Below are 72089 nucleotides of genomic sequence, written 5' to 3' on the forward strand. Positions count from 1 at the left end.
TTTACTTATAATCTTTTCTCTATTTGTATCATATGACCTCCTGCTATGCGCAAAAACGCGTCATATTTGAACCGGATGTCTTCTTTTCGTATATTGGTTTTGAATCGAAAGCTTTTCATCAGGAATAAAATCATTATCTTCATGCTTATCATCGCATAACGACTTGCTGAAATTAACATAATGTAAAATGAAAATTTTCGATTTAAATAAAACCTACCCAGGCAATTCCGAGGTCCCCCACTGAATCCCAAAAATGCAAAAGGGTGTCTTCCAGCTGACCTCTCCGGTGAAAACCGCTCAGGATTGAAGCAGTCCGCATCGGGTCCCCAAAGGTCTTTGCGTCGATGAATGTTGAAGATGTTGATTGCGAACATGCATCCCTTCGGCAGCTGCTGGTCACATAGAGTTGTTTTGGCCTTATTTTCACGCAACAAAATCGGCCCTGCCGGATACAGACGGAGGATCTCATTCAGCACCATTTCCGTGAGCTTAAGTTCACTCAGCCTCTCCATGGTGACGTTCGGTTCCTTTTCTGGAAAGACTTGCACGATTTCTTCGTACACCTTTTGCTGGTAGTGTGAGTCCCATGCCAATTGCAGCAAGGTGAATGCTATAACGTGGGCGGAAGTGTCCGTTCCAGCGCCTATCATAGTCTGAATATTGTCGATTATTTCATCTCGTTCGAATTTCCGAATGGTGCTGGTGAATAATTGGTTGACAAAAGTTTGTGGCTTTCGAAAGCACTGATTCTCATCAACATCGGCAATATTGTTCATTAAACCTTTCGAGTATCGATCGTGAGCATCTTCGTAGACCTGGAAAGGTATTATTCTGTTCACATATGTTTGACATCTTGTAAAAAAGGACAATACCTGCATCACGTAAGCTGTCAAGTATTCACGCAAAGTTTTGTCATCACGGCAGTCCTCATACCAACGATAAATAAAATCAAAATGATGATGAAACTTCATTATCCTTCTTGCTGCTATAGAAAATACTCTGAATAAAAAAAACTCATTACAAAATGACCATATTTTATCAAATGGCGAGTGATGGGTTACAGGTACCTAAAACCTCCTAAAACATTCTTCAAAACCATCTTCGACCTGAGGTCTTGTACACTGAACAATTATATAATCGGCATTAGACAATGACCGGACATTTACCAAACAATCTAGCGAATCAAACCTGTTAGTAATACATCTCTTACCCAGGCAGTGTACTAAGCCATTGAGCATGAGCATGAGCATGATTGACCGCCCGCGGTTTCTACTCCGTTATTGCCAGGTCAGCTGTAATTACACAGAGAACCAACAGATGAAGTTTGGGATTTACATCATCTTCAATGTGTAAGAACTGGTGACCCAAAAATAAGCAATACCAGCGCCGGCCGTGTCCGAATGCAGGTCAATTGAGGAATGGGTAGGAGAATGTTGACATGATTCTCGCTTTGATAGAAGCCGACGAGTCATCTGCACTGATCGTTCTGCTTCCTGAAGAAAACATGTCCGGACGGGATCTAAACTTTAACTTTCTAATTAATTTACTCACCCGCACTACGCACACACTAAAAAATCATGAAATATACATGTGACTGAATCATTCACGCATTTAACTTTTTGAAGACTTAATCTAATACGAGACTTAAATTTACGTTTCTCTTCATGCATCGTTCTTTTTTCTTAACTGAGCTAGAAGTAAACATCAAGCAGTCAGTAGTCTGATCGTTTGGTAGGTGCGCGGTTGCGAAAAACTTAATCAATGTCGACCTTTTTTTGTTGTTTCGTTAATGTTCCACGCGATTTTTAAATATTTGACTCGCAAACAATGTGATGCTGGGGATGTCTTTTGTAAGTGCTTGTGCGGCTGGTTTTTTCAAACTGATGTAAGCTACTGTTAAAAATATAAACATGTCGAACGAGGCCCAGCTTTATTTGGAGGTGATTTAGAACTGAGCCTAATAAGAAACAAGTGCAAAACGGAAAACAGCAGTACATGCATTGAATCAACCCTAATCTTCCAATTCCATTCGATTCTAGTGTCTTTCGAGTGTAGTGACAAGTGGTTTGAAAATGCGGAAAGACACATCGTTAAACGACGCAGATAGTCCATTTATGATTTGTGGCTGACACAATTTCATCGTTGGTAGGTATTGAAATATGAAAACAATTAATTATACGTTGCGATCCATAGAAAGCAACCTACGTGATGATAGAAACACAAAAACAAAATTACACGTCGTGAAGTAGAAGTGAGCATCACTCCAGTAGCTCACTTTTACGTCATGACGTGTATTTTTTTTGGCTTTTGGTCGCCATGTAATTTTAAAGGCTGACATAAATTTATGTTAAATCGGCCGCTCCTTTTATGTGCATGTTCAATGACATAATTTTACAAGGATATTTTTAAGTGTGCAGAGCAAAATTTCGGTGACCAGCCGATCTTTCTGCTTACCGCACAAAGCAGAACACAATTTTGATGACCGGCTGATCGTTCTGCTTAATGAAGAAAACAAGGACGCGATCTACGATCGGTCTACGTCCTACAGAACACGTACAAACCTGCACTGATTATTTCACATTCTTGTTAATGTATCCACTCGCACACAAGAACCGGAAATTTAGATAATCGCGTGATCCTTTTATGTCCAATACAAAGCACAAAAAACTGATTGTTTCATTTTCTTATAATTTTTCTCACCAGCACTGCAGAATCGGGCATTTCGCTAACCGCGCGGTTGTTCTGCGTCCAACACGAAAAAGCTTGCACTTGCACTTGTATAGAATTCTTCAAAAACTAATCCAAGATCCAAGAAAAATGCACAGCACTTAAAGGATATTTCAAGAGACTCTTACCTAGGCAGCGTATTAAGCCATTGAAAATAAAAAAAATCACAGAATAAAATTGACCGTTTGCATTCTATAGCAACTTGTATAATAATGATATAATAATGTATGACTCACCTATGAATTTTAGCACCAAATTCTTCGATTCCGTTAAAAGCGCTCGAATCGAAACCCAATGTCGTTTCACAAACCATTTCCAATGTGCAAGTGGTGGCATAATCTAAGATGTTGAACGTTTCACCAGTAACTGCCATCGGTTCCAGTCTCCTTATCATATTTTTGGATCGGTTGGTGAAAATTGACAAGTAACTGGCCAGAATTCTCGTATTAAATGCAGGCGAAAGCGCCTTTCTCTGGTCTCTCCAAATATGTGCTGTTTTAAAATAAACAGATTAGAATTTCAAACTTAGAACTTTTTTTTATTCACTTGTCATAATACGAGTCTGTACAATCTCATTGAATTCCACCACTTAAATTGTATCCTGACAGATACGTATTTCGACCTCAACAGTAAGGCCTTCTTCAGTGTCTCGTACTTGGAAAGTACTAAACTCGTCTTAGACGGTTGTATAAAATGCTGTTCAGACTATCGAAGATAGCCAAAAAACATGTTCCTTGTCCTTAGTATGAATATAGTAGTACATCGAATACATCACACGAAATATTTACTTATGGATGTGGCTTTCTCAGTCTGAGGATAATAAAAACGGCTAGATTTTGAAATTACCCGACGTTCCGGCCGAATGTATTTGTCCTTTTTCAAGGGAAGTTATTTGTCAACCGTTTTTCGTTCGCGAATTAATGCCTGTTGCATGTTTTGGGCTTCTTGTATGCTACAATTATACACATGAATTATGATGTATACGAAAAAACAATAAAACACTGTACGATACTAATCGTTTAGAAGCCCAAAACATGCAGCAGGCAATAATTCGAGAACGGAAAACGGTTGAAAAATAATTTGAAAAAGGCCAAATACATTCGGACAAAACGTCGAGTAATTTCAAAATCTAGCCGTTTTGATTATCCTCAGACTGAGAAAGCCACATCCATAAGCAACTTTAATTCCAGTCGACAATTATCACGAAATATTTACCATTCGCCGCAAACACCCCTTTTTTCACCTTAAGGAAATCGTACAGGTACGGTTTATCAGTAAAGTCGGTCAATATTTGTTGGGCCATGTTGGGATCTCCAGTGCAAAATACCGGAATGGGCCCCAAGTAGCACCGGAACAACTTAGCTTCACGATTGAATTCTCGTGAAATGATTTGAAATTTTTGCAGATCGTCCTTTCCTATGATCATGAGCAGATTACCAACTAAAGGATACCACGGTTGTACCACATCGATGTCCTTCGAGAATCTATTCTTCTGCCCTATTGACCAGATAATCGCGAGGCTCAAAATCGCACCGATGATAAAAATTGCGTACCACATTTTAATTGAACAACACTACTCTGATTCGCTGTTGCGCTTCTGATGGTCCGAGTATTTAAAGCTTTTTTAAATAGCTATGAGCACTTACGTCAAGGATAGAAAACTCAGGCACTCTTCTCGAGATTTAACTCCTCCCGTGTATACAGTAACCGGCATAATAGCGTATCCATTTACCGCTTTACATACACAATGGTCAAATTTTTAGATCTAGATCTAGATTGCTCGTGAAACTATTTTGCTGAAAATTTGACCAAAATTCAGATATTTTTTTATTCTATCAAACTTAGGTTATGCCCATATTGATTGAAGGGGTAAGAAAATATTGCAGTGAAACCGAAATGATTTTTTAGGCTAGATATTCTGTTTTAATTATTTCGATTTTTATGGGTTGTAGACCGAATACAAATTGGATAAAATAATGTAGTTTGATGCAACAAAAAAATTAGCTGTAGGTGCTTTTTCTCTGAAAGCTGTAAATTGAAATACTTGAAAATCATTTTTTGGCAGGTTCGTGTTTCGTTCTAGATGCACTAGAATCGTACCGGACGGATTTGTGTTACTTTGTCTGGTCGAAATGGAATTTCTTTCGCCAAAAATTTCATTTAGGATAAACCAATTTAAAAGCAACTGAGATCTAGATCACCAGAGTTGATCGTGTTGTATGCTAAATGGCAAGTGGGCACTTCATTATGCCCGCCACTGTATATTGCATTTGGTCAAGCTTCCGCTATTTCCTTATTACATAATGTTTTAAATGGATGTTCGCGTGGGTGCCCTCATTCAAATCGATTGTGTTTTATTATACAAATTTTCTCATGTTCAACAAACTGATTCCCATCTTGTGTGAACTAATCATGCATACATTTGATTGAAAACATAAACTTTATTGTACAACGTGGGACGCGTGTACAATAAGGTGGCTCAAAAAACAATTTTTAGATTTTGTCGATAGGCTGCCCTCTTATTCCGCTCCCTGATGCTCTGGACAAGATTACAGCTAAATCGGTCAACGTTCGGGCGTTGCTAAACTCGTTGGAAGTTTATGTGGAAAAATAATAGTTATCAAACGATTCTTTTTCAACCAAGTGTTTATTAATTGATAATTTGGGTATGTGATCGCTTAAAAGTGTTGTTCATCCTCGAATATTTGAAAATTTTATTTTATCTTCTTTTTCAAATGTTGGTCTAAAAATTATATATATCACCAGGGTTCATAATGCTCTCACTCAATCTCAGGAGCACAGGATTCATTCATTTATTTAGTTAACATCTAAACAGATAACACTGAATCAACAATTTGACGCCACAATACACGGTTCGAGGCTGCATCACTCCATCCTCGGATACGCCCCACGCTCGCCAAGTCGTTCTGCACCTGGTCTGCCCATCTCGCTCGCTGCGCTCCACGCCGTCTCGTACCTGCCGGATCGGAAGCGAACACCATCTTTGCAGGGTTGCTGTCCGGCATTCTTGCAACATGTCCTGCCCATCGTACCCTTCCGGCTTTAGCTACCTTCTGGATACTGGGTTCGCCGTAGAGTTGGGCGAGCTCATGATTCATTCTTCGCCGCCACACACCGTCTTCTTGCACACCGCCAAAGATGGTCCTAAGCACCCGTCTCTCGAATACTCCGAGTGCTTGCAAGTCCTCCTCGAGCATTGTCCATGTTTCATGTCCGTAGAGGACAACCGGTCTTATAAGCGTCTTGTACATGACACATTTGGTGCGGTGGCGAATCTTTTTCGACCGCAGTTTCTTCTGGAGCCCGTAGTAGGCCCGACTTCCACTAATGATGCGCCTTCGTATTTCACGGCTAACGTTGTTGTCAGCCGTTAGCAAGGATCCGAGGTAGACGAATTCCTCGACCACCTCGAAGGTATCCCCGTCTATCGTAACACTGCTTCCCAGGCGGGCCCTGTCGCGCTCGGTTCCGCCCACAAGCATGTACTATGTCTTTGACGCATTCACCACCAGTCCAACTTTTGTTGCTTCACGTTTCAGGCGGGTGTACAGTTCTGCCACCTTTGCAAATGTTCGGCCGACAATGTCCATGTCATCCGCGAAGCAAATAAATTGACTGGATCTATTGAAAATCGTACCCCGGCTGTTACACCCGGCTCTCCGCATGACACCTTCTAGCGCAATGTTGAACAACAGGCACGAAAGTCCATCACCTTGTCTTAGTCCCCGGCGCGATTCGAACGAACTGGAGTGTTCGCCCGAAATCTTCACACAGTTTTGCACACCATCCATCGTTGCTTTGATCAGTCTGGTAAGCTTCGCAGGGAAGCTGTTCTCGTCCATAATTTTCCATAGCTCTACGCGGTCTATACTGTCGTATGCCGCCTTGAAATCAACGAACAGATGGTGCGTTGGGACCTGGTATTCACGGCATTTTGAAGGATTTGCCGTACAGTAAAGATCTGGTCCGTTGTCGAGCGGCCGTCAACGAAGCCGGCTTGATAACTTCCCACGAACTCGTTCACTAATGGTGACAGACGACGGAAGATGATCTGGGATATCACTTTGTAGGCGGCATTAAGGATGGTGATCGCTCGAAAGTTCTCACACTCCAGTTTGTCGCCTTTCTTGTAGATGGGGCATATAACCCCTTCCTTCCACTCCTCCGGTAGCTGTTCGGTTTCCCAGATTCTGACTATCAGTTTGTGCAGGCAAGTGGCCAGCTTTTCCGGGCCCATCTTGATGAGCTCAGCTCCGATACCATCCTTACCAGCTGCTTTATTGGTCTTTAGCTGTTGAATGGCATCCTTAACTTCCCTCAAGGTGGGGGCTGGTTGGCTTCCATCGTCCGCTGAACTGACGTAGTCATCTCCTCCGCTGCCTTGACTTTCACTGCCTGTACTCTCAGCGCCATTCAGATGTTCCTCGTAGTGCTGCTTCCACCTTTCGATCACCACACGTTCGTCCGTCAATATGCTCCCATCCTTATCCCGGCACATTTCGGCTCGCGGCACGAAGCCTTTGCGGGATGCGTTGAGCTTCTGATAGAACTTGCGTGTATCTTGAGAACGGCACAGCTGTTCCATCTCCTCGCACTCCGCTTCTTCCAGGCGGCGTTTCTTCTCCTGAAAAATGCGGGTCTGCTGTCTCCGCTTCCGTCTATAACGTTCCACGTTCTGCCGGGTACCTTGCTGCAGCGCGACCGCCCGCGCTGCGTCCTTCTCCTCCAGAATCTGTCTGCACTCTTCGTCGAACCAATCGTTCCGTCGACTTCGACCCATATACCCGACGTTGTTCTCCGCTGCGTCGTTAATGGCTGCTTTGACTGTATTCCAGCAGTCCTCAAGAGGGGCCCCATCGAGCTCACCCTCTTCCGGCAACGCTGCCTTGAGATGCTGCGCGTATGCAGTGGCGACATCAGGTTGCTTCAGTCGCTCTAGGTCGTACCGCGGCGGTCGTCGGTACCGAACATTGTTGATGACGGATAGTTTTGGGCGCAGTTTAACCATTACCAGATAGTGGTCAGAGTCGATGTTAGCGCCACGATATGTCCTGACGTCGATAATGTCGGAGAAGTGCCGTCCATCAATCAGAACGTGGTCGATTTGTGATTCTGTCTGCAGTGGTGATCTCCAGGTGTACCGATACGGGAGGCTGTGTTGGAAGTAGGTGCTGCGAATGGCCATATTCTTGGAGGCGGCGAAATCAATTAGTCGTAGGCCGTTTTCGTTCGTCAGCCGGTGAGCGCTGAACTTTCCAATAGTCGGTCTAAACTCCTCCTCTTGGCCAACCTGAGCGTTCAAGTCTCCTATGATGATTTTGACGTCGTGGCTTGGGCAGCTGTCGTACTCACGTTCCAGCTGCGCGTAGAATGCGTCCTTATCATCATCAGTGCTTCCGGAGTGTGGGCTATGGACGTTGATTATGCTGAAGTTGAAGAACCGGCCTTTGATCCTCAACTTGCACATTCTTTCATTGATCGGCCACCACCCGATCACGCGCCTTTGCATATCGCCCATCACTATGAAAGCTGTTCCCAGCTCGTGTGTGTTGCCGCAGCTCTGGTAGATGGTATGATTACCTCTAAACGTTCGCACCATTGATCCCTTCCAACAAACCTCCTGCAGCGCTACGATGCCGAATCCACGGTCCTTGAGCACATCGGCGAGTATGCGTGTGCTCCCGATGAAATTGAGAGATTTGCAGTTCCACGAACCGAGTTTCCAATCGCTAGTCCCTTTTTGTCGCTGTGGTCTCCGCCGATGGTTCCGGTCCGTACTCTCTTGTTGATTGTTCGTTGCAGCACAGGAGCACAGGATAAACAACGAAAATAGATTCATCCTGGGCTTGAAAACGCTTGCTTTGGTCTCATCGAACGGAAAAGTTGAAAACCTGTACATTACATACAGCTGCGAAGTTCAACGTCACCTTTGCGTACAACCCGATTGGGCTGTACCTTTGAGTGTTTCCATATAAACATCCAACAAATTAAGCACCGCCCAAACGTTGACCGATTTAGCTGTAATCTTGTCCAGAGCATCAGGGAGCGGAATAAGAGGGCGGCCTATTAAAAAAATCTAAAAATTGTTTTGTGAGCCACCTTATTGTACACGCGTCCCAGAACAAAGCAAATTTCGAGAGGTACAATAACGTTTATGTTTCAATCAAATGTATGCATAATTAGTTCACACAAGATGGGAATCAGTTTGTTGAACATGAGAAAATTTGTATAATAAAACAAAATCGATTTGAATGAGGGCGCCCACGAGAACATCCATTTAAAACATTATGTAATAAGGAAATAACGGAAGCTTGACCAAATGCAATATACAGTGGCGGGCATAATGAAGTGCCCACTTGCCATTTAGCATACAAAACGATCAACTCTGGTGATCTAGATCTCAGTTGCTTTTAAATTGGTTTAGCTGAAATGAATTTTTTGACGAAGTAAATTCAATTTCGACCAGACAAAGTAAAACAAATCCGTCCGGTACGATTCTAGTGAACTAACTGCATCTAGAACGAAATACGAACCTGCCGAAAAATGATTTTCAAGTATTTCCAATTACAGCTTTTAGAGAAAAAGCACCTACAGCAAATTTGTTTGTTGCATCAAACTACATTATTTATCCAATTTGTATTCAGTCTACAACCCATAAAAATCTAAATAATTAAAACAGTCTTGCAAAAACAAATCATTTCGGTTTCACTGCAATATTTTCTTACCCCTTCAATCAATATGGGCATAACCTAAGTATGGTAGAATTAAAAAAGTATCTCAATTTTGGTCAAATTTTCAGCAAAATAGTTTCACGAGCAATCTACATCTAGATCTAAAAATTTGCATGTAAAGCGGCAAATGGACACGTTATTATGCCGGTTACTGTATACACGGGAGGAGTTAGATCTCGAGAAGAGTGCGTGAATTTTCTATTCTTGACGTAAGTGCTCATAGCTATTTAAAAAAGCTTTAAATACTCAGACCATCAGAAGCGCAACAGCGAATCAGAGTAGTGTTGTTCAATTAAAATGTGGTACGCAATTTTTATCATCGGTGCGATTTTAAGCCTCGCGATTATCTGGTCAATATTGCAGAAGAATAGATTCTCGAAGAACATCGATGTAATACGACCGTGGTATCCTTTAGTTGGTAATCTGCTCATGCTCATAGGAAAGGACGATATACAAAAATTTCAGATCATTTTACGAGAATTCAATCGTGAAGCTAAGCTGTTCCTGGGCTACTTGGGGCCCATTCCGATATTTTTCACTGGAGATCCCGACATGGCCCAACAAATATTGACCGACTTTATTGATAAACCGTACCTGTACGATTTCATTAAGGTGAAAAACGGAGTGTTCACTACGAAAGGTAAATATTTCGTGTGATGTATTCGATGTACTACTATATTCAAGGAACATGTTTTTTGACTAGTCTGAACAGCATTTTATTCAACCGTCTAAGACAAGTTTATTACTCTCCATTTAAGTCCTGAGACACTGAAGACGACCTCACAGTTGAGGTCGAAATACGTATCTGCAAAGATAACAAAACTTAGTGGACTTAAATGGAAAGTGCTAAACTCGTCTTAGATGGTTGAATACATTCCACTAAAAAGAGCTCATAATATTTTTTCTGAGCATTTTATAGTTTCAAGTCTAGCCAGCCTAGGGTTGCAAATCTCTATAATAAAGACATAAAAAATAGTTTTTTGTTTGTCATTATTCTTTATCTCTAACAATAAAAAAAGTTCTAAGTTTGAAATTCTGATCTGTTTATTTTAAAACAGCACATATTTGGAAAGACCAGAGAAAGGCGCTTTCGCCTGCATTTAATACGAGAATTCTGGCCAGTTACTTGTCAATTTTCACCAACCGATCCAAAAATATGATAAGGAGACTGGAACCGATGGCAGTTACTGGGGAAACGTTCAACATCTTAGATTATGCTACCACTTGCGCATTGGAAATGGTCTGTGAAACGACATTGGGTTTCGATTCGAGCGCTTTTAACAGAATCGAAGAATTTGGTGCTGGAATTCATAGGTGAGTCATACATTATTATATTATTATTATACAAGTTGCTATGGAATGCAAACGGTCAATTTTATTCTGTGATTTTTTCATCTTCAATGGCTTAATACACTGTCTAGGTAGGAGATGTATTACTTACAGGTTTGATTCGCTAGATTGTTTGGTAAATGTCCGGTCGTTGTCTAATGTCAATTCTATAATTGTTCAGTGTATAAGACCTCAGGTCGAAGATGTTTATGAAGAATGTTTTAGGTGGTTTTAGGTACCTGTAACCCAACACTGGCAATTTGATAAAATATGGTTATTGTGTAATGAAAATATTTTTTTTCTTATTCAGAGTATTCTCCATGGCAGCAAGAAGGCTATTGAAGGTTCATCATCATTTTGATTTTATTTATCGTTGGAATGAGGACTGCCGTGAAGAAAAAACTTTGCGTGAATATTTGACAGCCTACGTGATGCAGGTATTGCATTTTTTACAAGATGATTCCAGTCAAACATATGTGAACAGAATAATACCTTTCCAGGTCTACGAAGATGCTCACGATCGATACTCGAAAGGTTTAATGAACAATATTGCCGATGTTGATGAGAATCAGTGCTTTCGAAAGCCACAAACTTTTGTCAACCAATTATTCACCAGCACCATTCGGAAATTCGAACGAGATGAAATAATCGACAATATTCAGACTATGATAGGCGCTGGGACGGACACTTCGGCCATCGCAATAGCGTACACCTTGCTGCAATTGGCAATGGACTCACACTACCAGCAAAAGGTGTACGAAGAAATCATGCAAGTCTTTCCAGAAAAGGAACCGAACATCACCATGGAGGGGTTGAAACAACTTCAACTCACGGAAATGGTTCTGAATGAGACCCTTCGTCTGTATCCGGTAGCGCCGACAGTGATGCGTGAAAATAAGGCCAAAACGACTCTATGCGGCCAACAGTTACCGAAGGGATGCATGTTCGCAATTAATATCTTCACCATTCATCGACGCAAAGACCTTTGGGGACCCGATGCGGACTGTTTCAATCCTGAGCGGTTTTCACCGGAGAGGTCAGCTGGAAGACACCCTTTTGCATTTTTGGGATTCAGTGGGGGACCTCGGAATTGCCTGGGTAGGTTTTATTTAAATCGAAAATTTTCATTTTACATTATGTTAATTTCAGCAAGTCGTTATGCGATGATAAGCATAAAGATAGTGATTGTATTCCTGATGAAAAGCTTTCGATTCAAAACCAATATACGAAAAGAAGACATCCGGTTCAAATATGACGCGTTTTTGCGCATAGCAGGAGGTCATATGGTACAAATAGAGAAACGATTATAAGTGAATAAATTAATTTTTAGATGTATTTTCTCATTTCTTCATATTGAAAAGAAACGACTCTGGATCTGACATACAAACTTATTTCAAAACTCAGTGGATGCGTTCTGGGTAACTTTATTCGGCTCGTTTTTACTGATTCCTAGGTGTCTGCCGGGGTAAACCTTACTAATCCCAATTTAATGTCAACAATGAAGTTCAATCGGATGTTTAGGTGTTATGTAGGAAAATAAGTTCAAAAGTAGCAGTTACCAATGCTTCGAATCGAGATACAATTATCAAATGGAAAACAGATTCTCCCTGAGCTTGAAAAACGCTTGTTTTGGTCTCATCGAACAGAAAAATTGAAAATCTGTACATTACATAAAGCTACATAGCTCAACGTCACCTTTGCGTACAAGCAGATTGGGCTGCATCTTCGAGTTTTTTGTTTCTAGCCAATTTTATTTCATAATGGACTCCATGCATGTTTCCCAATATATTTTTCCAATAGAGGTGATAAGCTATAGAGGAGGATTGGCGCTGCGGTTCCCTTTGTTTTCGTTCCCAAACATGTTGGGTACACAACTGTCAAAACGTACTGATTTTTCCTGCGTGGACATTTAGCGCCGTATCCTCGCCAGCAAGATGTTTCGTCAGTGACAACAGCGACAATCTTCCTCTATAGTTTATTACCTCTACCTCGATTCGAAGCATTGGTAAATGCTACTTTTGAACTTATTTTCCTGCATAACACCAAAACACAATGCCAAACACCCGATTGAACTTCATTGTTGACTATAAAGTGGTATCAGTTAGGTTTACATTAAAATGATAATTTCGTGTATCGATTCCAAAATTTGAAAAGTTAACGCCGATGACAACTCGCTTACTTTTCACACCTGAGAAGTTATCAAATGATAATTCCAATAATTATAGTATGAGAATGATTCAGCACAACATTGCCTGATAGTGTACCGCTGCAAACATCACCGGCGCAAGAACAGAGACTAACCACCCACTAAGAAAGCCTAAACCTCCGGTGGCTCGTTACAGAAAAGCCCATCGTGAAAGCTGGTTGATAATCCTATGGAGCAAGTCAGAGTAGACGCGACAAAGAAGTTTTACAGTTTATTGATAATAATTACCCATTATTCCTTCACGTGAGTTGCGTCAGACTCTGGGTGCTGCGGATAGAGTCGCTTTTTTGTTTTCAAGCGAGTAAAGGGATATTTTGAAATCAATCCCATTACCAAAATAATTTTGCCGTTTCATAGCTGTCGAACATTTCCCGCTCTTCGAATTTCTCTTTTCATGCTTGACGAGGGAGCCGAAACGCACGAGACTCTACCCTGAAAACCTTCTTTCAATGGGTCTGGAAGCTCTATTTTCAAGAGGTTCGCAAGCTTTTTCTTCAAACTTTTTTTTCTCCTTCTTTTAAAAGCTTCTAAAGGGTCTTTTCAAGAGTTTCGGAAGGCTCCCATCAACAGGCTCAAAAGCCTCCTTTTAAAAGGCTCGGAAACCTACTTTCAGCAGGCTCGTAAGCCTCGTAAGCCTCTTTTCAAGAGGCTCGTAAGCTTTTTTTCAAGAGACTCGAAAGCCTCCTTTCAAGAGGCTCGGAAGCCTTCTTTTAAGAGGCTCGGAAGCCTTCTTTTAAGAGGCTCGGAAGCCTCCTTTCAAGAGGCTCGGAAGCCTTCTTTTAAGCTTTTTTCTTCAAACTTTCTTTTTTTAAGGATTTAAAAGGCTCGGAGGCCTCATTTCAAAAGGTTATTAAACCTCCTTTCAAGTGGTTCGGAAGCCTCCTTTCAAGAGGCTCAGGAGTCCTTTCTCAAAGAGGCTCGGAATTCTTTTTATAAGAGGTTTGGAAACATACTTTCAAGCAGTTAAGAGGAATCCTTTCAAGATGCCTAGAAGCCCTTTTCAAGTGGCTCGAAAACCGCCTTTCAAGAGGCTCGGAAACCTCTCTTCAAGAGGCTCGGAAGGTTGTTTTTCAAAAAGCTTTCAAGAGCCTGGAAGCCTTCAATAGTCAAAAGAGTTCTGTAGGAAGCTCGATGTATGAACTTAATTTGAATTGGGAAGTTTCATGGAAAACTAAAATATCAGGAAAATTTTTGAGATATATTCCGTTAGTTTCCAGGTCCATTTTCCATATATCTTATGAGTTAAGCTTATTTTTATTAACAGCAAAAAAACAAAGGGGGTACCTCAATGATTGGAAAAGTTCGAAGCGGTACCTCTCAAGGAAAAGGTTGAGAGCCGCTGTCCTAGCCGGTTGTTTCTTGGAAACATCGGCTTTGGCAATGGCGGGAATGTCTTGCTGCAAGATGGATCCAAAGGAGCAGTGAAGACAGGTTGCTTCGGGATTTTAAATAATCCCCCATTGCCTTCAGATTTTGGCAAGCTTTTATGGATGACTTTTGTTCTCTTACGGCGCGATCCCGGGGAAGACGGTTGCTTCCTCTTTTCGGGCACGTGTACCTCCGCAGAATCATCCATATCGGCTGCGTCAGAGTTCAATTCATCAATGGAGATGGAATCATAATAATCACTTATACGAACGGTGGCTGAAATACCAGTCGATGAAGTGGCTGTGGCGGATGTATCTTGCGACTTAACCATTTCCACATACAACTGCTAGGAGTGCTGTACCAACGAGCGCTTCACTTTTTGGGTGCGCTTTTTGTACACCGGGCATTTTTGCAAACGATGGGGAGGATTCAAACCGTGAATAAGCACGTTTTGTTGCTTGTTGTTGGCAGGACTCCTCTCGATGCCTTTCTGAACATTTGCCACAACGTGGTTTGTTGTAACAAAACTCGGCAGTGTGACCAAGTTGTTTGCAGTTGGTACAGTTAAATACCCTTGGCACAAAAAGACGCACCGGAAACAATATATTTTTTATATCGACATATTTTGGAAGCATCGAACCGGCGAACGTCACCCGAAGCGAGCCTGATTTGGAATAAACCTTTTTACCATCTACCGTGGCTGCTGAATGCAATTCCTTGCAGTCCAGAATATCCATGGTAGATCGCAGGGCATTCTTTAGGCGACCTTTCCCTGCAAGCACATCCTTGCAAGTCAAGCTCGCTGCGTTGATTACGCCTTCTATCTCGACCTCCCGCGAGGGCACATAAACTAAATATTCAACATTGTACGCCCTGTCTTTCGAAATTTCATGCGCCACCTGGTATGTAGGTACGGTGATGCGTAGTTTGTTTCTGTTGATTTGGTTGAATTCAAGCTTCGTAAAACGACGCGTCAAATCTCGTTTTATGCCCAGGAAATCTAGGCTCTTCACTTTCTGCCGAAAGTAAACAACCCAAGGCCCAGGCGAAGCCGCATGGTACAATCGTGTGCGCCCTGAATCTTTTGAAGGCACATTGCTTTCCATAGTATCTGCCTCCATTCTCACCCCGCAAGGTGGAAGAATGATTTTGCTTATGCTAACTTAATACTAATAGCTAATCAAAAAAAAAACTTTTAAAAAATCAATTTAATTTATTTTATCAGTCCCACTCCGAGCCAAGCAGATGAGAGAACAATAAAAACGTTTCTACTTATCTGCCCCTGCTGCTGTAGGTAGCAGCAGTAACAAAATTCTGGCGTCGCCAGAAGCAGCTACTTCACTCGCCGACAGCGATCGCCTTGGATCCGTAGGTAGGAGCGCATCACACAATAGCCTTTTCACTACCGAACACAATCCGCGATGAGACACAGCACACACGTCTGGCTCGTTCGAACTATCGGCACGGAATGATCAGAATGAGTTGTAATGCAACTTCTTGCGTTGATCGCGTCGGCATTGGCTAAATCGCCATTAGTATTTTATACATCGTCGAGTTCAACAGCGAAACTTAAATAATGACTTTTCCCGCCGATAGTTATTGGTCGTTTACAAATTTGGTAAGTTTACGACAAATACAGTGATCGTTCGCTAATTGGGGCACGACCTCACCCCAACTAGCGAATTCCTTTCGCTAATTGGGGCGTTTTGACAAGCGTCAATGTTGTTTACTTTTTGCATTGAACAAAGGAAAATTTTACGCGCCAGAAAATATCGATCCCGCCAAACACGGAAACAAAACGTCAACGCGTTTTTGACATCACATTCTGACGTTTAGCTGCTTTTTAATTGGGTTTCGCCCCAATTAGCGAGCCCCCAACTAAAAAGCGCCCCAACTAGAAAAACCCTAATTGGCGAACGTTCACTGTAGTTAATTTATAGATTGGATACGATTAACTTTTTCTTTCAGGTTAAAGACTTTTGTAATACCACCAACAGTTCCGGAGTTCAAATAATACGACGGTGGATCTGCTCCCCATCCCACCGACCGTTCTTCAATGGTGAGCGCAGCGGGGCGTTCTTAAAAAAAAATCATTGGTTAATTGTTATTACCAGAGTAGCACGCCCTTTATTCGTTTTTTTCGAGTGCCGCATTGAGTGTTCGATGTGATGAGCGATCAAATGCTTATCATCCAGAAAGCGTATGATGTTCGTTAAATGGCTGAGGCCAATCAACTGTCAGACATTATGAGGCTGATGTTTTGGTTCAGTGTACACGGAAGAAAAAAAGTACCCAGCGTTGAGTTTTTTTTAAACATTGTCATTGTGGCATTGAAGGCAACGAACAAGCTGATATTCTGGCAAGACTCGGATCATCTCGAGAATTCATAGGTCCGGAACCATTTTGTGATGTACCTGCGTGTGCTCTTGGAACGGAACTCAAATCCTGGGAACATTAAAAAATAGAGGACATTTGGAAAAACACATTAATTGCGAGACAGTCAAGACGTTTTATTAAACCGAACGTATTTAGTACTCGCAAAATTGTAGATCTTCCAAAAACGTACTTACTTACGTATTTACGCATGTCTCATAACAGGCCATTGTCCGAATCCATATGGCAGGACGGCCTTGAAACATCTTGTCTCTTAGATGTAAGACCACCAGAGAATTTAGAGACTCCCCTGACCTCTTGTTTTTCCTTTCGAGTATACTAAGTATACGTAAAGGCTTTAGGATCACTCCAAAACCGAACTTTTGAAAGAAGGCTCGGAGACCCATAGTGTTATATACCAAGTTCAATTTTGACCTCTCTTATGTGTTTTCTTGTTTTAGAATACACGAGAAAGGCACCATCATTATTTTGGGATGGGTTATTTTGGGTTTTTATTTATGCTCATAGCTGAGCGTGAAGACGTGACCTTCTAAGAAGTTTTTTTTTTCAGAACGGTGTCCTTGCAAAATTACCACCGCTTGTCGGAATTGTGGAAATTTAAATAGCTTTGGGTAGTATTGAAAACTGGCCTTCAACATAGGGTTCAGATCCGGCGAACTCGCTGGCCGCTCTATGCTCGAAATGAATCCTGAAAATCCCTTAGTTGGGTTTTCTTCACTTTTTGAGCCAACGTCTAATCATGTCGTAAGATCCAATCCCTGGTAGTATTAAAATAACGACGTGACCACGGTTTGACGACGTTTTGTAGACCTAGTTCTCAATATGTATTTTGGGATATATTATTTTTACTCAATGTAGCAGTTCAATTGCCGAGCCCTGTTGATTACAAAGTCGCGGAACTAGATAAAATAATACTTAACTCGTCTTATGACAAGATAAAAGTTTTGCTATAACTGAGTTTCGAAATAATTTTGTATGTCAGATCCAGAGTCATTTTTTGTCAATATGAAGAAATGAGAAAATACATCTAAAAATTAATTTATTTACTTATAATCTTTTCTCTATTTGTATCATATGACCTCCTGCTATACGCAAAAGCGCGTCATATGTGAACCGGATGTCTTCTTTTAGTATATTGGTTTTGAATCGAAAGCTTTTCATCAGGAATACAATCACTATCTTTATGCTTATCATCGCATAACGACTTGCTGAAATTAACATAATGTAAAATAAAAATTTTCGATTTAAATAAAACCTACCCAGGCAATTCCGAGGTCCCCCACTGAATCCCAAAAATGCAAAAGGGTGTCTTCCAGCTGACCTCTCCGGTGAAAACCGCTCAGGATTGAAACAGTCCGCATCGGGTCCCCAAAGGTCTTTGCGTCGATGAATGTTGTAGATACTGATTGCGAACATGCATCCCTTCGGCAGCTGCTGGTCACATAGAGTTGTTTTGGCCTTATTTTCACGCAACAAAATCGGCCCTGCCGGATACAGACGGAGGATCTCATTCAGAACCATTTCCGTGAGCTTAAGTTCACTCAGCCCCTCCATGGTGACGTTCGGTTCCTTTTCTGGAAAGACTTGCACGATTTCTTCGTACACCTTTTGCTGGTAGTGTGAGTCCATTGCCAATTGCAGCAAGGTGAATGATATAACGTGGGCGGAAGTGTCCGTTCCAGCGCCTATCATAGTCTGAATATTGTCGATTATTTCATCTCGTTCGAATTTCCGAGTGCTGGTGAATAATTGGTTGACAAAAGTTTGTGGCTTTCGAAAGCACTGATTCTCATCAACATCGGCAATATTGTTCATTAAACCTTTCGAGTATCGATCGTGAGCATCTTCGTAGACCTGGAAAGGTATTATTCTGTTTACATATGTTTGACTTGATTCATCTTGTAAAAAATGCAATACCTGCATCACGTAAGCTGTCAAATATTTACGCAAAGTTTTGTCATCACGGCAGTCCTCATACCAACGATAAATAAAATCAAAATGATGATCAAACTTTATTATCCTTCTTGCTGCTATAGAGAATAGTCTGAATAAGAAAAAAATTATAATTACATTTCATTACAAAATAACCATATTTTATCAAATGGCGAGTGATGGGTTACAGGTACCTAAAACCTCCTAAAACATTCTTCAAAAACATCTTCGACCTGAGGTCTTGTACACTGAACAATTATAGAATCGGCATTAGACAATGACCGGACATTTACCAAACAATCTAGCGAATCAAACCTGTTAGTAATACATCTCTTACCTAGGCAGTTTATTAATCCATTGAAGATGAAAAAATCACAGAATAAAATTGACCGTTTGCATTCCAAAGCAACTTGTATAATAATAATATAATAATGTATGACTCACTTATGAATTTTAGCACCAAATTCTTCGATTCCGTTAAAAGCGCTCGAATCAAAACCCAATGTCGTTTCACAAACCATTTCCAATGTGCAAGTGGTAGCATAATCTAAGATGTTGAACGTTTCACCAGTAACTGCCATCGATTCCAGTCTCCTTATCATATTTTTGGATCGGTTGGTGAAAATTGACAAGTAACTGGACAGAATTCTCGTATTAAATGCAGGCGAAAGCGCCTTTCTCTGGTCTCTCCAAATATGTGCTGTTTTAAAATAAACAGATTAGAATTTCATACTTGGAATTTTTTTTATTGTTAGAGATAAAGAATAATGACAAACAAAAAACTATTTTTTATGTCTTTATTATAGAGATTTGCAACCCTAGGCTGGCTTATCTCATATAGACTTGAAACTATAAAATATTTACAATGTTATGAAAACTCATATGTGAATATTAGGGTGGCTCAAAAAACACTTTTTCAAATTTTTTGATGGGCCGCCCTTTTATTCGGTTCTATTTGATGCCCTGATGCTCTGGACAAAATTTCAGCCAAATCGGTCAACGTTTGGGCGGTGCTAAACTCGTTGGATGTTTATATGGAAAAATGTATGCAGAAACATCCAAAAACAGTGATTTGCAGTTGGACGGCACAATTTGGGATCAAGAATCATGATACTCATTCAGTTCTTGTAGAATTAAATACAGAATATTATGCTGAAAACCGCGAGAAGATTGGAGTTTATTAGGCAAATATATTAGCTTTTTACTGGAGTGTTGTAGGGGTGAATTTTTTTCTTTTCAAAGGTAAAAGAAACGAAATTTGCTCAAACCCCACTTCAGAGAAATGCTAATAACTTAGCCGGGCAAACTCTAATCTTCTCGCGGTTTTCAGCATAACATTCTGTATTAAATTCTTCAATATCTGAATGAGTATCATAGTTCTTCATCGTAAGTTGTGCCGTCCAACTTTTTGGATGTTTCTGCATACATTTTTGCATATAAATTTCCAACGAGTTTAGCACCGCCCAAACGTTGACCGATTTGGCTGAAATTTTGTCCAGAGCATCAGGGCATCAAATAGAACCGAATAAAAGGGCGGCCCATCAAAAAATTGAAAAAAAGTTTTTCCCATACTAATTTGAGCCACCCTAGTGAATATGTACGTTATGTGGAAGATATTGATTTGGAAAATGTATTGGAGGTAACCACTTTCCCTTCGATGGGACTCGAACCCATGACCCTACAGTACGCTAGACTGGTGCTTCAACCAACTAAGCTACGAAGGACCTCCGTCGGCCTTCGCAACATAGCGGCTACTGAACGAGCTCGAGATTCCCAAATTGGACGCATAGTCAAATCACTCGCAATCCATTTCTCAAGCCAATACTTCCACATGTGTATAGTACACGTCCACTTCTTCTTGTATGCTACAATTATAAACATTTAAAAACATTAATTATGATGATATACGAAGAAACATTACAACACTGTACGATACTAATCGTTTAGAAGCCCAAAACATGCAACAGGCAATAATTCGAGAACGAAAAACGGTTGAAAAATAATTTCCCTTGAAAAAGGCCAAATACATTCGGACGAAACGTCGGGTAATTTCAAAATCTAGCCGTTTTGATTATCCTCAGACTGAGAAAGCCACATCCATAAGCAACTTTAATTCCAGTCGACAATTAACACGAAATATTTACCATTCGCCGCAAACACTCCTTTTTTCACCTTAAGGAAATCGTACAGGTATGGTTTATCAGTAAAGTCGATCAAAATTCGTTGGGCCATGTCGGGATCTCCAGTGCAAAATATCGGAATGAGCCCTATGTAGCCCAGGAACAGCTTAGCTTCACGATTGAATTCTCGATAAATGATCTCAAATTTTTGCAGATCGTTCTTTCCTATGACCATGAGCAGGTTACCAACTAAAGGATACCACGGTCGTATTACATCGATGTTCTTCGAGAATCTATTCTTCTGCAATATTGACCAGGTAATCGCGAGGCTTAAAATCGCACCGATGATAAAAATTGCGTACCACATTTTAATTGAACAACACTACTCTGATTCGCTGTTGCGCTTCTGATGGTCCGAGTATTTAAGGCTTTTTTAAATAGCTATGAGCACTTACGTCAAGAATAGAAAACTCACGCACTCTTCTCGAGATTTAACTCCTCCCGTGTATACAGTAACCGGCATAATAACGTGTCAATTTGCCGCTTTACATGCAAAATGGTCAAATTTTTAGATCTAGATCTAGATTGCTCGTGAAACTATTTTGCTTTTTTAATTCTACCATACTTAGGTTATGCCCATATTGATTAAAGGGGTAAGAAAATATTGCAGTGTTACCGAAACGATTTGTTTTTGCAAGACTGTTTCAATTATTTCGATTTTTATGGGTTGTAGACTGAATTCGAATTGGATAAATAATGTAGTTTGATGCAACAAACAAATTTGCTGTAGGTGCTTTTTCTCTGAAAGCTGTAATTTGAAATACTTGAAAATTATATTTTGGTAATTTCGTGTTTCGTTCTAAATGCAGTTAGTTCACTAGAATCGTCCCGAACGGATTTGTTTTGCTTTGTCTGGTCGAAATATTTTTTTTGCTAAAAATTTCATTTCAGCTAAATCAATTTACACTGACCATTTTGTTTGCTAAATGGCAAGTGGACACTTCATTATGCCGGCCACTGTATGTTCCTTGCTGGTCAAGCTTCCACGAATTCCGCTATTCCCTTATTATATAATGTTTTAAATGGCGCGTGAGCGCCCTCATTCAAATCGATTGTGTTTTATAAAACAAATTTTCTCATGTTCAACACAATGATTCCCATCTTTCGTGAACTAATTATGCATACATTTGATTGAAAACATAAACGTTATTGTACCTTTCGAAAATTGCTTCGTTCTGCGACGCGTGTACAAAGATATGGTTTAAAAAAAATCAAGTTTGTTGATGGGCCGCCCTCTTATTCCGTTCCCTGATGCTCTGGACAAGGTTACAGCTAAATCGGTGAACGTTTTGGACGGTGCTAAGCTCGCTGGAAGTTTATATGGAAAAATAATAGAGTAATAAACTGTAGAGGAAGATTGTCGCTGTCGTCACTGGCGAGGATACGGCGCTAAATGTCAACGCAGGAAAAATCAGTACGTTTCGACAGTTTGGGAACGAGAACAAAGGGAATCGCAGCGACAATCCTCCTCCATAGCTTATTACCTCTATTGTAAAAATATATTGGGAAACATGCATTAAGGCCATTATGAAATAAAATTAGCTAAAAACAAAAAAACTCAAAGATGCAGCCCAATCTAGTTGTACGCAAAGGTAACGTTGAACTACGTAGCTTTATGTAATGTACAGGTGTTCAATTTGTCTGTTTGATGAGACCAAAGCAAGCGTTTTTCAAGCCCAGCGAGATTCTGTTTTCTATTTGATAATTGTATCTCTATTTAAGCATTGGTAAATGCTACTTTTGAACTTATTTTCCTACTTTACATCAAAAGTCCAAAACACAATGCTAAACATCCGATTGAACTTCATTGTTGACATTAAATTGGTATAAGTTAGGTTTCAAAAAAATTATAATTTTGTGTTGTGTGTTGGGCTGTCAACGGTGTTTGGTGATTGTGGTATTCTAGAATAACAGTGTACAATTAGAAGTGAGTAGTTTGAGGCGGGTGTGCATGGAGTGTCATTGTGAAGTGGAAATAAAGAATAATGTTTTCGGAAGTGAAAGCTTTTTAATAACAATATATTATATGGCAGAACATCACATTGGCGATCCTAGCCATGAAAAAGTGCGCTGGAAGATGGGTAATATGGATATAAGTAGTTAATCGAAATGTTTTATTTTGGCAAACGGTGAGTTTTTTTTTTATCGCGATGATTGTGAGATTGTGACAGGAGAATTGAGGCATAGTGAATTCGTCTATATGCCCTGTTAGTTCTTTGAAAATACACGGTAAAGTAAATCGGCTCAAAAATTAATTTAAATGAAAGCTGGATTAAGTTCAAAGTAAATATAATTAATTATTCTATCTTTTGTCGTTACTCAATCGTTGATTCTGTATTTAAATGTATGTGAGTTTGCATTACAATACTAAGAAAAAAAGTTATATAGAAAGAACATTTCTCCGCAACATGTTGCAAGATTAGCTTCGATTTGGATGAGTAATTCAGTATTTGTATTTGTAGGAAGATCTTTTGAATTCGAGAGTAACTTTTAAAAAGGGTGCATGTGTTTGTGTTTTATCGGAAACCGTTGTATTAGACAAAAGTGCCTAAAAAGCAATGGTGAAGAATCAATCTATTGTACATACATATTGCAAGCACTTTAGTTTGGCTACATCACCACTCAAATAAAATCGATGTGAATCCACACTTAAATTGTTGACACACATAAATTTAATTTGATTATGGGTTGGATAGTGATTGTGTGTGCTATTATAGAGATTGTAGATATCATTAGCTGAACCAATAAATTTTAGCCAGTAAAAATGTGTGAATTTATTACAGTCAAATGATTCAAATCGGAAGATATCTTTCCTCAAGAACTGATAGATAGCAAAAGCTGAAGACGATGTATAATTGAAGTTTAATCAGCCATTACATTTGAATGTTTTTTTTTAAATGATTTAATAGAAGCGCCGAGTGTTCTGATGCGAGTAATTGGAACAGATGAGTCGGGCTAAGCCCAAGGCCATCTTATGATCGTTACATAGTTGGAAGTGATGAGTCGGGTCAAGCCCAAGGCCATCTGGTGTTCGTTAATTAGCTGGAAGCGATGAGTCGGGTTAAGCCCAAGGCCATCTGGAGATTGTTTTCATTGCGAAGATAGATGAGTCGGGTCAAGCCCAAGATAATCTGATGTTCGTTACATAGTACAAAAAGATGAATCGAGTTAACCCCAAGGCCATCCAGTGATAGTTTCTTATTGGAGTTAGATGAGTCGAATTAAGCCTAAGGCCATCTGGTGTTTATAACATAGTTGGAAGAGTTGAGCCGAGAAAAGCCCAAGATTTGGCATTTATTACATCGTTGTGAGAAATTAAACTCAAGCCATCCGAAGTTTGGTTCATCGATAATGAGTCCAAGGCCACCTGATGTCCATTTTAATTTCGTGTTCTGAAATGGTAGCAGGGGCATTCATCTTGCCCAATAATGTTTTTTTTTTGACATGACAGAATAGACGGAATTTTCAGTATGCGTTCAAATTTCGTTTACATCTGTGCACTGCGGATAGAGTCAACTGCAAGCTGTCAAAAAGTATTTATTCCATCGAGAAAGGTTGTAAGCCGAAAGACTAAACTGACTCTTACTAATTATAGTTTATTCAAAACAAAATTCAAGTTCTTGATTCATTCCAAATCTATTGAGAATTTAAATATGAATGAACGGTACTAAATATTTGTAATCATTAAAATTAAGTTTTATAAGACATTAACAATGCCGTTCCCCTCGTTTTTTTCGCGCTTACTCTGAGTAGCCGTAAAAGTAATCGGGAAAATCTTGATAGCGAGTAAATCCACAATATGCGTATGAAGTAAAAAATTGCTAAAGGCTTTGTAATTTGAATCATAACAAAAGTAACATACCTCAAACAATAAATATTTAAAACAAACGAATCTGGTTGAACCCACCATTATCTTAAAATTTCAACACCACTCGGACTACTGTGTTTCATATTTTAGAAATAAAAGTAAGTTGTAATTAAAGTCTATCACATAAGCTTCTGACAGGTATTTGTATAAATCGACGAGAATGAATCAAATTTAAGGCCGCTGGATATGGCCATATGCATTGCGATCAATCATTCCCCACGTTGCTGATAGCTGATATGCTGATATGAATGAATTAAGGAGGAATCAGATGATTTTCCAGCTCTCCGTTCAGTATTGCGCTACGAGATGTTACCTATTAATTAGAGTTTAAGGTAGATTCAATCAAATCGTTAAATAATATTGAAAAAAAGCATTGGAGAAATGGCTTTGAAATACACCAGGCCGTAAACCAAAATAAATGTATAATTATGTTGCAGTGTATTTGCTAGGTTATTATGCGAGAGCTTTCACAGATTTATGATAATCGAGAGAGTTAAATTCAAAAAGTTGGCTTGTTAGTATCTCAGTAGACAAAATTGCAGTGAACAATGCTTAAGGAGGCATGATTAAAAACAAAAACGCTTCGAGCTGAATATACTAGAAGATGTGAGATATGATCGAAGAAATGTAGAACACAATTTACTAAGCTTCGAACCCAATTTGTTGATATGTTGCTGCAATGTATATTAGTTCAAAGAAATATCAAAGCATCAAATAACATGTTGGTGGCCTGCTTGTGTATTAAAATAAAAGAAAAGCATGTATTAAAATAGTTATTTCCAAGAAGATAGATACTATTTCGTATGTGAATGATTACTATAATATTTTTATTTATATTACGTATTTCACCATAAGTAAAAAAAAAAACATTTGTTGTATATTCTAATCGTTACTGTGTGAAACAAGTTTTTTTTTAATCAAAGCTCCGGAACGTAATGATTAATCAGTTCGTTATTAGGTTACTCGTTATTAGCATCATAGTTTAAATGCTACGTAAGTGTGAATTTCATACTTCTGTAACTTCATGGCGACAAACAAACATCATCACCCTAGTATACACACTACATATTTATGCTTATAAAATTGTATTCCATCCATATACTTTGCTCAGTATATCCGAAGTAAGAGAAAGAAATCAAGAAGCATGCCCTAACCCTTGCTTTTGTTTTGTTAATGTTGTTTTACGACTGAGTTCTATATCCCTCTGCGAATCTTTTCTTGCTTAACAGCAATCAGTAAACATTTTTGTTGATATTCCCTTAGATCGTTATGAATTCCGGACCTACGAACTCATCATATGTTTGTGGACTTTAAGGCAGCCTGCGAGTCAGTGAAATGGAACGAACTGTGGCAGATAATTCGAAAACATGACTTTCGATCATAGCTGATTAAATTGATTCAGTCAAAATCGAGTTTCAGAACAATCAGTGAGATATCTGATTTTACCTAATCTGCTATTACTAGTTTACACTGCTAATACCAAGTGTTATAATTAGAAAAGCCGGCTTGTTACTATTGACAGTATGCAGCATACGAACACGGACAAATCTCTTTACACATCTTTGATTCGTCTAGACGCCCTATATGGTCCAGAAGCATGAAAGAAGAAGACAGATTATTAAATATCACGGATTGTCTTAGCGAAAAAAAAAAGCTGCGATCAATACTTGGTGGCGTGGTGCAAAACGGACAGTGGACGTACTAAGTGGACAAAAATATAGACGTCGACAGGCTTATAAAATATGGCAGATTACAGTGGCTTGGACATGTCATGGGCGTAGCCAAGATTTCGAGAAGGGGGGGGGGGCAACTTTTTAGTCTTCCAAATTGTAGTTTTATAGTAGTTTTATAAAAACACATGAATATTAACACATGAAACCAATTCCAAACCAAATCGAAACAATAATGATTAAAACAATAATGGATTTAAAAATGCGTGATTCATTGCTCATCAGATATTTTTAAATAAAGTGAGAAAAATATTAACGAACTTAGTATTCAGAAAGAATATAAAATCGGATAGAAACAATTATTATAAAAATCCTGCATTCTTCCATAGGTCTTGTCTTATGCATTCTTCCATAAGTTTAAGAAAACTAGAACCATACATCTGAATTTCTAAACAAATCCTCTCTGAAATAATATTTATTTTAAAATAGGCAGAAAAATCAATATGCAAGCTTTCTCCAGGAATTCCTTCGACAATTGCTCCTGGCATTCTATCCGAAATTCTATCAGGGATTCTTTAGGAATGCCTCCAGCATCTTATTCGGCAGTGTCTTCAGAAATTCCACCATAAATTTTGCCGGGAATTGATCCGAAAATTCCACCATTATTTACTGCAAGAAAATTATCACGAACTTCTTTATAAGTTTTGCAGAATTCTCTGCAATAATTCAAATAATTTCTTGCTGTTTCCCATAATTTTTAAGAATAAGAATATTCCGTGGAAATTCCGCAAAATTGCCAGTAAACATTCCTGAGAATTTAACGAAAAATCTTCAAATTTCTTGTGTGAATTCCATAAAATTTTCCGTGAATTGTTTCGAATAATTTCTTGTGAAAATTTCAAAGAATTTCTCCAGGAATTCCACCGGAAATTTATACAGAAATTATATCGAAAATGAAATCAACAATGGAATTTTCGGAGGAATTCCTAGATTAATTCGCAATTAAATCCTGAAAGAATTCCGGTGGAAACTTCAAGATTTCCACTGGGAGATCCTCCAGGAGTTTCTCCGAAAATTCCTCCTGGAATTCTTCCAGGAGTTCCACCGGCATTTCCAATTTCTCTAGGATTTCCTTCGAGAAATAATTCCGGTAGTTCTATCGGCAGTTCCTCTGAAAATTCTTCCGGGAATTTCGGCAGAATTGGAATTTATTTAGGCTTCTTCAGGAATTTATATAGATTTTCCACCAGAAGCTCCTCCGAGAATTTCTCTGCGAGCTCCTCAGGGAATTCTCCGGGAGGTCCTCTGATGATGATGATGGTCCAGCTACAAACCCCAACAAAGATTTCAGCTAGACGAGATTTGTCTATAAGATGAATTCTGTTGTTTCCGAGAATGCTTCTGGTAGTTTTCCCGAGGTTCCTTTGAAAATTCTCCCGGGAGTTTCTTCAGAAATTCTTCCAGAAAATTCCTTCGAGAGTTCATCCGGGAATTCCACCAGCAATTCATCTGGGAGTTTCTCCGGAAATTCTTCCGGGAGTTCCACCAGAAACTATTCCAGGAAATTATTCAGGCTTTTTTCAGGAAATCATTTAGGCATTCTTCAGAAATAGCCAGAGCAGAATTTCCCAGAGCTGGAAATTCCTCCAAAAGTTCTTCCGATAGTTTCTCTGGGAGCTCATCCGGGAGGTCCTCTAGGAATTCTTCTAGGAGTTCCTCCTGAAATTCCTCCGGGAGTTCTTACGGGAGCTCCTCCGGCAGTTCCTTCGAAAATTCCTCCGGGAGATCCACCAGCAGTTTCTACGAGTTTCCCTCCGGGAGTTTCACCGGCAGTTTCTCCGGGTGTTTCTCTGAAAAGGAACTCCCGGAGGAACTCCCAGAGTAATTTCCGGAGGAACTCCCGGGGGATTTTCTATAGGAATTTCCGGAGAAATTATCAGAGGAATTCTCGGAGGAACTGCCGGTGGAACTTCTGGAGGAATTTATTGAAGAACTACAGGAAGAATTTCCGGAGGAAATCCTGGAGGAACTCTCGTAAGAATTCTAGGATGAACTCCCAAAGGAACTTCCGTAAGAATTCCAGGAGAAACTCCTGGAAGAATTCTTAAAAGAACCTCCCGGAGGAATTCCCAGAGAAATTCTCCGAGGAACTTCTGGAGGAATTTGTAGATAAATGCCTAAAGAAATGCTAAATGAATTCCTGGAAGAAAGCCTGATAAAATTCCCGAAGGAACTACTGGTGGAACTTCAGAGGAATATCCGGTGGAATACCCTAGAGGAAGAGAAAAAATATTTCTGAAGGAACTTCCGAGATCCCATTTCCCGTGAAATTCCTGCCAAATATCGTCCAGGAATTCCCTGTAAAGTTCTTGGAGGTATTACCGGAGAATTTCTTGGAAAAACTCCTGGAAGAACTCCCGGAGGAACTCCCACAAGCACTTCCGGAGGAATTCTCACATGGAAGTCCTGAAATAATTCTTATAGAAGTTCCTAAAGGAATTTCCGAAAAAATATCTGAAGGAATTCCCAGAAAAATACCAGGAGGAATTAATGCAGAAATTCCCAGATGAAATCCTGAAAGTATTCCCAGATGAATTGCTGAAGAAAATCCCTGTGGATTGTTCCGAAGAAATTTCTGGAAGAACTCTTGGCAGATATCCGAGTAAATTCCGAGTGAAGTCCGGAAGGAATTCTAGTACACTTCCGCGGAAAATCTCCCGGGAAAATTCCTGGAGAAGTACCTGAAGAAACTCCCGAAAAAATACCTGTAAGAATTTCTGGGGAAATACTTGGACGAATTCCAGGAGAAATTCATGAAGATATTTCTAGAGGATTTCTTGAAGGATATTCTGAAGTAATTGCGAAAAGAATTCCAGATTGGAATGCTAGATGATTTCGCTATTGAAAATTGGTATTCCCGGAAAATTTCCTGGAAGTAATCCCGGAGGAATTAAAGGAAGAGTTCCGAGAGGAATGCCCGGAGAAGTTCCTAGAAGAATTTCCGAAGGAATTTCTTATAGATTTACAAGTGAAATTATGGAGCTAAATCGGAGGATTTCCGTCATAAATTTTTGAAGAAACTTCTGGTAGAATTTTGGGAAGAAATTCCGTATGTATTCTTGACGGAACTCTCGAATGCATGCCTGATGCCTGAAGGAAATGCCGAATTTTTCCTGAAGAGAGAATAACCGAAGAAATATCTAGAAGTAAATCTTGGAGAGAAGAAAAGAAATCTTCAAGGAATTTCCTCGTGAATTTCCTAAAAAAAATAGTGGGGGTTTCTAGATAAGGAGGAATTACAATTACATGAGAAGGATTTTCGAACGATTTTCAGAGGAATGTGGATAACCTTCCGGAGGAATTCAGAAGTTCCCAGGGGAGCTTCTAGAAGGATTTCAAGGAGATTTTTTGATCCCGAAATGTTTCGAGTTGTTTTGAACTTTCATATATTATGGATCCTGGATGGACTCCTGGATGGAGTTTTGGGAATCTTTTGAATTTCAACCACCTATTTCTGTATATGATTGGATCGTAAAGTGCACATGTTTAAGGGAATTCATTACAGTACCTGTGCAATCTTTCCACAATTTAGGGGGGTGACGGGCCCCCCCTGCTCCCCCTTGGCTACGCCCATGTGTAGTTTATTTGCCAGCAGAGAGAGCTGAGACGTTATGTTTTGCAGAGATCCTGCACTCGTTGGCAGTGTTATAAAATTGTATTCCATAAAAAGAATCAGGGAGACTGGCAGCCAAAGAACAAGCCAACTGAAATGAGTTGTTCGATCATCATGGATATAAGTAGGAAGCTGCTAAGAATGCTAATGAAAACCAAATGCTGAAGGGCGGAAACCAAGCAGTTTGAAAGATTGCGTTAATTTATTTCTGTAATTTCAACAAATATAACTTAATTATTTACTTTCTTTCCAGTTATTTTTTTCCAGTTTTTTCTTTTTCCAGTTTTTTTTTAGTTTCACCGGAGGAAGATGAGATTGAACAATCGAATGGATCGAACGGCCACAACACCTGCAATGCGTCCGTACCGTACGGACCTAAGAACGAATTAACGGTCTGACCACGTCTGACGATTACATTTTCCTATTACACTTATTATTTTGGACATTATAATTTCTGTCAGGGGAGGATGTGGTATTCTAGAATAACAGTGTACAATTAGAAGTGAGTAGTTTGAGGCGGGTGTGCATGGAGTGTCATTGTGAAGTGGAAATAAAGAATAATGTTTTCGGAAGTGAAAGCTTTTTAATAACAATATATTATATGGCAGAACATCACAGTGATCATCCTATGGAGGAAATCAGAGTAGACGCTGTCGTATACGCACTTGACTCAGCCGAAGTGTCATAAAAATTGCGGACACGAATCACAAAGTACGTCCGATCGATTAAAACATCGTCAATAGACTGACCCTCTCATGCGCATTTCTGCTTTCTCAAGCTTCCGTCTGTCCAGCTCAGATTGTCACATTTACATTCCATCTCTTTCATACCTTCATTCTATATCCCTTCATTCCTTCATTGATAAGTCGCACCCCTCACGATTGAATAACGTTTGTCGCAGAGTGTATGTAATTAAGAGTGGCGACACTGTCAGAATTGGAACAAAATTCATCTGTCATTCCCATACAAAATCGTGTTCCAAACGAGCAGGAGACCTGTCAAATGCGGCACATGTCGCCACTCTTAATTACATACACTCTGGTTTGTCGTATTCGTCAATCTGCGTATCTACGTGTGCGCTTTCTTTCTAAGCTTTTCAAATTGAAAGCTCTGAAACAGTGGACTTTCTAACACTCAGAGAAATTCACATACATGGTCTAAACATATTTTAAATAATAAATTGGTCACCCGTATTCACTACAGACGCGACAAAGAAGTTTGACAGTTTATTGATAATAGTTATTATTTCTTCACGACTTTGCGTTTACCCCGGCATACACCTACACGGAAGAAAAAAAGTACCCAAAATTGAGTATTTTTAAACTTACTTTTGAGTTATTTTTTCTCTTCTCTTTCATCCATTCTTTCTTTTGTTGTCAAAAACAAAAGAGTCAAACAATCCAACGACGCCAGTTCAACACGGGAAGCCAATTTTGAGTTCGGAGGTCGAGATTGAGTGAATTAAACTTACATTTGGGTAAATAAATTTTCCGTTGGGTACTTTTTTAACATGGGAGTAAACTTCGACCCAACTTACTCAATTTTGGCTTCCCGTACGGATGTTCGAGGTTGGGTAAATTAAACTCACTATTGGGTAGTTTATTTCTTCCGTGTAGGAATCAGTAAAAACGAGCCGAATAAAGTTACCCAGAACGCATCCACTGCACTGCCGTAATCTGAAAAAGTGACGTATGCGCCATTTTACAACAAACATGTTTTCCATTTTTCTGATATAATGAGTACGATGAATACTACTCGATAACACCATTTTCGGAAAATGGCGTATACGTCACTTTGCCAGATTACGGCAGTGCAGCAGCGAAGAAGATTTCGAGCCCCTCTACTGACATCAATAGACGTAAGCGAGAAGCTGCCGTCAAACGCCCCAAGCTTTCGAGAGAAAACGCGCGTGTAAGATAGTAGAAACATACCGTGGGGCAATCGAAATCCGTACACTTAAGCACCTTAGTATATGAAAAAATCATTAAAAAATAGGAATCGAATATAAATAAAACGTTTTTCATTGACATAGGAGCATAAAGGCTTCTACTTTTGAAGTGTTTCACATTTACTTATTAAAAACTACGAAAAACATAATAAAATAATGAATAAAATCAACTACTCCTGACTCGAAATCAGTCCACCGTGGACGGATTTCGAATCAAAGGATCAAAATCCGTACAGTTTTTTTTTTAAACTAAATATTTAAATTGAAACAGTCTGATTGACTAAACTACCACTGTAAATAGTTCGATACGCACCTTGAGAAGCGATCACTTCGATTTGTATTCCGCTTATCTTATGTAATGATTTGCAATTATCAAAGAAACACAGTTACTTTTGGTGCAATAATGCTCTACCCGAAAACAAAATGGCGGCAAAAACTCCGCGTTTAATGTTTTTGATTTTTGTTGTTTTAATTTCAAAACCTTCTTTCCATTTCTTTGCCCTGAAAGCTTACTGCCAAGTATCTGAACAGGACAAGATAAATTATTTCTACATTAATTACCTTTAACCTCTTTAATTTATTGATATATCATGAGGTGGATGGATTTCGGTGCTGTACGGATTTCGATCCCGCACGGTAGTTCACCGCCTAAAAGCCTGTAAGTTGCATTAATTTGACGTCTATGCTGACTTGAGGTCTCCAGTTAGCCTTGCGAACAAAGGCGCAGAATGGTGGGGTTTGACAGTGGGCCCTGTTAAGCTTCTATAAAAAGCTGCATGTATCCGCAAGTAGGCTCCGCCAATGCGACCGTGTGCCGCTCAAATAGCACAAGCCCAAGTCCTGGTGTTAGGTGGGACGCTAAACAGCCCTGACACGAAGCCGCTACCTTCTACCAAAGCTGTGGCACCACCATCTAGCTGGGAACCGACTTTATAGTGCTGGGAAAGATGCGCCAACGTGTGATTGGGTGGCAAGGATGTGCAAGTTGAGGATAAAAGGCTGATTCTTCAACTATAGCATCATCAACGTGCACAGCCCACACGAAGGGAGACCCGACGACGAGAAAGAAGCGTTCTATGCGCAGCTGGAGCAGACATACGATGGATGCCCACTGCGGGACGTCAAAATCGTCATCGGTGACATGAACGCTCAGGTAGGAAGGGAGGAAACGTATAGACCGGTCATCGGACCGGATAGTCTGCATACCGTATCGAACGACAATGACCAACGATGCATAAACTTTGCAGCCTCCCGCGGAATGGTAGTCCGGAACAATTTCTTCCCCCGCAAGAATATCCACAAGGCTACATGGAAATAACCTAATCAAGTAACGGAAAACCAAATCGACCACGTTCTAATCGACGGCAAATTCTTCTCCGACATCACGAACGTACGCACTTACCGCAGTGCGAATATTGAATCCGACCTGCAGTATGTCAGCGCTCAAAACTCTCGACGGTGTACAACACGCGTCGGAGTCGTCCGCCGCAGCTAAACATTGGGCGGCTACAAGACGGTAGACTAGCCCAAGACTACGCGCAGCAGCTGGAAGTGGCACTCCCAACGGAATAGCAGCTAGGCGCAGCGTCTCTTGAAGATGGCTGGAGAGATATTCGATCCGCCATTGGAAGTACCGCAACCCCTGCACTAGGCATGGTACCACCGGATGAGAGAAACGACTGGTATGACGACGAATGATGGCCATGCATCCCCTCGGCACGGGTCGCTTAACACCTTGGGATTAGGGGTTAGGGACGATGGTCCCTTTGGTCGCACCCATTCACTCTAGCTGATGTCAGAAGGACAACAGTGCCCAGGCTGCACTACCAGCTAAGTACAAAACCCTTAGCTGGCGGTCGATTGTCATCGGAAGACCCGTGGAAGCGTGAGTTTGGAACTTGTGAGGACCAGAGCTGTGTAGGTCGCTCCTTGCCAGATGTCAACTCACCATGTCGCAGCCCCTGTGTGTGTGTGTGTGTGTGTGTGTGTGTGTGTGTGTGTGTGTGTGTGTGTGTGTGTGTGTGTGTGTGTGTGTGTGTGTGTGTGTGTGTGTGTGTGTGTGTGTGTGTGTGTGTGTGTGTGTGTGTGTGTGTGTGTGTGTGTGTGTGTGTGTGTGTGTGTGTGTGTGTGTGTGTGTGTGTGTATGTGTACAAAATTTAGTAGACAGTTTTTGAAACTTAGCATTGGCCTAATTACTCGCAACAAGTTTCATTCGACTGAGAATCCTGTCCCATTGTTTCCTTTTGAAAATTGGCCAGATTGAACTATGGGATCAGAAGTTATGGCCAAAATAATATTTTCTATGCGCAAAACACGCTAAAAAACACTCACTCATAATTTTTAGTATTTTATTTTGCACGAGAAAGGCACCAACACCGCTAGGTGGATTAATCAGGGTTTTTTTCTTTTAGAGAATGCGTATGTGCCGTGGAAGAATCAGAATTATCTTTAAGGACTCAGCTATTAAAAGAACCACAAACCACAACACAATCGATAAAGCACGCTTTTTATAAACAACGCTAACGAGACTATCCATGCGAACCTGTCTTACTCACAAACATCAGATGATTGAAATTTTTAAACATATCAATATTGCGTTAATTTACAATGTTATGAAAACTCATATGTGAATATAAACGTTATGTGGAAGATATTGATTTGGAAAATGTATTGGAGGTAACCACTTTCCTTCGATTCGATGGGACCCTGGGATATTGCGTGTTCTTAGCACGTTTAAGTTCCTAATTCAAATGCATGCATAGCTAGTTTACTGTTCACTTTACAAGATTTACTTCCATTGTCCTAAACATGAGAAAATTTGTCAAATGAATGCAAATCAAATCAAATTACAATCGTTTTCAATGTGCGGGGCCTTTCAAACATCCATGAAAAACTTCATGTAGTTAGGAAAACTTGAGATTTGTGGAGCCTTTACGTATGACATATACATGGGAGGAATTGGTTGTACTTTATCAACGTACTCATTATTTCCATGAAATGTTATAAATGCGATGATCAATCGAAGTGCAACCAGAGAGTAGAGTATTTCAATTAAAATGTGGTACGCAATTTTGGTTATCGGAGCGGTTTTAAGTATCGCGATAATCTGGTCAATAGTGCAGAAGAATAGCTTCTCGAAGAACATCGATGTGTTACAACCGTGGTATCCATTAGTTGGTAATATGTTCATGCTCATAGGAAAGGATGATCTGCAAAAATTTGAGATCATTTCTCGAGAATGCAGTCGTGCAGGTAAACTGTTCCAGTTCTACATGGGGCCCAAGCCGATATTTTGCACTGGAGATCCCGACATAGCCAAGCAAATATTGACCGACGCCAATTGTGTTGATAAACCGTACATCTACGATTTCTTAATGTTGAACAAAGGAGTGTTCGCAGCAAAAAGTGAGTGTTTGTGCTGTGATGTATTTTTTGCACACTGAGGTCGCTTTTGCGCGGTTAGATTTCGGTCCACCTCAATTTCCACAGCACACTAAATACCACCAGATTTTTCTAATTTTTTGTGTTTGTTTTTTTTTTCGTGGGGTAAACTTATAATTAGGCTAAATCCATAGACCAGGAATGATCAAAAACAAACCGCGTGAAAAACGACCCCAGTATACTTTTAGGAACATATGTTTTGGCTATGACATGTTATGATATTAAGTTTTCAATTCTTATCCGTTTGTTTTGAAACAGCACATCTTTGGAAAGACCAGAGAAGAGCGCTTTTACCTGCATTTAATACGAGAATTCTGGCCAGTTTCTTGTCAATTTTCACTAACCGATCCAAGAATATGATAAGGAGACTGGAATCGGTGGCAGCTACTGGAGAAACATTTGATATCTTACATTATGCTACCACTTGCGCATTGGAAATGGTTTGTGAAACGACAATGGGTTTCGATTCGAGCGTTTTCAACAGTACTTATGAATTTTCTGCTGGAATTGAACGGTGAGTGGTGCACATTAGTACGAAACCATAGTAGCTATAAAAAACAAACAGTCAGTGTTGCCTCGCAATTTTTTTTGCCTATAGTTGATGTATGTAGTTTAAAGAGGTAGTTTCGTTGTTGCCTAATGCGACCCCTAGTCGAAGACGTCATTCTTAGAAGTCTAATGTTCTGTACGCAGTAAAGTTTCAGACATTAGCTATCATTTGTTTTTTGATAAAATATAATGTCTTATCATTTTTGCCTTTCTCGTATACTAAGTATACGTAAAGGCTATATGATCGCTCCATCGTGTGTGTGTGTGTGTGTGTGTGTGTGTGTGTGTGTGTGTTTTTTTTTCTTCCTGAACAATGGAGGGGGAATCTGCTCAACAGACATCCTGGGTTGACCAGGAAGTGCGGGGTTAGGGATCACCGAGGGAGGCAGGACTACATTCCCGACCCGCTAAACCGTTTCCATTGCCGCCAAGCCCATCGTCCCTTCGGTACAACCAGAAAGTAATGCTTCATAGGGGGGCCAGTGCACAACGCACCCTCGAGGTTAGCTGCGTGTCCTTGCAGCACCGAACATCGTAACTCGCTTTTTTAGAAGATCACCATGGTATCGTGCCAACGATGCTGGGTCATTAGGCCGAAGGTCATTAGGCCGAAGGCCATTAGGCCGAATGGTCATTAGGCCGAACGGTCATTAGGCCGAATGGTCATTAGGCCGAACGGTCATTAGGCCGAATGGTCATTAGGCCGAATGGCCATTAGGCCGAATGACCATAAGGCCGAATCAGCAGTGGGGAGTGAGAAGTGAAGAAGGAAGAAGGAAGAAGGAAATAGGAAATAGGAAGAAGGAAGAAGGAAGAAGGAAAAAGGTAGAAGAAAGAAGGAAAAAGGTAGAAGAAAGAAGGAAGAAGGAAGAAGAAAGAAGGAAGAAGGGAGAAAGAAGAAGGAAGAAGGTAGAAGGAAGAATGAAGAAGGAAGAAGAAAAAAGGTAGAATGAAGAAGGAAGAAGGAAGAAGGAAAAAGGTAGAAAGTAGAAGGAAGAAAAAAGAAGGAAGAAGGAAAAAGCTAAATGAAAGAAGGAAGAAGGAAGCAGAAAAAAAGGAAGAAGGAAGAAAGAAAAGGAAGAAGAAAGAAGAAAAAAAGGAAAAAGGAAGAAGAAAGAAGGAAATAAGAAGAAGGAAAACATGAAGAGGGAAGAAGGAAAAAGGAAAAAGGAAGAAGGAAGAAGAAAAAAAGGAAAAGGGAAGAAGGGAGGAGGAGGGAGGAAGAAAAAAAAAAAAAAGAAGAAGGAAGAAGGAAGAAGTAAGAAATAAAGAAGGAAGAAGGAAGAATGAAGAAGTAAAAATAAAGAAGGATGAAGGAAGAAGGAAGAAATAAGAAGGATGAAGGAAAGGGAAGACGGAAGAAGGAAGTAGGAAAAATGAAGAAAGAAGAAGGAAGAAGTATGAAGAAAGAAAAAGTAAGAAGGATGAAAGAAGACAGAAGAAGAAAGAAGAGAAAGAGAAGGAAGTGAGAAAAAAGAATAAAGGAGGAAGAAGGAAAAATTAAAAAAAAGTAATAAGAAGGAAGAAAAAAAGTTGGGCGAAGAAGGAAGAAGGAACAGCGAAGAACAAAGTAGGGAGAAGAAATAAGTAAGATGAAAGAAGGAAGAAGCAAGAAGGAGGAAAGAGGAAGGAAAAACTTCATTTCTTTTTCTCATTCGGCCTAATGGCCATTCGGCCTAATGACCGTTCGGCCTAATGACCATTCGGCCTAATGGCCTGACACCCGTGCCAACGCGTTGCCGGCTTTCCAGGTGGCCTAAAAATGTCACTCATTTTTTAATCACTTATCCTTAACCGCAACAAGTTGCATTCGACGCAGGATGCTCTCCCATTGTTTCCTATTGAAAATTGGCCAGATCGGATTATGGGCTCAAGAGTAATGGCCAAAACACTATTTTTATAATGCACGAGAAAGGCACCATCACCGCTAGGTGGATTAATCAGGGTTTTTTTTTTCATTTTAGTGCACTTTTTATTGCAGCAAGAAGAGTGTTGAAGTTTCATTATCATTTAGATTTTATCTACCGTTGGTCTGAGGACTATCGTGAAGAGCGAACTGTACGTGGATATTTGACAGATCAAGTGATGCAGGTGTTGCCTTTTTCATTAGATGGTTTATTCAAAACGAAGTTAAAAATAATAACTTTCTAGGTCTACAATGATGCACACGATCGATACTCGAAAGGTTTAATGAATAAAACTGCTGACGTTGATGGGAATCGATGCTTTCGAAAGCCACAAATTTTCATTAACGAATTATTCACCAGCACCATTCGGAAATTCGAACAAGAGGAAATAATCGACAATATTCAGACTATGATAGCTGGAGGAACGGACACTTCCGCCAACGCAATAGCGTTCACCTTGCTGCAATTGGCAATGGACTCGCACTACCAGCAAAAGGTGTACGAAGAAATCATGCAAATCTTCCCCGGAGAGGAACCCAACATCTCCATGGAGGGGTTGAGACAACTTCAACTCACGGGAATGGTGCTGAATGAGATCCTTCGTCTATATCCAGTAGGGCCGATAGTGTTGCGCGAAAACACGGCCAAAATGACTTTATGCGACCAACAGCTGCCGAAGGGAAGCATGTTAGCAATCCACATCTTCACCATTCATCGACGGAAAGACCTATGGGGACCCGATGCGGACTGCTTCAATCCTGAGCGGTTTTCACCGGAAAAATCTGCTGGAAGACACCCTTTTGCATTTTTGGCATTCAGTGGGGGATCTAGGAATTGTCTAGGTTAGTATAAATTGGGGTTTATTTCTTAAACTTTTATTTCTTAAACTTTTATTTTTGCCAATTTCAGGAATTCGTTATGCAATGATAAGCATGAAAATAATGCTGGTTTATCTGATGAAGAGCTTTCGGTTCAAAACCAACATTCGACAGGAAGACATTCGCTTCCGATTCGACACAGTTTTGCGCATAGCAGGAGGTCATATGATACAAATAGAGAAACGATAGAAGCAGAATAATCAAATTTTTTAATGTACCTTCTTATTTTCAAATTCGGTTGCCAGTTTGCACTAAATAAAGTAGATGAGCTTTTTTCTGATATTTTGATTATTTTATTTTAGGCAAGGGTGTCTAACAGCAGACTATAGGGTACTGCAGGGACGAATCTCTTTCTCTTTTCGTGTTAATGAAAGTTAGAAAGCAACAAGGCCAGTAACTGGCAATTTTGACATTTGGTGGCCCTGCTTTATAATTTTTTTATATAAGCTCGTCCGTGCAGTGCTCTATGGCGGTGAATTTCAATCGAAATAAAGTCGATTTTTATTAGAAGGTGCTAATTGACCTTTCCCGTCAAACAATGTATTATTGTCTCATTCGATTTGTTGGCTTATTTTCGGTCAAATTATCCAAAGAATCCATATTTTTTAAATTCTCTATCTAAGGAGTGAGTGCTAGTAATGGACCCCTTAACGACTAAAATTTACTATTTTAAGTGTGTAGCATGCCTATTATGGCCACCCCCGGGTTCATAATACGCAACGTCGAGTTTGTTTATATACGTATTATGGTTCCTCCCATTTAATTTACATGTTCCATTCCCACATGTTCCTTTTGCCTATAATGGAACCCCCGTTGTGTGCTAGTAATGGACCCTTTAGCATATTTACATTTACAAATTAGTTAATTTAACTAAATTTCTGTTTCCCTGTCCATAACAAATGTGTGGAACTGCTGTCCTGTTACATGCTGCTGCCCGACTGCTACACGCTGCTGCCTGCCTCACCCGACGGAAGCTTGTAGAAAATTGTCGATTCCAGCGTTTAATTTGGGATTTTGTTCAGCGGGTCCATTATACGCACGGGGTCCACTACTAGCACTCACTCCCTATTTTGGAAATCAAAAACAAAAACCGAAAAAGTCCCGCATGTGTGGGCCGGTCAGAAAAATTCACTCGATGTTCGTTCAAAATTGAACAAATGTGAGGCCAATCCTGAAAAACAGCACTTTATCGACTCTTTTTTTAATTTTAAAAAATACGTACAGGCGTCAAAAAATATGGGTTCTTTGGAAAAGTTGACCTTAAATAAAATAAGCGAATAAAAAATGTTGACGGGAAAGGTCAATTGATCAATATTGCAACACACCTTCTATACCACTGAGTTGTAATTTTATTGGCGTTGGTTCCTTCGCATGGATTGTCGAAACACGCTCTCTTACTGTTCTTGATGGCCTGGTTAAAGGCCAGTTTCGCAGCTCGAAACACTTCACGATGGTTCGCTCTTTCATCCTCGGTGCGGGCCCGTTGCATCCTTCGTCTAGCTTAGAGGCAAGTTGATCTGAGGGCCGCAATCTCGGCACTCCACCAGTATACCGGGCGTCTACCATTTCTCGGCAGGACTTTCCTTGGCATAGTTGCGTTGCACGCGCGTGGTAGGACAGCTACCAACGCGTCCCCGCTTCGACCTTCAGTGTGGGCACTGATAGCTGTAACAGTATTGGCCTTGATATTTTGAATGTAAAGATCTTTTATCTTGAACATTCTCACATTCATTTGATATATTATCTGATATAACCATAAACATTGAAAACCTGGACAAAATGCTATTTTTATATTTTTGATCAGTTGTTCCATTTACGGAAGCAAACCAGTATCAACCATGAAGGATCTGAGTAAGGCACCCACATCATTCTAAGTAAAATGATTTTCTATAATATAGATTATTTTTTCTGAAAATTTGCACCGAATGTTTTCGACTTTTAAGGACTCGCACTGTTATAAAATATGCCATACAATAAAAAAACACGCTTTCTATAAACAACGCCAACGAGACAACCCACGAGACTCAGAACCATGTAAACTTCGCTCACTCACAAACATCGGACGGTTGAAAGTGATGGACATATCAATACTGCGTGTTCATAGCACGTTTGAGATCATAATTCAAATGTTTGTATAGCTAGTTTCTGTTCACTTTACAAGATGCGATGAAAAACACTTGCATTGCCGTAAACATGAGAAAATTTGTCAAATTTATTCAAATTAAATCAAATTGCAATCGTTTTCAATGTCAGCGGTCTTTCAAACATCCATAAAAAACTTCATGTAGTTAGGGAAACGTGAAATTTGTGGAGCCTCAACGAATGATATATACACGGGAGGAATTGATCGTACTTTATAAACGTTCTCATTATTTCCATGAAATGTTATAAATACGTTGATCAATCGAAGTGCAACCAGAGAAGAGTCGTTTAAAATGTGGTACGCAATTTTGGTTATCGGAGCGATTTTGAGTCTCGCGATAATCTGGTCAATAGTGCAGAAGAATAGCTTCTCGAAAAGCATTGATGTGGTACAACCGTGGTATCCTCTAGTTGGTAATCTGCTCATGATCATAGGAAAGGACGATCTGCAAAAATTTCAGATCATTGCACAAGAATTCAATCGTGAAGCTAAGTTGTTCCGGTGCTACATGGGTCCCATGCTGATGTTTTGCACTGGAGATCCCGACATGGCTAAGCAAATATTGACCGACCCCAATTGTTTTGATAAACCGTACCTCTACGATTTCTTAATAATGAAAAAAGGACTGCTTGCGGCAAAAAGTGAATATTTTTTGTGATGTATTTTAAGTACATTGAGGTCGCTTTTGCGCGGTTTGATTTCAGTCCACCTCAATTTTCATAGCTTACTAAAATTTGGGTAAAATTAAGTATTCAATACCTCCCGATTTTTCTTCGTTTTTTTGTGGGGCCAACTCAATGTTTGGCTAAATCCATAGACCAGGTTTTCAAAAACAAAAAACGACCTCAGTATACTTTTAGGAACATGTCTTTTGACGATGACATGTTATAGTATCAAGTTCGCAATTCTTATCCGTTTATTTTGAAACAGCACATCTTTGGAAAGACCAGAGAAGGGCGGTTTTACCTGCTTTCAATACGAGAATTCTGGCCAGTTTCTTGTCAATTTTCACTAACCGATCCAAGAATATGATAAGGAGACTGGAATCGGTGGCAGCTACTGGGGAAACGTTTAATATCTTACATTATGCTACCACATGCGCGTTGGAAATGGTTTGTGAAACGACAATGGGTTTCAATTCGAGCGTTTTTGACAATACTGATGAATTTTCTACTGCAATTGAACGGTGAGTGATGCACTATAGTATGAAACACATAGTATGAAACCATAGTTGCTTTGCAATGCGAATGGTTAATTTTGTTTTGCAATTAATAAGCCTCTGCCTATATAGCTGATGAATGTAGGTCCAAGAGGTTATTATAACGTGGATAATACTCTACACGACCGCTATTTTTCTTGCTTAATGTTTCGTCGTTGCCCAATTCGACTTCTAATCGAAGATGATAAATCTGTCTTTTTCAACCTAGAGATGTTACGTTCTCTACGCAGTGATGTTTTAGACATAAGCTAGCATTCGCTTTGCGATATAATATAAGAATCTTACTCTTGAAATTATTTTTTTTAATCTTTATTAAGGTGTTTAATTTTTAATTAAGTTCAACATCGGTTGAAATTAAATTGTTTTTTTTTTTCATTTCAGTGCACTTTTCATTGCATCAAGAAGAGCGTTGAGGTATCATTATCATTTAGATTGTATTTATCGTTTGTCTGAGGGCTATCGTGAAGAACGAACTGTACGTGAATATTTGACAGCTCACGTGATGCAGGTGTTGCCTTTTTTTCAAAAGATGTTTTTAGGCAAAACGAAGTAAAAAAATAATACCTTTCTAGGTCTACAATGATGCACACGATCGATACTCGAAAGGTTTAATGAATAATGCTGCTGATGTTGATGAGAGTCAATTTTTTCGAAAGCCACAAATTTTCATCAACGAATTATTCACCAGCACCATTCGGAAATTCGAACGAGAGGAAATAATCGACAATATTCTAACCATGATGGTTGCTGGAACGGAAACTTCGGCCAACGCTATAGCGTTCACCTTGCTACAATTGGCAATGGACTCGCACTACCAGCAAAAAGTGTACGAAGAAATCATGCAAGTTTTTCCCGGAAAGGAACCGAACATCACCATGGAGGGGTTGAGACAACTTCAACTAACGGAAATGGTGCTGAATGAGACCCTTCGTCTGTATCCGGTAGTACCACTTGTGATGCGTAAAAATTCCGCCGAGATGACTCTTTGCGGCCAGAAGCTGCCCAAGGGATACACGTTCCTTGTCAACATCTTCACCATTCAACGACCCAAGCAACACAAGTAATCATACATAGGTTCATTTAACTTATTTATACCAAATTTGATTACCTGTTTTCCGGTATAAGCACTTCTATATAACTAATTTATAACGAAAAAAGCGCAAGAGGCGGAGTCAATATAAAACATTTTGAAGTTTCATCTGATACTTTTTTGGATCTTTGTTATAACTAATATATAACAAATGTCGAAGTGTAAATAAACCAGCAGTAAAATATTTATCGAAACACGGGAAACAATGTCTGCTTTTGATTACTTATGATAATAGCTACAAATAAATATGCATGTTCATAGTTTTCGTTTTGTATTAAATAACATAATTTTTCTTGCGGTTTTAAATTTATGGTAAACTTGAACATTCTAGTATTGTATTTTTCAAGCGCCACTAGCAAACCACAATATGGACGCATCCAATTTTGAAATTTTATTCATAAATATAAAGCCATATTGGCTTACCAGCCTTCATGTCTAGGGTGACCAAATGTATTTTTGAGTTGCACATGTAATATAGAGCAGCAAAAGCAAGGTTGAACACCTGCAATATGTTTGAGAAAATACATTCTCACTGGCTGGATTCAAAGCTGTTTCTAAACTATGGTTAAAACATTGAAAATAATCTACACGGAACTCTTTAAATGAGGATCATTGAATAAGCTATTGATGGGATGGAAATGGGAGCTATGAGATGAAGTGCCGAACCTTTCTCCTATGTATTATTATAAAGGTTCGCATTACAAAGGTTCCCCAAGCACACGCTGGGTTGCTGCATGCAATGAATGTTCCGTTTACGCTGCCACACCAACGGCAACGTCTGGAGGAACCTTAAAGCGCAGCGTTTTTCAGATAGTTCATTATAGACAAACAATAAACACTTTTAAGACTAATTAGTATCGCATTTAAACATTTAAACATAGCGTATATTGATAGAAATGAATTTAAACAATTTGTTATATCAATTATTGCCAATGTCATTTAAGAGGGGGAGGGTTCTGCATTGTGGGGTATCATGCAAGATTTTTGATATTTTTTAGTTGGTTGTATGAAAGGTACGCAGTTGAAAATTTTGCAGTTATTAGAAATGATTTAATAAGGCTGTACAAATAAAAAAAGGATGTAGAAATAAAATAAAAGGATGTACAAATAAAATTTAATAGATTCAAGGATAGGGAATGCATTAACCTTAGTAAGATGTTGGGGTCAATATGACCCAAAACGAAACTTCAAAGTAGAATAGCTTTTTACCTGATAATCCGATCGTTCTGAAATTTCTTGACTTTTAATATTTTGTGGAAATGAAGCATCTGACATGAAAAAAGTATTTTAAGGTGCAACAGGAACGACCCCACAAAAAAAGTTACGAATAAGATGTTAGGGTCATATTGACCCAGAAATGTAAATGCTTATAAAACAGTCAAATTATAACCGAATTACAAAGTTTATATACCGTTCTAAAGATAAACTCATAAATTTTGTGGCTATGTGGTGATATGCTGGTTCTGGAGACAATGGCCACCGGAAAACGACTTCCACGGGGACCTTGTCGGTCATTTAAGGGGAACATAAAAATCGCTCCATATATGCCATTCGATCGCTAATTCTTCATAGATTCTCTTAAAACGGTAATGTATGGTCTACGAGAGGGCTTCCGACGAAAGTGGCCACTCCTGGTACATGCAAGGTGCCCCCGGGGAACCCGAAGGAGGGGACATTTCCGTTTTAGCACCAAAATATGCCGTGCGGCGGCTCTTTTGTCATGATTTTCCACCAATCAGATGGTTATGCGCTTGAAATCGATAAGTGACCACATTGACCACTCCTGGTACATGCAAGGTGCCCCCGGGGAACCCGCAGGAGGGGACATTTCCGTTTTAACACCAAAATATGCCGTGCGGCGGCTCTTTTGTCATGATTCTCCACCAAATAGATGATAATGCGCTTGAAATCGATAAAAGACCACATTGGCCACTCCTGGTGCATGCAAGGCGCCCCGGGGAACCCGCAGGAGGGGACATTTCCGTTGTAGCACCAAAATATACCGTGCGGCGGCTCTGTCGTCATGATTTTCCACAAAATAGATGATAATGCGCTTGAAATCGATGAAAGACCACACTGGCCACTCCTGGTACATGCAAGGTGCCCCCAGGGAACCCGCAGGAGGGGACATTTCAGTTTTAGCACCAAAATATGCCGTGCGGTGGCTCTTTTGTCATGATTCTCCACCAAGTAGATGATAATGCGCTTGAAATCGATAAAAGACCACATTGGCCACTCCTGATGCATGCAAGGCGCCCCGGGGAACCCGCAGGACAGGACATTTCCGTTTTAGCACCAAAATATGCCGTGCGGCGGCTCTTTTGTCATGATTTTCCACCAATCAGATGGTTATGCGCTTGAAATCGATAAGTGACCACATTGGCCACTCCTGGTACATGCAAGGTGCCCCAGGGAATTCGCAGGAGGGACATTTCCGTTGTAGCACCAAAATATACCGTGCGGCGGCTCTTTCGTCATGATTTTCCACAAAATAGATGATATTGCGCTTGAAATCGATAAAAGACCACATTGGCCACTCCTGGTACATGCAAGGTGCCCCTGGGGAACCCGCAGGAGGGGACATTTCCGTTTTAGCACCAAAATATGCCGTGCGGCGGCTCTTTTGTCATGATTCTCCACCAAGTAGATGATAATGCGCTTGAAATCGATAAAAGACCACATTGGCCACTCCTGGTGCATGCAAGGCGCCCCGGGGAACTCGCAGGAGGGGACATTTTCGTTCATGATTTTCCACCAAACAGATGGTTATGCGCTTGAAATCGATAAATGACCACATTGGCCACTCCTGGTACATGCAAGGTGCCCCCGGGGAATCCGCAGGAGGGGACATTTCCGTTGTAGGCGGCGGCTCTTTTGTCATGATTCTCCACCAAACAGATGGTTATGCGCTTGAAATCGATAAATGACCACATTGGCCACTCCTGGTGCATGCAAGGCGCCCCCGGGTATTCCGTATGAAAGGACATTTCCGTTTTAGCACCAAAATGATTATGCGCTTGAAATCGATAAGTGACCACATTGGCAACGCCTGGAACCTATGAGGAGGCCACAGGGAAACCGTAGAAGGGGACATTTTCAATTTTACACCAATATGAGCCGTGCGGCAGCTCTTTTGGCGTTTTTCCATCGAACAGATGGACGCGCGCTCGAAATCGATAAGTGACCACATTGGCTACATTTGAAACCTATGAGGCTCCCTCGGAAGAAGATGGCATTTCCATTTCTACACCAATATACAGTCAAACCTCCATAAGTCGATATTGAAGGGACCATCGACTTATGGAAATATCGAGATGTGGAACAGAAAATCCTTGGAAAGCTCTTGGAATAGGCTCTCACAGTAGCCTATTTTTTATATGGAAAAATTTGCTTCCATGAGTCGATATCGTGTCATAGAACATCGACTCATGGAGGTTTAACTGTATGTCATGCGGCGGCTCTTTCGTCGTGATTTTCCTCCAAATAGGTGCCCTCGAAATCGATTATTGACATATTGTCCACCCTTAGAACCTATGAGGTGCCCCCGGGAGCCCGTAGAAGAGTACATTTCCATTTTAACACCAAAATATGCCGTGCGGTGGCTCTTTCTTTGTTATTTTCTACCAAACAGATGGTCATGTGCTTGAAGTTGATTAGTAATATTGTCTACTCTTGGAACCTTTGTGATGCCCTGCGAACCCGTAGGAGAGGACATTTACATGGTTATATCAAATGTACTGTGCCGCTTGCGGCAGCTCTATCTTCGTCTATCATTGTCTACCCTGGCCACAAGTCTTCAAAAGTTGGTTATGCGCTTGAAATTGTTCTTCATTTGAAATTGAGTATACTGAGTCAAATTAAAAAATAGTTTCTGGGCTACTGTGATGATTCCTTCGAACAGCTCTCCAAGGATTTTCTATTCCGCATCTCGATATTACCATTAGTCGATGGTCCCTTCAATATCGACTCATAGAAGTTTGAGGTTTTCACCGATCGCCGTGGACAATGATATGAAAACGCAACATTTTGATATAAAAAAATCTCTCTTTCTGTGAGACTCCTGCGGGTACCTTGTAGGTTGTAGATATTAAGTTCAGACCTATTTGATAGAAAAAAAAAACAAGATTAATCTACCTAGTGGTGATGGTGCCCCTTATCGCTCGTTCAAAAGGGTTGAGAAATATATAAGAAAAGTCCAATATAACACTAATAGGTAGATAGCTCTTATTTTTCATATTTGTTTATTTGCATTCTAAAACTTTCTGCTGAACGCAACTTATTGCAAGCCAATCGGATGAGCATAAGTGCCAGAAAAGTGATTTTACCATGTAGCTGCTGAAATTATTATTTTGGCCTTAACTTTGGAGCCCATAGTCTTATCTGGCCAATTTTCAATACGAAACAATAGAGCAGGATTTTCGTCGAATGCTATTTACTGCGAGCAATTCGGTTTAGGATAAGTTCCTCAAAAGTGAGTTAGATTTTGTGTGCGTAGACACTTTCAATGAATTCTTCAAGGCACTCCACAATCACCGAAATTGGACCTGGGGTTCCCCCGGGTTGATATTAGATTTCAAGAGCATTACCAACTATTTGATGGAAAATTATAGTGAAAGAGTCGCTGCACGGCATGTCTTTAAGGGCCGATGTCCACGTAAAGTTTTTTCACGCTGCTTGCACGCCGCGTTCACGCAAGGTACCCAGCATCAAATGGAGTAATGCACACGTAAACGTGTGCACGACTACATTTGATGCCGGATACCTTGCGTGGACGCGGCGTGCACGCCGCTTGAAAACACGCTACGTGGGCATCGGCCCTAAGTAAGAGTAAGAGTAAGAACGGAAATGTCCTCTCCTATGAGCTCCACGGCGGTACTTCATAGGTTCCAAAATGGAAAATGTGGTCACTTATTCATTTCGGTATAAAAACGGAAATGTAACCATTTACGGGTTCCCCGTGGGCATCTCATTGGTTCCAAGAGTGGCCAATGTGGTCACTTATCGATTTCAAGCGTATAATCATCTATTTTGTGGAAAATCATGACGAAAGAGCCGCCGCACGACATATTTCGGTGTTAAACGGAAATGTCATCTTCTACGTGTTCTCCGAGGGAGCCTCATAGGTTTCAAATGTAGCCAATGTGGTTCAAGAGTGGCCAATGTGATCACTTATTGAGTTCGAGCGAATAACCATCTCTTTGGTGAGAAAACACACCGAAAGAGTCGCCGCTCGGCATATTTCGGTGTTAAAACGGAAATATCCCATTCTACGGGTTCCCCGGGGGCCCCTGGTAGACTCCAAGAGCGGCCAATGTGGTCAATTATCGATTTCAAGCGCATAATCATCTATTTTGTGGAAAATCATGACGAAAGAGCTGCCGCACGGCATATTTTGGTGTTAAAACGGAAATGTCCTCTTTTACGGATTCCCCGAAGGCACCTCATAGGCTTCAAGAGTGGCCAATGTGGTCACTTATCGATTTCGAGCGCATAATCATCTATTTTGTGGAAAATCATGATGAACGAGCCGCAGCACCGCACATTTTGGTGCCAGAACGGAAATGTCCTCTCCTACGGGTTCCCCGGGGGCACCTTGCATGTACAAGGAGTGGCCAATGTGATCATTTATCGATTTCAAGCGCATGACCATCTGTTTGGTGGAAAATCATGATAAAAGAGCCGCCACACGACATATTTTGGTGTTAAAACGGAAATGTCCCCTTTTACGGGTTCCACGGGGGCACCTCATAGGCTCCAAGAGTGGCCAATTTGGTCACTTAGCGATTTCAAGCGCATTATCATATATTTTGTGAAAAATCATGACGACAGAGCCGCCGCACGGTATACACTACCCGCCAAAAGTATGGAAGCGCAAAAATAAGTATTGCAACACCTGCTTTGAATATTGCAACACTCCGAAAAGTTTAGCATCACTCCGGAACTAACATATTCGTGAAGATTTATCGTCGGATCCTTTACATTTAGAATGGTGGAACCTTCTACAAAATTTATCACGGCGATAAGTGCATTGCGAAAGAGGACAATTTAGCTCTTTGGAGTGCCCTCGCCACCAGGTAGACCGCGGATTATCCGGATTCTGAACCACGTGTGAAGTCACCGCTTAATACATCTATTCATTCTAGCGACATGCCAAATGTTCATCATCTTTCGTAATCGCAATATGACAGAAAAATCAATGCTGATTGACGCTTGCTTGACCCTTGGCGTCCTCCCAGTGGTCCTCGGGAGTTTCGGAACATCCGGTAAAGTGGTTAAATTTTGAAATTCGTCACAGAAAGCTGCGACTTTTTCAAAGCCGATTGTGGCAGAATTATCAGAGCAAAATCAATGCAAGCATCACTCATTGACCCCAGATGGCCTCCCAGTGGTCCTCCGCAAATTCCGGAACATCCGATGAAGTGGTCAATTTTTAAAATTCGCTCCAGGAAGCTGCGACTTTTTCTAAACGGTTTGAGGGAGCATTGCCAGAGAAAAGTCAATGCAAGCATCACTAATTGATCCCAAGTGGCCTCGTATTGTTCCTCCGGAAGATCCGGGACATCCGGTGAAGTGGCCAATTCTTGAATCTCGTCCTAAAAAGCTGCGACTTTTTCTAAGCCGATTGTGGTAAAATTGTAGGAATTCCTTCGGAAGTCCTTCTAGGAATTCTTGCGAAAGACTTTCCAGGAATTCCTTCGGAAGACCTTCCAGGAATTCCTTCGGAAGACCTCCCAGGAATTCCAGGAATTCATTCGGAAGTTCCTCCAGGAATTCCTTCGGAAGTTCCTCCAGGAATTCCTTCGGAAGTTCCTCCAGGAATTCCTTCGGAAGTTCCTCCAGGAATTCCTTCGGAAGTTCCTCCAGGAATTCCTTCGGAAGTTCCTCCAGGAATTCCTTCGGAAGTTCCTCCAGGAATTCCTTCGTAAGTTCCTCCAGGAATTCCTTCGGAAGTTCCTCCAAGAATTCCTTCGAAGGTACTCCAGGAATTCCTTCGGAAGTTCCTCCAGGAATTCCTTCGAAGTTCCTCCAGGAATTCCTTCGGAAGTTCCTCCAGGAATTCCTTCGGAAGTTCCTCCAGGAATTCCTTCGGAAGTTCCTCCAGGAATTCCTTCGGAAGTTCCTCCAGGAATTCCTTCGGAAGTTCCTCCAGGAATTCCTTCGGAAGTTCCTCCAGGAATTCCTTCGGAGTTTCCTCCAGGAATTCCTTCGGAAGTTCCTCCAGGAAGTCCTTCGAAGTCCCTCCAGGAATTCCTTCGGAAGTTCCTCCAGGAATTCCTTCGAAGTTCCTCCAGGAATTGCTTCGGAAGCTCTTCCAGAAATTCCTCAGGAAGCTCCTCCAGAAATTCATTCGGATGTTCCTCCAGAAATTCTTTCCAGGAATTTTTCCGGAAGATCCTTCACCTTCCAGGACTGCTTCCGAAAGTTTCTCCAGGAATTCCTCAAGAAGTTCCTCTAGGAATTCCTCAAGAAGTTCCTCTAGGAATTCCTCCAGAAGTCCCTCCGAATTCCTCCGGAAAATTCCTTAAGAAGTTTCTCCATGAACTACTCAAGAATTTCCTCCAGGAATACCTCCGGGAGTTTTTCAGGAAGTGTACCGGAAGTTTCTCCAGGAATTCCTCCAAATGTTTTTCTGTCCGTTCTTCCAAGAAATCCCCTTGAAATTGTTTGCAGGAATTCCTCCGGAAATTCCACTGGAGTTCGATAATTCCACTAGGACCTACTCCAGAAATCCCCCAAAATCTCTACATAAATTACTTTGAGAACTATACAGAAATTTCCTCTGAATTCGTTTCTAAATACACATGGAATTCTTTTAAGCCCACCTATCTCCGATCTCCGATATTTTTTCCTGAAATTTCGCATTCCGCCAGAAAACCGTTTGGAAAGTTTTTAGAAGTTCTTTCAGGATTATTATTATTTAGTCAGACTAAGGCCGAAGTGGCCTGTGCGGTATATAAGAGTCTTCTCCATTCGGCTCGGTCCATGGCTACACGTCGCCAACCACGCAGTCTACGGAGGGTCCGCAAGTCATCTTCCACCTGATCGATCCACCTTGCCCGCTGCGCACCTCGCCTTCTTGTGCCCGTCGGATCGTTGTCGAGAACCATTTTCACCGGGTTACTGTCCGACATTCTGGCTACGTGCCCGGCCCATCGCAGTCGTCCGATTTTCGCGGTGTGAACAATGGATGGTTCTCCCAACAGCTGATGCAATTCGTGGTTCATTCGCCTCCTCCACGTACCGTCCGCCATCTGCACCCCACCATAGATGGTACGCAGCACTTTTCTTTAGAAAACTCCAAGTGCGCGTTGGTCCTCCACGAGCATCGTCCAGGTCTCGTGTCCGTAGAGGACTACCGGTCTAATTAGCGTTTTGTAGATTGTCAGTTTGGTACGGCGGCGAACTCTATTCGATCGGAGCGTCTTGCGGAGTCCAAAGTACGTACGATTTCCAGCCACTTTGCGTCTCCGAATTTCTCTGCTGGTGTCATTTTCGGCAGTCACCAGTGAGCCCAAGTACACAAATTCTTCTACCACCTCGATTTCGTCACCACCGATGCAAACTCGCGGTGGGTGGCTCACATTGTCTTCTCTTGAACCTCTTCCTATCATGTACTTCGTCTTCGACGTGTTGATGACTAGTCCGATCCGCTTAGCTTCCCTCTTCAGTCTGATGTAGGCTTCCTCCATCTTCTCAAAGTTACGTGCCATAATATCTATGTCGTCGGCGAAACCAAATAGCTGGACGGACTTATTGAAAATTGTACCACTCGTGTTAATCCCTGCTCTTCGTATTACCCCTTCCAAAGCGATGTTGAATAGCAAACACGAAAGACCATCACCTTGCCGTAACCCTCTGCGGGTTTCGAAGGGACTCGAGAATGCCCCTGAAACTCGAACTACGCACATCACCCGATCCATCGTCGCTTTGATCAACCGTGTCAGTTTATCCGGAAAACCGTGTTCGTGCATTAGCTGCCATAGCTGGTCCCGATCGATTGTATCATATGCGGCTTTGAAGTCGATGAATAGATGATGTGTGGGCACGTTGTATTCGCGGCATTTCTGCAGTACTTGGCGAATGGCGAACACCTGGTCCGTGGTGGAGCGTTCGCCCATAAAACTGCTGATACTGATACTGCCCCACGAACACCCTTGCAGTTGGTGCTAGTCGACGGCATAAAATTTGGGAGAGTACCTTGTAGGCGGCGTTCAGCAATGTGATTGCGCGGTAGTTGCTACAATCCAGCTTATCGCCCTTTTGTAGATGGGACACACGACACCTTCCATCCACTCCTGCGGCAAAACTTCCTCCTCCCAAATCTTGGTAATGACCCAGTGCAGCGCTCTAGCCAGTGCCTCACCACCGTGTTTAAATAGCTCTCCTGGTAGTTGGTCAACCCCAGGGGCTTTGTTGTTCTTCAGCCGGCCAATCTCCTCCTGGATTTCCTGGAGATCCGGAGCCGGTAGAATTATGTCCTGCGCGCGTTCTCCCAGGTCCATCACCATACCGCCATCTTCGTCTGCCACATCGCCATTCAGGTGTTCTTCGTAGTGCTGCCGCCACCTTTGGATCACCTCACGCTCGTTCGTAAGAAGGTTCCCGTTTATGTCCTTACACATATCAGGCTGTGGCACGTGGCCCTTACGTGAACGGTTTAACTTCTCATAGAACTTTCGTGTGTTATTAGCGCGGTACAGTTGCTCCGTTTCTTCACGGTCTCGATCTTCCTGCTGGCGCTTTTTCCTCCGGAAAATCGAGTTTTGTCTGTTCCGCGCCTGTTTATATCGTGCCTCGTTCGCCCTCGTGCGGTGTTGCAGCAATCTCGCCCATGCTGCATTCTTCTCTTCCACTAACTGCTCACATTCGCCGTCATACCAGTCGTGTCTCTGATCCGGGGCACCGTGCCAAGTGCAGCGGTTGCGGTGCTACCAATGGCGGATCGAATATCTCTCCAGCCATCTTCAAGAGACGCTGCGTCTAGCTGCTCTTCCGTTGGAAGTGCCACTTCCAGCTGCTGCGCGTATTCTTGGGCTAGTCTACCATCTTGTAGCCGCCCAATGTTAAGCCGCGGCGTCCGACTTCGACGCGTGTTGTACACCGTCGAGAGTTTTGAGCGCAGACATACTGCAACGAGGTAGTGGTCGGATTCAATATTCGCACTGCGGTAAGTGCGGACGTTCGTGATGTCGGAGAAGAATTTACCGTCGATTAGAACGTGGTCGATTTGGTTTTCCGTTTCTTGGTTAGGTGATCTCCATGTGGCCTTGTGGATATTTTTGCGGGGAAAGAAGGTGCTTCGGACTACCATTCCGCGGGAGGCTGCGAAGTTTATGCATCGTTGGCCGTTGTCATTCGATACGGTGTGCAGACTATCCGGTCCGATGACCGGTCTATACATTCCTCCTTCCTACCTGTGCGTTCATGTCACCGATGACGATTTTAACGTCTCGCAGTGGGCATCCATCGTATGTCTGCTCCAGCTGTGCGTAGAACGCTTCTTTCTCGTCGTCGGGTCTCCCTTCGTGTGGGCAGTGCACGTTGATGATGCTATAGTTGAAGAAACGGCCTTTAATCCTCAGCTTGCACATCCTTGCGTTGATTGGCTGCCACCCAATCACGCGTTGGCGCATCTTACCCAGCACTATGAAGCCGGTTCCCAGCTCGTTGGTGGTGCCACAGCTTTGGTAGAAGGTAGCCGCTCGATGCCTGCTTTTCCACACTTTCTGTCCTGTCCAGCAAATCTCCTGCAGCGCCACGACGTCGAAGTTGCGGGGATGTAATTCATCGTAGATCATCCTGTCGCAACCTGCGAAACCTAGCGACTTGCAATTCCATGTTCCAAGCTTCCAATCGTGATCCTGTATTCGTCGCCTAGGTCTTTGCCGATTATATCGAGTCGCATTATCTCTTATATTGTTCGTAATGATTGGTTTTCTAGGCGGCTTATTGGGCCTGCGCAAACCTCCTGTCTCGTCGGAGGGCCGTCGTGTCAGGGCTGTTTAGCGTCCCACCTAACACCAGGACTTGGGCTTGTGCGCTTTGAGCGGCACACGGTCGCTTTGGTGGGGCCTACTTGCGGATACATGCAGCTTTTTATAGAGGTTTAACAGGGCCCACTGTCAAACCCCACCACATCCTAGGCAAGCCCCACAACTCGCAGATGGCCTGGGGAGGGATCGTCAAGCCCTTGGACATAGTCCCTGCTGCCCGAAAGTTCTTTCAGGAATTCCCCAGAAATCACCCAGAAAACCGTTCACGATTTATTTTCAGGAAATACTCTATACTATATATTATAAAGAAGTTAACCTGAAAATACTCCCAGAAATGCTCCAACTTTTTCTTCCACAAGGAGGGGCTTGTATTCCACAAGGAATTCTGCCAAAAAATGACCAGGAATTTCTGCGGATATTACGTGGAGAATTGTTCCAGATATCCCTTTATAGATTCGTTTCGAAATTCCCCCAAAAATTTCTCAAGGTATTCTCAAGAAAAATCCAGGAATAGCTCCGGGAAATTCCCCTTCCAGAAAGATTTTACGATATAGTTTTTATGCGAATATCTGAAGGAGTTCCTAAAAGAATTCATAACGAAATTCCTGAAGGATAACAACGTTCTTAAGAAATTCTCGAAGATATTCCTGATTTGAATCTGAAGAAATTTTTACAAAATTGTTTGAAATAATTTTAGGTGATTCCGATTTATGAACTATATCGGAAATGAGATTATATTCTGCATCATTAGAAGTGGAAAAATGTCATATGAACATGGTGGAAAATATGTATTTCTGACAGGAGTTAGACGAAACTGGAAAACTGAACTTGACTTTACTGTTAATGCTCTTTTGGAAAAAAGTTCGAAATCCATAATCCTACTGCCTACAATAGCCATCGGCGTTGTAAAAAATATTTGGACGTGGTAAATTTCATACAATTCATTTTGATGGTGGCGGCGCACAGGTCTATTCCTGAGGACCACTCAGTGAAATGTTGCTTTCATATTGCTTCATCTAACTTACGAGGGAGGATTACTAAGACGAATTTAAAAAAATGGACCACTTCACCGAATGTTCCAGAACTTCTAGAGGACCATCCGAAGAGAACGACTGGTTGTTATATTGAATTAGCTCTGACATTTTTACAACAAGCGATTTTCAGAATGTTGCAGCTTTCTGAGTTGAATTACAGAAATTTACCACTTCTCCGGATATTCTAAAGCTCCCGGAGGATTACTAGGTGGCCACCAGGCGTCAATGGGAGATGCTCGCATTGATTTAACTCTGGCATTACTATTACAGTCAAACCTCTATGAGTTGATGTTCTATGACTCGATATCGACTCATGGAGGGAAAATATGCCATATTGAAAAAAAATATTCTGGGTTACTGTGATGGTCCCTTCAAACAGATTTTCAATGATTCTCTATTCCACGTGTCGATATTTAAACGAGTCTTCATTATCGACTCATTGAGGTTTACCTGTCAATGAGTGGTGCTTGCATTGATTTTGCTCTCACAATACTACCACAGACGTTTTAGAAAAACTCGCAGCTTGCTGGGACGTAATTTAAAAATTGACCACTTTACCGGATGTTCCGGATCTTCCGGAAGAACACTGGGAGACCACTCAAGGTCAATTAGTGATGCTTGCTCTGATTTTTCTCTGACAATGCTTCCACAAACCGTTTAGAAAAAATCGCAGCTTTCTGGGACGAATTTAAATAATTGGCCACTTTACCGGATGTTCCGGATATTCCGGATCTACCGAAGGAATATTGGGAGACCACCTGGGGTCAATTAGTGATGCTTGGATTGATTTTTCTCTGACAATGCTTCCACCAACCGTTTAGAAAAAATCGCAGCGTTTTGGGACGAATTTAAATAATTGACCACTTTACCGGATATTCTGGATCTTCCGGAGGAATACTGGGAGACCACCTGGGGTCAATTAGTGATGCTTTCATTGATTTTTCTCTCACAATGCCTCCACAAACCGTTTAGAAAAAATCGCAGCTTTCTGGGACGAATATTAATAATTGACCACTTTACCGGATGTTCCGGAACTCCCGGAGAATCAGTGGGAGGCTACCACTAACTGGTCAAGCAAACGTCAGTCAGCATTGATTTTCCTGTCATATTGCGATTACGAAAGATGATGAAAACCGCATCTCGCTGGAATGAATGCATTTATTAAATTGTGACTTCACACGTGTTCCAGAATCCGGAGCATCCGGATGTCCACCCGGTGGCCAAGGCACCCAGGGAGCTAAATTGACGTCCGGCCTAATGCACTTATCGTCGTGAACAATTTTGTTGAAGGTCCCATTATTCTAAATTGAAAAGATCCGATGGAAATATGGGAGTTCTGAAGTGATGCTAAACTTTTTTGGGGGTGTTGCAATATTCAAAGTAGGTGTTGCAATACTTATTTTGCGCTTCCATACTTTTGGCGGGTAGTGTATTTTGGTGCTAAAACGGAAATGTCCCTTCCTGCGGGTTCCCCGGGGGAACCTTGCATGTACCAGGAGTGGCCAATGTGGTCACTTATCGATTTCAAGCGCATAACCATCTGTTTGGTGGAAAATCATGACGAAAGAGCCGCCGCACGGTATATTTTGGTGCTAAAACGGAAATGTCCCCTCCTGCGGGTTCCCCGGGGGCACCTTGCATGTACCAGGAGTGGCCACTTTCATCGGAAGCCCTCTCATGGACCATACATTACCGTTTTAAGAGAATCTATGAAGAATTAGCGATCGAATGGCATATATGGAGCGATTTTTATGTTCCCCTTATATGACCGACAAGGTCCCCGTGGAAGTCGTTTTCGTCGTACGTCGGCGGCGACTTGTCTTCCCGGTGCGGTGGGGATGCTGAAGAAATACTGAATTTTGCGTTTTTGGTGGAATCATCGAAATCATCAAAAACAAATTATTTTATTATTTCTGTACTGACAAATCTGAGGTGGAAATATATCTCAGATCCGATAATGTAAAATATCAAAGCTGAGAAAAATTATTCATGTGCCTCTTTTTCAGGGGACGGTTCATTTAATCACATTATTTCTCTATCATTATTGTAACACTTACGGCCGATATGTACTCTATAGCTGGTGTGTCGAATTTTTAATAAAGTACATATAATAGTTCTTATTCTTCTTCAACGGCTCTACATTCCAACTGGAACTTGATCTGGATTTCAACAGTATTCTTATAGCATTTCCTCAGTTATTAATTGAAAGCTTTTCTAAGCCCGTCATTGCATTGCATCAATGTGTATCTTGTGTGGCAAGTACAATGGATACATTATGCCCAGAGTGAAGAGAATGTTTCCAAACCAAAAACATCCTAGACTGGACCGAGGATCAAATTCACAATTCTCAGATTGACAATCCTACGCCTTTGATCGCATGATTACTGGAGATCCCTATAATTATTCAGATTATTGAAATAAATTAGGACAAAAACTTTTTCTTTTTTGAAGCATACAAAAGCCTAGTGGCTTCTTTTTCTAATTCACTTATACACATTTCTCGGCATATGGGTACCCTATCCACACCTTCTGATATTTATCTCTTGTGTTATATATGAGTATAGAATGTAACAGATAAATAACACTCAATAAATGACAGCTGTGACTACTAGTAGTAAATTAGTAACATTAAAGTTTTTGGCAACAATAACAAGCCGACAGTCGAGGAAAAAAATCATTCTATTCAGTTCGTCCAATGTGGAGCAGAAAGAGCTAATTCAGACAATTCCTGTTGAAAGTTTCCAAAAATGGTAAGTAACACAAGTTATAATAAACTTTTGTTATTCAGTATTCAAATTCTAGATCAATGATTTGGCTATTTCTCAGGTGAACCAGGCGAGGATTCTACCACCATGAATGAAGGCAGTGGCGACCAGATACCACTTTTAACGAGATATTACGGAACCTGAGGATCCATATCTTCCACGTAGTAATACGATTATAAAAACTCATGCTGAGAATTTAATACAGAAACATATTTGCTTGCGGATTATTCAAACAAATATAAACAAGTGAAATAGATAAAAACACTTCTCTGGCAATCCAATCTCAACTGTTTTAAATATGTTTTGAAAGAACTTGATGTTACCTTATGTTTTGCTGTCATGATTTAAATGAGTTGTTAATCAGTTACACTTTTGGGAGTTTCAAACCAAATGTTTTTATTGAGTAAAATTGAAACACTGGCTCCAATGTCAAAAGAAAAAACATTGGAGACAATAATATCACTATTTTAAAACTTATAGTCACCATAATTCTTAGATAAAACTCATTAACAACAATTTTTATTAACTTTCTGATACCATGATGTTTCATGTGTTACTTGGGGACGCAAAGACCTTTGGGGGCCCGATGCGGACTGCTTCAATCCTGAGCGGTTTTCACCGGAAAGGTCAGCTGGGAGACACCCTTTTGCATTTATGGCATTCAGTGGAGGATCCAGGAATTGTCTAGGTAGTATAAACATGGGTTTTTTCCTTCAACTCTCATTTTGTGTAATACTTATTTCAGGAAATCGTTATGCGATGATAAGTATGAAAATAATGCTGGTTTATCTGATGAAGAGCTTTCGGTTCAAAACCAATATTCGACAGGAAGACATTCGCTTTCGATTCGACTCAGTTTTGCGCATAGAAGGAGGTCATATGATACAAATAGAAAAACGATAGATTCTGAACAATCAAATTGTTAATGTGTCTTCTGATTTCCAAATACGGTAACAGTTTGCACCAAATAAAGTTGATGAGCATTTGTCTGATATTTTGAGAAAAAATATTTTAAGCTCTTTTTAATGGAATGTATTCGACCGTCTAAGACAAGTTAAGTACTCTCCATTTAATTCCACCAATTATTTCGATATCTTTGCCATTGGCGTAAATAAGGGGGGGCCTGGCCCCCTCCAGACCTACTTGTGGCCCCCCCCCAGAAAATTTTGAAAAGTAATTCCAACTTAGTCAGTTTTTATTTCATTTACATATTTCCTACATATTTCTTAATTTTGATTATGAATTCTATAATATAAACATATATTTGTTGAGTTATCACATCTATGACCATTTGTTCAGCAAAGCATCGAAATATTTAAGTTGGACCCCCGGGAACATTTTCAAAGCCATCGTGTACGCGGCCTTCCACGAAGCCTGCGGCCTCTTCCGGGTTCTCTACTAAATATTATCTTCGCTTGTCGTTCTTCCGGCATACGAACAACGTGACCAGCCCACCGTAGTCTGCCGTGTTGTATAAGCTTAATAATATCCAGCCCTTTATACACCTGGTACAATTCGTGATTCATGCGACGCCGCCAGATACCGTTCTCCTGTTTACCGCCGAGTATTGTCCGCAGCACCTTACGCTCAAACACTCCGAGAGCTCTCCGATCAGCCTCCTTTAACGTCCATGTCTCATGGCCGTATAAAGCCACCGGAAGAATCAGGGTAGTATACAGCGCGAGTTTTGTTTTCGTTTGCAGACTACGGGACTTAAGCTGGTTACGAAGTCCGTAATAAGCCCTATTTGCAGCTGCAATACGCCTTTTCACCTCGCGGGTAACATCATTATCGCACGTCACTAATGTTCCAAGATACACAAATTCTTCTACCACTTCAAATTTTTCACCATCCAGCACTATTTCGCTACCACCACCACTAATGAACCCACGTTGATTGCCAGCGACCATGTACTTCGTTTTGCTGGTATTGATCGTGAGTCCAATCCTCGCTGTCTCCCTCTTAAAAGGCGCAAAAGCCTCTTCCACGGCGCGGCGATCAATTCCGATAATATCGATATCGTCCGCAAATCCCAGGAGCATATGCGATTTTGTGATAATGGTACCGCTTCTTTGCACACCAGCTCTCCTAATCGCTCCCTCGAGCGCTATATTGAACAGTAGGTTCGAGAGTGCATCACCCTGCTTTAATCCATCTAAGGTAACAAATGACGTCGATATTTCATCCGCAACCCTCACACTTGATTTCGATCCGTCCAACGTTATACGAATCAGCCGTATCAGTTTCGCCGGAAAACCATGTTCAAGCATAATTTGCCATAATTCATTCCGTTTCACTGAATCGTACGCCGCCTTGAAATCAATAAACAGATGATGTGTCTGCAAGTTGTACTCCCGGAATTTATCAAGGATTTGTCTCAGGGTAAACATTTGATCCGTCGTTGATCGGCCCTCACGAAAACCTGCTTGGTATTCACCGACGAATGACTCTTCAAGTGGTCTCAATCTGTTAAATAGAATACGGGACATTATTTTGTACGCCACATTAAGGAGGGTTATTCCTCGGTAATTGGCGCACTCCAGTCTGTGCCTTTTCTTAAAGAGAGGGCAAATGAGGCCGTCCAACCAGCTAGCAGGCATTTCCTCGTCTTCCCATATTTTCGACATAATATGGTGCAGAACTTCATAAAGCTGCTCACTGCCATGTTTGAGAAGTTCAGCCGGGAGCTGATCCTTCCCCGCAGCCTTATTGTTTTCAGCTCTTTGACAGCTTTTTTAACCTCATCTAGTGTAGGTGACTCCACAGCTTGTCCATCGTCGCTAATATTTATTCTGTTCACCGATGCACCGTCACTTCCTCCATTCAACAAAGTCTCGAAGTGTTGCTTCCACCTGGCAGCCACTTCAGTTTTATCTGTCAGCAAATTCCCTTGTTGGTCGTTGCACATGACGGGAGATGGCGCTGTCTTTCTCCGCACGCCATTGACAGACTCATAAAACCTCCGCATATCGTTCTGCTCCATTTTTGCCTGCACCTCACTAATAACTTGTTCTTCGTACTTTTTTTTCTTCCTGCGGTGGGTTCGTTTTTCGGCTGCTCTTGCTTCCTTGTACCGATCTCTATTTGATCGGGTACCTGACACCAACATCCGGCTTCTGGCAACGTTCTTCTCGTCTGTCACTCTCTGGCACTCCACATCGAACCATCCCGTCCTGGGTCGCCTCTGTGCAGTGCCTACCACTTCTCGTGCTGTTGTGCTCACCGCTCCATGGATCGACTCCCATAGATCGTTGATGTTGTCGCTAACGTTGATTGCACTTATCCGTTCGTCGAGCTTCTGGCGGTACTCAGCCGATACTCCTTCCGCCGACAATCGCTGGATATTGTAACGCATCGTTCGCTGTGATCTTTCGTTCGATACAGTTGACAACCGTGATCGAATTTTACTGACAACGAGGTAGTGATCAGAGTCAATGTTCGGACCTCTGAATGTCCGCATATCGATAACATCCGAGAAATGGCGCCCATCCACCAGAACATGGTCTATCTGGTTGCAAGTTTCACCATTTGGGTGTCTCCAGGTGTGCTTTCGGATGTTCTTTCGTGCGAAGTAGGTGCTACTGATGGCCATCCCTCTGGCAGCAGCAAAATTTACTAGCCGTAGGCCGTTGTCATTGGTAGCGGAGTGAAGGCTCTCCCTACCGATTATGGGACGGAAAAAGTCCTCTCTACCGACCTGAGCGTTAGCGTCTCCGATAACAATTTTCACGTCATGCTTTGGGCACTCTCCATAGGCTTTATCTAGACATTCATAAAACGTGTCCTTCACGTCGTCGGATTTATCGTTTGTCGGTGCGTACACGTTGATTAGGCTGTAATTGAAAAATTTGCCCCGTATCCTCAACACACAGATTCGTTCGCTAATGGGTTTCCACCGCATCACTCGCTTCATCTGCTTGCCCATCACTACGAAACCAACTCCATGCTCTGCTTTTTCACCGCCGCTGTGATAGATGTTATACTTGAATGCAGTATTGGTCGTGGGGTTTACGGCTCGGAATTCACGTTCTCCGGATCTAGGCCATCGGACTTCTTGAATAGCAGCCACGTTCACTCCAACCTTCTGCAGTTCACGAGCCAGAAGGCTCACTCGTCCAGGTTCATTTAGGGTCCTGACATTCCAGGTACCGAGTTTCCAATCATAGTCCTTATTTCGTTGCCGGGTCGGTTGCCAAAAATAACGTTCTCTTTTTCTTCTATCTCCATTTTTCGTGGTATTTGAGAGGCTTCAGTAAGCTACCTTACCGGGATCGCGTTACCTACATCGCGATGATGGGGCTGCCACCTTAGGTATAGCTGACGCGATACAGCATTTCGTTAATCAGCCGCTGGGTACCAGGCAGACGCTGTTTGAGCCGCACCTCCTGGTGAACAGACGCTCGAGGCGTACCTTCTCACTCTAGCTGATGTCAGAAGGACAACAGTGCCCAGGCTGCACTACCAGCTAAGTACACAACCCTTGGCTGGCGGTCTTTTGTCATCGGACGACCCGTGGAAGCGTGAGATAGGGACTTGTGGGGACCAGAGCTCTGTTGGGCGCTCCTTCCTTGATGTCAACCCACCATTTTTAGATTACACACTTATCCACATTTAGTAACATGGAGAAGACAAGCTGACACAGACACAGCGTTTTGAACCAATCAAAGCATCATTGGAAATCAATTGTATTATTCGCGATTTTTTTAATGTTAGTTCTAGGACGAATGAGCGATAAACTTAGTCAAACAATTTCTATTGCAATCCATGCGTACAGTGCTTTAAATCGTCTTTGAAAATTACATCCCACCAGCTGGTGCCATGGCCCCCCCTAGACCGAGACTCTAGTTACGCCTATGATCTTTGCAGATACTTATTTCGACCACAATTGGTGGAATTAAAGTGCTTAACTCGTCTTAGACGGCTGATATTTTTGAATTTTTTGAAAATAAATAGTTACCGATCATCATATGTGGTGGTTTTAAGGCTCCCCCAGACCTAAGCGATTTCATCGCCGCGACGGCGACAACTAGTCGCCACGATTCTATCGTTGGGTCGCTGCAGGCAATGTTCTATTTACTCTTCCATACCAACGGCGACCGAATCGCTGTCGCCAAGCGATAGAATCGCGTCGTGACTGTCGCGTCGCGTGTGTTTGGGGGAACCTTTACCCTAGATACACTGAGCGAAATAAACATAGCACCACCATATTTACACCGGTATTTCCTGAAATTAAGAACAGATGGCGGTAATTTCAGTTCTGAGTGTAAGCACATTCTGTCTCATAACTTTTCAGTTCATTACATTGGTATGAATTAAGGGTATGCGATAACACACTTTTTCCCAACGAAACGAAACGAAACGAAATTCAAAATGTCTGTGTTGATTCGAAACGAAGCGAAACGAAATATAGATCTACTTTCGAGACTTCGAAACGATACGAAATCAAGGTCCATTTAATTCGAAATTTTACGAAACGAAACGAAATTTTAACTTTTTTCCGCGGAATTTTTATTGAATGGATTTTACATTATATACGCAATTCCGATGTAATTTAATTGCCTTACTGCAAAACCTAAGATTGGTTCTTGGCCACCGTAGATGTTCCGGGTTTTCCGAAGGTATGTTCAAAATGCATTTTTTCCACTGCTTGTCATTTTATGTGACGTTTACTTTCATCATGTTTTATGCTTTCTCCAAAAACTAGAACTAATATGCCGGCCAATGGTGGCTGTAGATCGAGAATCCATCAAAACTACGCAGAGATATGGCCATTTCCGTAAAAACGGTTCCGGGAACATGATGAAATGATAACAGATCGGAATATTGCAAATATGGGTATCTATGTTCATGGCTTTGCGAGACGATGATTACAGAAACATTTCCAGAATGATAGTGTCAACTGCCACCCTTATAGCAGGTTCCAAGGGCCTTCCAGGAGGGGCCGGTTTTGGCACCGTCTGGAACTATGCATATATGGGTGTCAAAATTCATGTTTTCCCAAGACAATGAATATAGGATCTTTATTAAAGATACATTATGGTGACTGTAAGACTCTCTGGTCAATTTGTAACAGGTTCCGGGTGTTCTGCGAAAGTGACATTTGTTCAGGGTGTATGGCCAATCCCGTACCGATTTTACGAAAATGGCCATATCTTTGCGAATAACAAACGAATTTTCGATCTGCAGCCAGCATTGGTCAGCTTATTAGTTCTAGTTTCCAGGGAGAGTATAAAACATGATGGTAATAAACATCAGATGAAATGACAAGCAGAAGAAAAAAATCATGTTTAACTTATCTTCGGAAAACCCGGAACATCTCCGATGGCCAAGGGCCAATCTGAGGTTTTGGATGGGGACAATATACTAGAGGAGTTTCCGTGTCCAATGGTCCCGGTTTCATCAAATAGAGGGTCTTGTTTCCCGGACTATAAAAAATCCCGGGATCCGGGATTAAATTTTTCGTTATTCCGGGATATCCCGGGATCCCGGGATAAAAATAAAAATACTTGCAAATTTCAATTTCATATATTTATTACATTTTTAAGAATGGTAAAATATGTATCAGGTCAATTTACTAACGACTCGCCCCTTGTCTACTCGCTTGCAATCCGGTGGGTGGCACGACGCCATGGTTTTGCAGCCATGTTTTTTTTTTTGCATATTTGCAACATCTCAGTGTAAAATTCATGATAGTATGTGTTTTGTTTACTAACATCACATATGATTCTCTTTAGGATACAAAACTGTCGGTGGGATACGGTCGCGCAATATTGGCTGTAAAACAAACCTACTGTGTGAGATCGGGATGCCACCGGGCTGCTTGTAATACGGTTTAATAAATGTTAAGGCGTTGATGCTTGAATCCGGCAATAAATAATTCTTATTAGTTATTTCAGAATTAAAATCAGAGAACACCCGCTCGCTCAACCGGTGATTGGTAGATTTTCAAACAATTCTGTATAAGATCCTACCAAAACCTGTATAAGAACTGGGCATATGCGAAAACGCTAGATTCTTTTATAAATATTATATGAGCCTTACAATTTCGCAAGCTTTTCTTACAATTTTTGTTTGTAATCTTATATTGTATAAGAATCTAACAATGTTGCATATGCCCAGTTCTTATACAGGTTTTGGTAAGTTCTTTACAGAAGTGTATGAAAATCTAACAGTCGCTGGTTGGGTATATCAATCGAAGTGGTTTTAATGGACTTCAATGCCATGAAAACCTTCTCCAGACTCGATACTAGTTCATCAGTTACTTCAAACAGAGCATGCTCCTTATTGATGAAATTATTCAAGCTACGACGCATTTCTCTGTTTTTGGTCCATAGCTTACAACTCTTCTATGGAGATGAAGCCTTGTTCTCGTCAGATTCAGAAAATGCTGTGTGGATCGGAACTTAAACAAACTTAATCAGCTGGTGACGGGAAGCGATCGAAAGCCCAGCAGAATTCGAAAATTACCTTTCTTTACTTTGAAGCCATCTCATCTCTTGATGTCTCGACGCTCATCTACTCGTTTCAGAATTGCAAATTCTGAAGTGCAAATTCGAAGTGAAAGGGTTTTGCTGTCTATTCAGTTCAGATAGCAAAAGTCTAGTCAACAACATTACGTCACGACCCTTCAGCGCCTCCGATATCACCCCAACAGGCTGGGTAGCGTCGAATATCGATTGAACCAGATCCAGATAATTTTTGATTATGTACGTACTTTTATTCTTATGGAGCGATTTCACAGTTCACTAGTTTTCAGAACATCCTGAACGAGTTGAAGTTGTTCCCTAAACCGGTTTTCATCCTTCCTCTGGAATTCGAACAATGTTTCGGATTCGTTTGAAATAGTTTGAAAAAGTAATTCTTGAAGACCCACAGTCTTATGTACAATCAGATCGGTGAACTGCTGTTAGGTAAGGAAAATTAGTGCGACACTAATTGTTATAACATCCCGAGCAACACACATGTTGCATAAAAGTTTCTGTGATTCAACCGAATTTAGTCACATTTGAGTTGCTGCAACCAAATCGGTTTGAATTGTGCTGCTAGGGATATCGAGGAATGCTCTGCGTCTCCGTGAGCGCCACTGGAAAGAAATCGTTCGTTAGTTTAAAAATTAATTCAAGTGAAGCCGGTGAGCGACTAAATATTTATCATAAACGAAGTTATTTTGAAAACTTGAAGACGTAAACCACACAGTTAAAATTTCTGAAAAATACACGCTATGGAAATATTTGAACCCATATTTTTGTGTTCAATAGCCTCTAATTTTACATCCAACTTTTTCTTGTACGCAATATTGAATACAAGCTCCATAGTAACGACGACCTGTAATTTTAAAAAGTGATGGAAAAATGAGTCGAATCAAACGGAGCCTTTTTGTTACATCATATATGCTGTAACATTTTAATACTGTGCATGTCTCAAATCAATCTAACGTGAAATCAATGTGCTTTGTCTAATAAGCACAATCATCGCAACACAATCGATTCTGCACTAAATAATTTTGTGATCTTCGATGCAGACATTATTTTTTTCACTCCACTTGATGGCGTGACCAGTATCAACACGATCGATCACACACTGATTAAATAAATGTCTGCTCTGCAAGGCAGATTTTTTTTAGTTCGCGTTTTCCCGGACTAGTTACAGGAGCATGACTAGCAGCAACACGATCGATATTGTTCAAATATGTAGTCAAACAATATCACAAAATTTAAATTTATATTTAGGGGGCTGGAGTATCTTCAAACCTCTGAACTTATTATTTTTACTTTTAGGTTCGGAGACGAGCCAGCCTCGGGCTGAAAGTCTCCTTAATAAAGATACAAAAAAAAAAAAACTTTTAGATTAGATTCAATTTGTGCAAACAAACGTGCAAACAGTAAAATATTGCATTTTGTTTTGCCTTAAGGCCCATGCGCTCAAACCTAGTTTAAGGTCTAAGCGAAAGTGAAGAAATCGGCCATTAATAAGAAAGACTTCACAAGGGCCCCAGGAATCCGCATCACAGCTTTGCCTTTTTGACAAAATCATACTGTTGCATATCTGATTACATTTACACTCTGATAGATAACATAGAATAGTTAAAGATACTTTTCGTTTTCAGTTAGACATTTCTAACTGGAGACATTTTATAGAAGAAAACTAAATACATATTTTTCGACTCAGAATAGGATTATGTACACAGTATTAAAATGTTACAGCATATATGTGTCGTAGCCAAGCAAATCCGTCTTTCGATTTGCCTCTCACCAACGAAAACAAGCGTGGAACACCGAAGGATAATTCGCATGTTCACGCCTCAAAAACAGAACACTGAATGATCGTTTATTTTCACCGTTCCTGTCAGCGCACTGAGATTGAATTTCAAATTTCTTCTCATTAGCTTCTCAGTATGCTGGCATTTCAAATACCTACTACGATTGAATTTCAAATACGTTATCATTTTTTTATTATTGTCATTTTAAAATATTTTAGTTTATTTCATTATTTTTATCATGAAATAAGACATACGTTCCACTTTATCCATCAATGTAACCAACAAGCGAAAATGCATTTTTCGGATTCACTTTATTCCCCACAATATTCACCGTCTCTACTTTTTCTTTTTTTTCGGTTAGGAAATTTTTTTGGAACTGTTAATACGAAAACATGAATTTAATTGTATTCTTTTTTTATACCGGCGCAATAGTTTAAATATCAAGAACAGCTGTGAATTTATTATTTGTGGCTCTAAAGCATTGACGCTGTCCTTAAACTGTCCTTTAATTCTGTTGAAACTATTGATTTACTAAACCAATCTAACCCAAATCCAATCCACATTCTACACAAATCCAATCCAATCCAAATCCAATCCAAATCCAATCCAAATCGAATCCAAATCCGATCCAAATCCAATCCAAATCCAATCCACATCCGATCCAAATCCAATCCAAATCGAACAAAAATCAAATCCAAATCCAATCCAAATCCAATCCAAATCCAATCCAAATCCAATCCAGATCCAATCCAAATCCAATTCAAATCCAATCAAATCAATCCAAATCAATCCAAATCAATCCAAATCCAATCCAAATCAATCCAAAACCAATCCAAATTCAATCCAAATCAATCCAAATCAATGCAAATCAATCCAAATCAATCCAAATCAATCCAAATCAATCCAAATCAATCCAAATCAATCCAAATCAATCCAAATCCAATCAAATCAATCCAAATCAATCCAAATCAATCAAATCAATCCAAATCAATCCAAATCAATCCAAATCCAACCCAAATCAATCCAAATCAATCGAAATCCACAGCACCATCAAACGGGAACCTAACCGTTCCGTTATCTCCAGCGACCAGTTCAGGGCCGGTGTCGGCATTTCTAGCTGCTTCTGGGCATCCCGATCGAGTAGTTCTTCGTACAATTGCTCCTGCAGAGCCAACGGAAGCTCTTCAATATCTGCCGGCAGCGAGAAGGTCCAAATCCAAATCCAATCCAAATCCAAATCCAATCCAAATTCAATCCAAATCCAATCCAAATCCAATCCAAATCCAATCCAAATCCAATCCAAATCGAATCCAAATCAATCAAATCAATCCAAATCAATCCAAATCAATCCAAATCAATCCAAATCAATCCAAATCAATCAAATCAATCCAAATCAATCCAAATCAATCCAAATCAATCAAATCAATCCAAATCAATCCAAATCAATCAAATCAATCCAAATCAATCCAAAGCCAATCCAAATCAATCCAAATCAATCCAAATCAATCCAAATCAATCCAAATCAATCCAAATCAATCAAATCCAATCCAAATCCAATCCAAATCCAATCCAAATCCAATCCAAATCCAATCCAAATCCAACCCAAATCCAATCCAAATCCAATTCAAATCCAATTCAAATCCAATCCAATCCAAATCCAATCCAAATCCAACCCGAATCCAATCCCAATCCAATCCAAATCCAATCCAAATCCAATCCAAATCCAATCCAAATCCAATCCAAATCCAATCCAAATCCAATCCAAATCTAAATTCAATCCAAATCCAAATCCAATCCAAATCAAATCTAAATCCAATCTATATCCGATCCAAATCCAAGATTTTGAGATACTTAACCGAATTGGCAAACTTATGCAATTTGATGCCACCAAGCAGATATATTGTAAACAACACCATCTTCAATTCAGCAATTTTTTTTTTTTTTTTTTGCCACAACTTTTTAGATTACGAAAACTTTCCAAATCTCACCGACAAAGAGATATTCAACTCAACCTACTATCTTGAACAACAGCTCTGTCGATCAGATAAATTTAGGACTTAACAAATATTCATCTCATTGATTTTGATTTTCTCAACGACTCTGTAGAAGACAACTTTCCAAATCTTACAGATGTCAAGACATTCAACCGAACTGCGAAGGAACTGTCAATCTAACGCGCTGCATAGCGGATGAGTTCCAAACATAACTGATAACTGATCTTGAAATGGTAGACCATCGTTTACCACGGTAGACCTTCGTTTTTTTATATTTCTCAATATTGCTTATTTTGCTCATTGAAACACAATCTATTTTTTTCTTTATCACTATTCTGTCAAGAATCTCTCTCGCCTATTGACACCCCTTTTTTTATATGTGTGTAATTTTTTTCATGACTTTTCTTATTTTTTTGCCATATTATTTTCTTGCGTTCTCTCTCTCTCTCTTTCTATTTGCCCTTAGCATATCATGGCTTATCTTTTTTTTGCCGTTCTCTTTTCCAACTTAGGCTTACCATTTTTTTTTGCCTTTTGTATGGCTTACCATTATTTTTTGCCATTTTTTTCAGACTGAGGCTTACCATTATTTTTTGCCATATCTCGTCTGGGGTTTACCTTTTTTTTTACCCTTCACCAATCATAGCTTATCTTTTTTTTTGCCATATTTTTTTACGTCGGAGGCTTTCCATATTTTTTTGCCTCATTCAGCTTTTCTTCTACTGCTGAACTCTCTTACCTTGTAGGGAGCAACGACTGCGTCATTGTCGTAGCCAAGCAAATCCGTCTTTCGATTTGCCTCTCACCAACGAAAACAAGCGCGGAACACCGAAGGATAATTCGCATGTTCACGCCTCAAAAACAGAACACTGAATGATCGTTTATTTTCACCGTTCCTGTCAGCCTACTGAGATTGAATTTCAAATTTCTTCTCATTAGCTTCTTAGTATGCTGGCATTTCAAATGCCAACTACGATTGAATTTCAAATTCGTTATCATTTTTTCTATTAATGTCATTTTTAAATATTTTAGTTTATTTCATTATTTTTATCATGAAATAAGAAATACGTTCCACTTTATCCATCAATGTAACCAACAAACGCAAATGCATTTTTCGGACTCACTTTATTCCCCACAATATGATGTAACAAAAAGGTTTCATTCGATTCGACTCATTTTTCCATCACTTTTCAAAATTACAGGTTGTCATTACTATGAAGCTTGTATTCAATATTGCGTACAAGGAAAAGTTAAATGTAAAATTAAAGAATATTGAACACTAAGATATGAGTTAAAATATTTCCATAGCGTGTAATTTTCAGAATTTTTGTAGTAAGTAGTGTAGTAAGCGTTAATTGAAAAATTTGTATAACATTAAGTTTTGAAAACAGCTTTATGATTTTGTTCAGCGGCGCAGCCAAGATTTTTGATAATACACGACCGTAGGAGGCAGTATGGTTTAAGTTTAAATTCGTTTCGAAATTCCGCGGAATTCCGTTAAATTTCGTTAAAAGCTAGCTTTTTCTAGCGAAATTTTTGTAATTTTACGAAACGAAACGAAATGAAGAAATCAGATTTCGCCTTGCTCAAATTCCGCGAAATTCCGCGGAATTTCGTTTCGAACCAACTGAAACGAAATTTTTCGAAATACCGCATATGCTTAGTATGAATATGGACCATTTACACTAGAGCTGAAAAATACATGAAATAAGGTGCGAAATAAAAATAGCACAACTTCAGTTTTTTATTAATGCTTGCTAATTGTTTTTAGCAAAAAACATCTTAAACTACATGATAATGGACTTTGTGATGACAGTACGATATATTTTTTAGAATATCATCGAAAATTCGTTATGAAGAGACTGTTATAAAGGAGATCTAAGTATGTTGTGGTTATGTGGAGATAATTTTTTGCTGTCGTGTCATTTTTTTCTGAAAAGTGTGGAGCTGAATTGAAAAGGAGAAAACTTTAAACATAATTAAGAAATTAAGTTCGCATCCAGTTGTGTAAGTGCGGTCAATAATTAAAATAATTACCGTTTGTTCGATTGTTTTTGTTTTAACTCAAACTACACGCATCCGCAATGCCGTCTGCTGCGCTTATGAGGTTGGACAAGGAGATGCACTTAACTCTCACAGCGACATAATGCAAAACCTGAAATCTGAAATCATGGAAGAGTTAAAAATAGGAATAAGAACCAATTTTGCCAAACTCATCACTCTAGTTCGTGCACTCCGAAACCTCCTATACGTACTGGTGGCTATCCAATGTTAAGCAAATGCCGAAGACTGTTTAGTACGGCCGGAGACAAAGTTCCGAACAAACAACCAACAACGCCACTCGGAACTGGTAGTACGCCCTCTCCATCGTTTGCAATAGCCACTGTTCCTGAAGCCCAGCATATGTTCTGGTTGAATTTATCACGAATCGCCAGAGACGTTACCGCCGAACAGGTGTGCGCCCTGGCAAAAAAACGTCTGGGAAGCGAGGACATACAAGTTGCCCGTCTTGTCGTAATTGGATTTGGATTGGATTTGGATTGGATTTGAATTGGATTTGGATTGGATTTGGATTGGATTTGGATTGGATTTGGATTGGATTTGGATTGGATTTGGATTGGATTTGATTGATTTGATTGATTTGGATTGATTTGATTGGATTTGGATTGATTTGATTGATTTGATTGATTTGGATTGATTTGGATTGATTTGATTGATTTGATTGATTTGGATTGATTTGATTGATTTGATTGATTTGGATTGATTTGA

General features: G+C 40.7%; 4 protein-coding genes across 4 annotated transcripts in view; 2 read left to right on the forward strand and 2 right to left on the reverse strand.

The window, feature by feature from the left end:
- LOC134223852 (cytochrome P450 4C1-like) overlaps positions 1 to 4302 on the reverse strand; it is a 4316-nt gene extending 14 nt beyond the window's left edge. The window contains exons 1-5 of the mRNA XM_062703072.1: positions 3943 to 4302; positions 2964 to 3219; positions 873 to 999; positions 218 to 815; positions 1 to 166 (exon numbers count right to left, since the gene is read on the reverse strand). The exon at positions 1 to 166 is cut by the window's left edge and continues 14 nt beyond it. Coding sequence (XP_062559056.1) covers positions 6 to 166; positions 218 to 815; positions 873 to 999; positions 2964 to 3219; positions 3943 to 4285 — 1485 coding nt within the window. The 5' untranslated portion in view covers positions 4286 to 4302 and the 3' untranslated portion in view covers positions 1 to 5. The remainder of the gene's footprint in view (positions 167 to 217; positions 816 to 872; positions 1000 to 2963; positions 3220 to 3942) is intronic.
- A 5469-nt stretch (positions 4303 to 9771) lies between these two features.
- On the forward strand, positions 9772 to 39339 carry LOC134222965 (uncharacterized). Its single transcript, XM_062702106.1, has 10 exons — positions 9772 to 10119; positions 10538 to 10793; positions 11119 to 11245; positions 11309 to 11906; positions 11958 to 12115; positions 35089 to 35452; positions 35747 to 36002; positions 38002 to 38128; positions 38189 to 38786; positions 38854 to 39339. The coding sequence occupies exons 1-10, from the start codon at positions 9777 to 9779 to the stop codon at positions 39009 to 39011; spliced, it is 2985 nt and encodes a 994-aa protein (XP_062558090.1). The 5' UTR covers positions 9772 to 9776; the 3' UTR covers positions 39012 to 39339.
- LOC134226723 (cytochrome P450 4C1-like) lies at positions 17621 to 21200 on the reverse strand. The gene is made up of 5 exons (XM_062707679.1): positions 20853 to 21200; positions 19153 to 19408; positions 18694 to 18820; positions 18036 to 18630; positions 17621 to 17984 (listed from the first exon to the last, which is right to left on the reverse strand). Exons 1-5 carry the CDS (start codon positions 21193 to 21195, stop codon positions 17824 to 17826), a joined length of 1482 nt encoding a protein of 493 aa, XP_062563663.1. The 5' UTR covers positions 21196 to 21200; the 3' UTR covers positions 17621 to 17823.
- Positions 39340 to 41257: 1918 nt separating the features above from the next.
- On the forward strand, positions 41258 to 59044 carry LOC134226722 (cytochrome P450 4c21-like). The gene is made up of 6 exons (XM_062707678.1): positions 41258 to 41606; positions 41896 to 42151; positions 42566 to 42692; positions 42757 to 43228; positions 58630 to 58755; positions 58813 to 59044. Exons 1-6 carry the CDS (start codon positions 41258 to 41260, stop codon positions 58968 to 58970), a joined length of 1488 nt encoding a protein of 495 aa, XP_062563662.1. The 3' UTR covers positions 58971 to 59044.
- Positions 59045 to 72089: the final 13045 nt, after the last annotated feature.

Source organism: Armigeres subalbatus, chromosome 3, assembly GCF_024139115.2.
Source record: "Armigeres subalbatus isolate Guangzhou_Male chromosome 3, GZ_Asu_2, whole genome shotgun sequence".
In the NCBI taxonomy this organism is placed as follows: domain Eukaryota; kingdom Metazoa; phylum Arthropoda; class Insecta; order Diptera; family Culicidae; genus Armigeres; species Armigeres subalbatus.

Bases quoted from the DNA above. Each gene is read 5' to 3' on its own strand.
- LOC134222965 (XM_062702106.1), top strand. From the start codon at position 9,777: ATGTGGTACGCAATTTTTATCATCGGTGCGATTTTAAGCCTCGCGATT. The intron at 10,120-10,537 runs GTAAATATTTCG...ATTTTAAAACAG, and splicing joins CGGAGTGTTCACTACGAAAG to CACATATTTGGAAAGACCAG. The intron at 35,453-35,746 runs GTGAGTGTTTGT...GTTTTGAAACAG, and splicing joins AGGAGTGTTCGCAGCAAAAA to CACATCTTTGGAAAGACCAG.
- LOC134226723 (XM_062707679.1), bottom strand. From the start codon at position 21,195: ATGTGGTACGCAATTTTTATCATCGGTGCGATTTTAAGCCTCGCGATT. The intron at 19,409-20,852 runs GTAAATATTTCG...ATTTTAAAACAG, and splicing joins AGGAGTGTTTGCGGCGAATG to CACATATTTGGAGAGACCAG. The intron at 17,985-18,035 runs GTAGGTTTTATT...TGTTAATTTCAG, and splicing joins GGGACCTCGGAATTGCCTGG to CAAGTCGTTATGCGATGATA.
- LOC134226722 (XM_062707678.1), top strand. From the start codon at position 41,258: ATGTGGTACGCAATTTTGGTTATCGGAGCGATTTTGAGTCTCGCGATA. The intron at 41,607-41,895 runs GTGAATATTTTT...ATTTTGAAACAG, and splicing joins AGGACTGCTTGCGGCAAAAA to CACATCTTTGGAAAGACCAG. The intron at 42,152-42,565 runs GTGAGTGATGCA...TTTTCATTTCAG, and splicing joins TTTTCTACTGCAATTGAACG to TGCACTTTTCATTGCATCAA.